Below are 72,089 nucleotides of genomic sequence, written 5' to 3' on the forward strand. Positions count from 1 at the left end.
CGCCTTCCAGAAACTACTACACAATTTGTGACACGCATGCAATCAGATTATACAAGGTTCGTCGACAACAGACAGCCGACAGAACCACCGATACATGCAGAATCACATTCGCAAAACTTCCGATACATGCAGGCGCATCCTGCACCGAGCGATTACGTTTAACATTTTTCGGCCGGTGAAATGCGGTCACCGGGTACAAATAAAGCATCCGTGTCAATATAATTATGCTTGTTCGTGCACTAAAGAAACGTGAAAAAGTGGGTTCTGAGAAAATCAGCGAAGAAGAATTGAAACACCTGTAGCACTTACCAAAAAAATATCTAGAATAGCTAAAATTTACGTAATTAGTAGCTTGTCTCCTCCTGGTTCTTGATTCTGTCCAAGCTAGCCCAATGAGCACCTCATTTATTATTCTAGGTTGTTTTGATGCATCAACACCGCATCGCGAGGCCTTCACATTGACAGTATTGCTATAAAAAATTTTCAATGTAAAGGCCATCTTCTATTGTAAATGGTATCAACATGTCAACTTTGTCTTTCTGGACATTGGTGAAATGACATACCGTCAGATAATACAAGCTTCAGAATCGGAGTGTTTTAATAGGTGTCTTTCGCCACCCTTTGCCAAGTCGTACTATGGAAACGCTTACTCAATGTATGGGGGCAGCTCATTTGCATTATATAACAAATATATATTGTGGGAATTTATAAGCTATTCTTTGTCGCTAACTTTCGAGAGGAAGTTTCGACCACGGTCAGTCAGCAGCTGTCGCGGGGCGCCATGAAGCAAGATAATGTCACGCAAGAGAAAGTCCGCGACGTCAGTGGCGCAGCTGGTAGGGAGAGCCCGAGTGATAGCGTATCGGGTGGCGTAATCAGTCGCGACGGCTACCCATTTGTTCCCAGAAGATGACGTGGGAAAGGGACCGAGCAGGTCTAATCCAACACGAAAGAACGGTTCCACAGGGACGGTGATCGGCTGGAGATGACCGGCAGGTAGCACCTGAGGTGTCTTCCGACGCTGGCAGGGATCACAGGCAGCAACATAGCGTCGAACGGAGCGAGCGAGACCAGGCCAATAGAAGCGGCGGCGGACGCGGTCGTACGTGCGGGTTACCCCAAGATGTCCTGAAGTGGGTGCGTCATGCATCTCAAAGAGCACAGTCTGTCGTAGCTGTTTTGGCACGACAAGAAGAAGGTCAGAGCCGTCAGGGAGGAAGTTCCTTCGATACAGAATGCCACCCTGGAGGACATATCGGCGAACGGATGCGTCGGTAGGTGTAGAGCGCAGACGCTCGATAAGTGCTCGCAGCGATAGGTCTCGGTACTGCTCATCGGCGATGTTACCGAAGGCAGAGACAGAGAAAATGCCGTTGGCGCTACTACTGTCGGCGTCGTCAGGCTCGTCGACCGGGTAGCGAGACAGGCAGTCAGCGTCCTTGTGTAGTCGGCCAGATTTATAGGTGACAGTATACGAATATTCTTGGAGGCGTAAGGCCCAGCGACCAAGTCTTCCTGTAGGATCTTTCAGTGAGCATAACCAGCAAAGCGCGTGATGGTCTGTGACAACGGAAAAGGATCGGCCATATAAGTATGGGCGGAATTTCGCAACCGCCCAAACTAGGGCCAGACACTCACGCTCAGTGATGGAATAGTTGCGCTCCGCGGGTGAGAGGAGCCTGCTGGCGTAAGCGATAACACGGTCGTGGCCACGCTGGCGTTGTGCCAGTACTGCTCCAATTCCGTGACCGCTGGCATCAGTACGGACTTCAGTAGGCGCAGAAGGATCGAAATGGGCCAAAACGGGAGGCGTTGTGAGAATGTCGATTAGATGAGAGAATGCAGAGGCCTCGTTATCGCCCCACTGGAAAGGAGCGTCTTTTTTCAAAAGGTCGGTTAGTGGTCGTGCTATGGCGGCGAAATTTCTCACGAAACGGCGGAAGTACGAACAAAGGCCGATGAAGCTGCGCACATCCTTGACACACTTCGGAACAGGGAAGTGCGTAACAGCATGGATCTTGCCTGGGTCCGGTTGCACTCCGTTCGCGTCAACGAGATGTCCAAGGACGGTAATCTGGCGACGGCCGAATTGGCACTTCGATGCGTTGAGTTGCAGACCGGCTCGCCGAAAAACGTCCAGGACTGCTGAGAGGCGTTCGAGGTGCGTAGCGAACGTTGGGGAGAATACGATAACGTCGTCCAAGTAGCACAGGCACGTGGACCATTTGAAACCGTGAAGAAGGGAGTCCATCATGCGTTCAAAAGTGGCAGGGGCGTTACATAGACCGAACGGCATCACTTTGAATTGATAAAGACCGTCGGGTGTGACAAAAGCAGTCTTCTCGCGGTCGAGATCGTCCACGGCAATCTGCCAGTAGCCGGAGCGAAGGTCAATAGAAGAGAAATAGCGAGCACCGTGGAGGCAGTCAAGGGCGTCATCAATCCGAGGTAGGGGATACACGTCCTTTTTGGTAACCCTGTTAAGGTGCCGATAATCCACGCAAAAGCGCCATGAGCCATCCTTCTTTTTGACCAGTACTACAGGTGACGCCCATGGACTATATGATGGTTCAATAATGTTCTTGGCAAGCATTTTGCGAACTTCTGCGTGAATAACTTGACGCTCAGCTGGTGACACTCGATACGGGCGGCGATGAATAGGAGGGGCATCGCCGGTATTAATGCGATGTTTGACAGCTGTAGTTTGGGCTAAAGGACGATCGTTAAAGTCAAAAATATCGTGGTAGGAAAACAGAACGCGGTAGAGTTCACGAGCGTGCTCGGAGGGCAAGTCGGGGGCAATCATTTTCCGTAAGTCAGCGATGGTACAATTTGCCGACTGCGATGGTAGAGGAGTATCGGATGAAGTGTCGTCTACTGCAATGGATGCTACTGAGTGATCCTCGAATGAACAAAGCTGGGCCAAAGACATCCCACGTGGCAGCACTTGTGTCGTCAAGCCAAAGTTGACCACTGGCAGGCAGACGCAATTCGCCGTAATAGATAAAACTGTATGGGGTACTGTGATCCCATGTGTAAGGAGGACGTCTTGCATAGGAGCCGCGATGTAGTGACCGTCGGGGACTGGTGGGGATGACACTAGGTCAACGTAGGTCAGTGCCGAAGGTGGCAAGCGAACGAAGTCGGCGGAACTGAGGCGACTGGGGTGTGGTTCAGCAGGATCCAGAACAGGCAGGTCAAGGCGGAGAGTACTGGCGGAACAATCGATGAGAGCAGAATGTGCGGAAAGGAAGTCTAAGCCGAGGATGATGTCGTGGGGACAGTGGGCGATGACTGTGAATAGCACGATTGTTGAGCGATCGGCGAAGGAGACGCGGGCGGTACACATACCAATTACGGGGGCTGTTCCGCCATCGGCGACACGGACAACAGGCGTCGTGGCGGGCGTGATAATTTTCTTGAGCCGGTTACGAAGGTCAGCGCTCATTACGGACAAATGCGCCCCAGTGTCTATGAGAGCAGACACAGAAACACCGTCGACTTGCACGTCAAGAAGGTTCAGATGAGTGGGCAAAGTCAGTAGAGGATTTGGCGGCGTAGGGAGCAATGCAGCGTCACCTCGAGGCGCTGCATCGTCTAGTTTTCCGGCTGGGAGCGGCGTCCGAAGGGAGTCGGCGAATAGGAGCGACGGGGCTGGGGAGAGCGAGATTGTCGTCGTTGGGGCGAAGGCGAACGAGAATAGGGGCGGTTCGTTGCAGGAGAATCAGTGGCGGCATTATCGGAGCGTGCGGCATAGGGACGAGAAGGGCCACCTGAGGGGCGAGAGTAGGCAGTATAAGTAGGCCGGCTCGGGGAACTCCAGCGACTACGACAGTGCCGAGAAATGTGCCCGATTCGATGGCAGTGGAAACAAATAGGCTTGTCGTCAGCAGTGCGCCATTCAGATGGGTTGCGGAAACGTGGTGGGTAAGAAGATGCGGGACGGGGCGAAATCGAAGAAGCCGGGCGGGTATTAGGGCGATGGGCCGAGCAGATGGTGTGAAGACCCATGTTTTCAAACTCCTGGCGGACAACTGCCTGGATCAGTGAGACCGTGACTGCAGATGTGTTGGTGGGACTGGAGTCGAAGGCAGCCGGATAGGCGGCCTCGATCTCACGCCGGACGATCCTGGTAACATCGGCAGTGTTGTTGGGACGAGGAGCGTCGGCACAGGAAGATGTCGCTGGGGTGTTGGGCAGACGGGCAAACTGCTGGTCAATACGTCGGCTTTTGGCGAGTTCCAGGCGGCGGCACTCTCTTATAACAGCATCCACCGTCGCTACGTTGTTGCAAACGAGCAAGTTGAAGGCGTCATCGGCAATGCCTTTGAGGATGTGGGAAACCTTGTCTGACTCAGTCATGTGGGTGTCAACTTTGCGGCACAGAGCCAAGACGTCCTGAATGTACGTGACATAGGGCTCTGTTGACGTCTGCACACGGCCGGAAAGCGCCTTCTGCGCGGCAAGTTGTTGACCGTAGGGGTTGCCGAACAAGTCTCGAAGCTGTGTCCTAAGTGAATCCCAACTGGTGAGCTCATCTTCGTGCGTGCGATACCAAACTCGAGGTGTGCCACCGAGGTAAAAGACTACGTTGGCGAGCATAATAGTAGGGTCCCACCGGTTATTGCGGCTGACGTGTTCATACATGCTGATCCAGTCATCGACGTCTTCCCCATCTTGGCCCGAGAATACGCCAGGATCACGGGGAGCGGGGAGAGTGATGTAGGTCGTCGAAGTGGCAGCAGGTGTCGGAGCCGGCGGAGTCGGGTTGTCGTCGCCGGGAGCCATGAAGGAAGGCTCGACGTACCGTCCACTGCGAAGCTCCGTGACGAGGTACAGGGAACGTCCACCTCCACCAGATATGTTACGTAGGAAGACGCAGACGAAAAGCTATGTACAAATATATTTACAAGGAAAATACGCTGCGCTTGGCCAAGAGGCAACAGCCCGCGCTAGCTTCTAATCGTCGTCGTCGTCTTCACACTGCTGGCCTTTCGTGATCGCGCATATTGTGCCGTAGCAATATGTACATGATCATCATCATGTGGGGTTCATATGGCGTTCGACAGTTTGGCCGAGGGGGCATTCTTTGCTGCTCATCAGACCAGGCTTGTGTTCAAGATTTACTGAAGTGCGATGTTTTCGTGACACATCCGGTGAGCAGTTCCATTCCTCATCACCTTGCATGTACCAAAGGCCTAGTTCGCGGTGTCGACATAAGTCTATGTCCGGCAGAAATTTCGGAAATGTTTTCAGCGGCAGGCGTGATTTCTGTGTATCGTTGCAGCCATGTCGTTGACAATAAGTGCATACCCACAGAAACAGTCATTGCTACTTTTGCTGGAATGAACCGCCCATCGGAAATCAAGGCATGGCCACTTTTATACCGAGTTGAGCCTCTATCACCTCGTGTCCTTCAGTGTCTAAAGTGCTGGCGGTTCGTACACTCCATAAAAGGCTGCAGGTCAAACACACGATGCCAAATGTGTGGAGAAGGCCATCATGTTCTTCCCGAAATGAGTCCTGCTGCCTTTTCAGTGGTCCCCACCCCGCAGATAAGCCTAATTGCCCTGCAGGGTCTAAAGAAGTACAAATCCTTGAAATAGTTGATAGACATCGATGCTCTCGTCGTGAGGCCATTGGAGAAATTCGGAGGACTCAGGGATATGCTGGTATAACGGACCGTCAAACGCTGTGTACGGAAAACTCAAGCTCTGAGGCTGTGGCAGCTTCCGTAGAAAAGGCGCTGGAGAAAGCAATGGAGCGACTCCCTTGTTCAGATGCGGTCGTCACAACTAGCTCCGTGGCTTCAACTAAATAATAAAGCCAATATTGAGGATCTGGTGTCGGGTCTACCGCGGACTCCACCAATTGAAATATCAACCACGCAGACATTCGCAAATAACGATTCATCAGAGCCATCAACTTCTGAGAGAGTCGACCAAATCTGTCTCTCCGACACAGATGGGATGGAAAAACATGATGTAGATATGGACCCCCGATCTCTTAAACGAACAAGGTCACCGACAGAGAAAAAGCCTAGCTCTCCCACCAACTCCAAGGCAAAAAAATTACGTTTGAGAGATTCCGACTAAGAAGGACTTCTTAAAAGAGAGCGTTTTAGACCAAGCAGTCTCTGCTGCTCGGATTTATTCACAATAGGAACTTTAACAGTAATTCAGTGGAACTGTCATTCCATACTTTCCGCTGCAACAGATTTATTATATCTGATTTCTAAATATTCTCCAGATATTATTATTTTACAGGAAACTTGGCTTGTTGCTGGTCAGACTTTTCATCTAAAAGATTTCCGATGTTTTCGATTGGATCGCCTATCCCGAAGCGGTGGTTTAGTTTTGTTTGTCTCATCAAAAATCTGCCATAGAGCTACTATAGCATACCAGATAATGTCCCCAGACTGTGAAATCATAGCACTGGATATAATACTTACTGCCTGCACACCTTTTTCTATAATTAACACGTACTTCAAGATACCCGCTATCTGGATATCTCTATTGCTCGCAGTCAGAAGAACATCATACTGGTGGGAGATTTTGATTCTCATCATGTGTCGTGGCGTTTCCGAACGGACACTTGTGGAAAACGCTTGTGGGATTGGGTCTTAACGAATAATTTCTCTTGCCTAAATTCGAGAGCACATACTTTCGTACGGGGTCAGTCGCGATCTGCCCTAGATCTTACGTTCGCTACCTCGAGCTTGTTTGTCACCTCCTGGAAGACTGTAGACTCCGGAACTAACAGTGATCACCTCCCTATAATTTTTGAACTGCTTACCCCGTTGACTAGTTTACATAGTAATGTGCGCACTTTTGTTAATTACGAAAAATTTAAGAATGCGTTAAAATCAGCTTTACACGCTCAGGAGGGCATGGAGAGGGATATTAAAGCAATGAGCCTATGTTCAATTCTAAAGCAGTCATAAGAAAAACTCAGTTTATTGTGCAATCTACTAAGGGTGGATCATATTGTCCCTGGTGGAATTCGGACTGCGAGCGAGATTTTAGACGTAGAAAAGCTGCGTGGAAAAAGCTTTTATACAACCAAAGTCCTATTAATTGGGCTGATTATACATATATAGCTACTACATTTAAACTAACAGTCTCAAATGCTAAGGAGGATTATGATGCCAAGCACTACACATACCTTTCGAAATCTTGCAATAAAAAGGCCCTGTTTAAAGTTCTTCGATCTCGGAAAGTTATGCCGGCGCCCGTGAATGTCGAGTCTGTCGTTTTAACAACAAAAGAAGTATCGGAATCACTCGAGAAAATTGCTCAAGGACTTGCGCAACGTTTCAAACATAAATTGCCGTTAGGCCTACAGAAACCTCCCTTAGGGGACGACTTTGAAACGGTGACAGCGACAGAACTTCAAGGCATTATTAGTTCGTTACCGACGTCAGCCCCCGGTCCAGATGGAATTACAGCAGGAATGCTAAAAGTTTTATTTGATTATGCGCCTCAGGACCTCCTAAACATAATAAATTTATCTCTCAAAAATGCATGGGTTCCAAGAGAGTGGAGAATAGCTAAAATTATTCCATTATTAAAGAAAAAAATCAGCTGGACTTGACTTAGACAACGTAAGACCGATTTCTCTTACTTCCAATGTCGTAAAATTAATAGAAAGAGTTCTTCACGGCCGCATAACAAATTGTATGCAGGATGATACCCTTCTCAGTCCTTGCCAGATTGGATTTCGTCCCGGAACACTCCATATGGTGCGCCCATGTAGATTTAGAGAGCCGCATTAAACTTGCTCACCGCAAACGAGAGTACGCAGCTTTGGTGACGCTACATGCATCAAAAGCATACGACTCTGTAGAACATGGTATTCTATTCGATAAACTTCAGTCTACGCATTTCCCTAAATATATAAACGCTTGGATCTATGAATTTATAAGAGATGGAGAGTTTTATTGTTACCAACACGGTATTTCGACTTCCAAACACAAGCAGACAAGAGGTGTACCACAGGGTTCCGTTCTTTCCCCTATATTATTTAACATTTTGCTAAGCACAATTCCTTTGTCTCTGGAAGTGCGTGCTAATGTTTATGCGGACGATATCGCACTTTTTACGTCCGCAAATAATATACATTCACTACAACAGTCGTTGCAGAATTACTTAGGAATGCTGGAGACATGGCTAGAGGGGTTATGTATGTCGTTAAATATTAGCAAAAGTGCGGTATTAGTATTACCATTAACTGCACAGGTGCATATATCTTTACAATACCGACAGGAAATCATTCCCCAAGTTGACGAAGTTAAGTACGTTGGTGTCATTTACGATGGCAAACTCACCTGGCGCAGTCACATTGAATATATTAAAACAAAGGCAGAACAAGCCGTAGCTATGCTCTGCCAGCTCAGCCACCGACGCTCTGGACTACGCACGGATACCTTAATGATCATCTATAATATGTATATTCGGCCCATATTAGAATTCGGCTGCGTAATATTTTCCGGTGGCCCTGTCTACAAAATTAAACCTCTGATACCTTTAGAAAGAGAAGCTCTACGGTCATGCCTTGGGCTACCTAGATTTGTTGCCAACGTTGTTCTTTATCAGGAAGCTCATATACCCACCCTAGATTGCAGATTCCGCATACTTACAGTTCAGACATTTTTAAAAATTTATGACTATTTAAAAAGGCGTACGCAATATATATTTATCACTGAACCGTCTGAGTTTTTCCAAGTATCGTGGTCGAGATTTCACAGTCCTCAGGTAATATTCGTACAAGAACAGTTACAAAAATTGGATGTGTCCCTACGCCATGTTTACCATTCAAATGATGCCTTACCAGACCTCAAAATTCAGTTCGATGACATATTTCCAAATCATGCTAAATTATTACCAAGGCGAGATTTAATTATTATCTTAAACGGCCACCTACACCAGCTAACCTCTGACAATGTAATAGCTACGGACGCTTCTGTGTGCAATGAGAAGGCAGGAGTGGGGATCTTCTCTGAATCTCTTCAGTGGTCTTACTCCCTTCGCCTTCCCGACTTCACACCTATATTGCAGGCAGAATTATTAGCGATTATATTAGCATTACGAAAACTGCCCCAAAATGACCCATTGGCTGTTATTGTGACCGACTCGATATCTGTACGTACAGCACTAACTGCATCTTTAAATTCAGCAATTCGAAGAACATTTCGTTCGGTGGTGTCTCCATATTTACGAAAAATACGTTTGCTTTGGGTACCGGGACATCATGGGTTGCACTTGAATGAAATGGCTGATTCACTCCCACGAGCTTCCCTGAACGGCCCTATCATATCTGTTTTGCCGACATCAGCTTATGTCACCGCGGCTAGGTACAGAAATTTCGCTATATCTCAAAGCTCTGCAATATCCATTCTAACACCGTCTTCTGATTTCCACCATCTTGGCTTCCCATGGAATACTAATTGGTGTCCTTCAAGGCAATTGGAAGTTTCTTTTACAATATTGAGAGGTCGCATACCTCCTCTAAATTTTTACTTACACAGGTCTGGTCTCGCAGTGTCCCCTCTATGTTCTTTTTGCAGTGAACCTCAAACTATCGAACATTACTTTCTCTCGTGCCGCCGATTTCTAAGACAAAGAAAACTATTAGAATACTCATTTACCAAACTTGGCCTCCCGCTAACCTCGCCAACCATTCTTTCTTTTGGGGCGACTTCACTGGGATCCAGCCACAGGGATGCTTTTCCGGCAGTTCACAATTTTATTAGAGACACAAAAAGAGTACCTTGCTGAATTTCTAAGATTATCCATAATTTATATTATTTCATTTCTTTACGTTTACTTATTTTATCGGAATTCCTAACAATATTTAATTACACTTCTAAATTACAGTACTATCGTCCCACGCTTAACTATACAAATCTAGTTTCTCTCTACTTCTAACCATATGGGAAACCGCCTGCTTCTTGGCCAATCTCCCATAGTGGGTACGCGCCACTGTCTGGGACACAAGACAAGACAGGGCTGTCTCTCGAGTGTGATCTGTGTTGTGGGCGTGGTCGGTTCGCCGCATCTTTGATGCGGAATAAACGTCGTGATAACTGCTGCGTCACAAGTGGTGGAGTGTGCTCTTCGGTCCTCCGTCCTCTGACTCCCCGCTCAACCTCCTGGAGCTTCGATCGGGTCGCCGGTTGTGCCAGCTGTCCGCCAGCATGTCGCAGGACGAGCCAACAGGCACTTCTACTTCCACCATCTCGGCCTCGGCTACCCCAGCCTCATCGTATTGCGTTGTCAGTGGGCACCAGCGTGATCCCCATCTGTTTGCTGGACTTCGCGGTGAAGACGTCGAGGATTGGCTAGAAGACTACAACCGAGTGAGTTCGGCTATCCGTTGGGACGATGCGTCCAAGCTACGTCACGTCGCCTTTTATCTAACAGGAGTAGCGAAGACTTGCTTTTTCAACAATGAGGTTGATCTCACGAACTGGGGCGCTTTCAAACAGCAGCTCCGCCAAATCTTCGGCACACCAGCTGTTCGTTCCGCCCTCGCAAAAAAGGCGCTCGACACTCGCAAGCAACAACTCGGAGAATCTTATACGTCGTACATCGATGATGTGCTTGCTCTTTGTCGACGTGTGAACACGGCCATGACCGAATCAGACAGGGTTCGCCACATCCTCAAAGGCATCAGAGCTATTGCTTTCAATGCTTTAGCCATCAAGAACCCCGCTACCGTCGCTGATATCGTCGCTACTTGCCAGCGCCTTGACGAACTCGAATCAGTACGGTTGCAGCCAGACACCACTGCAAACACTACCGCCGACGACCCTACGTTACGAGCAATGATACGCGCAATAATTCAAGAGCTACAGTATCTTGGCTTAGTCGCAGGGCCTATGCCTTCTCATGCCTCGGCTACCAATCTGCGAGACGTTATCAAGGAGGAATTGGCGTCCATGGCTGGTGCACCATACACGGACCCTCTAACCTCTAGGGCCCCACCAACGTACGCACAAGTAGCCGCAGTTCCTCCAGTCATCGTTCCACCGATGCCTCCAAAACCAACACCGGCCCACATGGCTTCCATGACTACCAGCGCACCTACCCAAGCCGGATATCCGCAGTGGCGTCCTCCTCGTCCCATCTGCTACTACAGCGGCTATCGTGGCCACATAGCACACTTTTGCCGCAAGCGCCAGCAAGACGAGCGTCGTGGATATGGCGTATACGAACGGGATGACTATTCGCCCGGAGCAACTTTCCAACGTCTAGGGAGCTTCTACGACCAACGCCGTCCTTATGGCCCACCACGCGGGCCGCTCTCCATCGCCTCCTGTAGCATCCGAGACGGCTCAGACGTACCGTCCTGCGAGACGCCGCTCGCCGTCACCCCTTCGCCGCTCTACGTCCCCACTGAGACCTGCTTCTCAATTCGCCGAGCGTCGTCCGGAAAACTGAATTATGCAGCTTTTGGAGGAAAAGCTGCATCGAACGACAGGACAGAAATTCCTCCATCGCGTCCGTGCAATATGATATTGGTTGTAGTAGAAGGTGTACAAGTAGAAGCTTTGATAGACACTGGTGCTAGTGTTTCAGTTATTCACCGTGAATTGTGTTCGCGACTTCGGAAAGTTACGACCCCCTATGATGGACCTACGCTACTCGCTGCTCAAGGGGCCGCCATTCGACCTATTGCCATGTGCACTGCTCGTATTTCCATCGATGGACTTCAGCATTACGTGCTATCTGCAGTGCTAAGTTCGTGTGCCCAGCAGCTCATATTGGGATAGGATTTTCTTTCTACGGCCTCCATCTGCTGCGTGCAACGCGTTCTCCATATGACCGACACGACCTATTCACTTCATGCAGATGACGCACCACTTCACTTTCTTGCTGCAGAAGATACCGCGCTACCTCCTCGCCATCAAAGCATCGTTACCATCACGTCTGACGTCATTGACTGCGGCAACATGCTCGTATTACCATCTGCACGCTGTCTCGCAAGAGGGATAGCCTTTGCATCAGGGCTGGTTCGGTTTGATCATGGCTCTGCACTGCTCTACGCTACAAACCCGACATCCGAAAATATTCCATCCCTAAAGGCACTACATTGGCTTGCGCCGCTCAATCGGAGTCTATATCTGTTATTTCCGTTAAACCAGCTTCCTCTGAAGTTCCTTGTACAGGACGGGCCGCACCTCCTTCAGCTCTTGCAGCTGCCATCAGTTCCGACCTGACACCTTCGCAGTCACAACAATTGCTTGCTTTGCTCCAAAAACATGAAGCTTCGTTTGACGCGCATTCACCTTTGTTGGGAAAGACTTCGATTACGACGCATCGGATAGAGACAGATGGCACATCCATCGTGCGCCGTAGACCATATCGCGTATCGCTAGCCGAGAGGAAAGTCATTGACGAGAACGTCACCGACATGCTCCAACGGAACATAACACGCCCCTCTGCTAGCCCTTGGTCTACCCCCGTTGTTTTGGTTTGAAAAAGAAGACGGCTCTGTTCGATTATGTGTGCACTATCGAGCACTTACCAAGATCACACGCAAGGATGTATACCCTATGCCGCGAATAGACGAGGCCTAGGATTCCCTACAGGGTGCCGAGTACTTCCCCAGCATAGATCTGAGTTCCGGCTACTGGCAGATACCTATGCATGAGGACGATAAAGAGAAAACAGCGTTTTGAACACCAGATGGGCTCTACGAGTTTAATGTCATGCCATTCGGCCTCTGCAATGCGCCCGCAACGTTCGAGCGCATGATTGACACCGTTCTTCGTGGCCTGAAGTGGAAGACTTGCTTGTGCTATCTGGACGATATTGTTGTTTTCTCGTCAACCTTCTCTCAGCGCCTGCAGCGCCTGGATGAAGTTCTCACGTGCCTTGCCAACGCTGGACTTCAGTTAAACACGAAGAAATGCCATTTTGCGAACAAGACGATCAATTTATACTAGGTCACATTGTGAGCAAAGATGGCATTCGTCCTGATCCTGACAAGGTTTCGGCAGTTCGGCACTTCCCTCGTCCCGAAAACACCAAAGATTTGCGTAGTTTCCTAGGCCTCGCTTCCCATTTTCGCCAATTCATACGAGGCTTCGCCTCAATGGCGTCACCTCTGCACAAATTACTGGGTTCTAATGTTCCCTTTGTGTGGTCTCCCGAATGTGAATCTGCGTTCGCCCATCTGAAGCGCTCTCTCACATCTGAACCAGTACTATGCCATTTTGATGAAGCTGCTCCTACCCTGCTGCATACGGATGCTAGTGGTCACGGCATTGGTGGCATTCTCCTACAGCGAGACGACACTTTAGGTGAGAGGCTCGTCGCATACGCAAGTCGCGTTCTGACAAACGCCGAAAAGAATTACACCATCACGGAGCAGGAATGCCTAGCTATCATTTGGTCTGTGCAGAAGTTTCGACCTTATCTTCATGGCCGCCATTTTACGATCGTTACAGACCATCATGCATTATGCTGGCTTTCAACGCTGAACTTGTCTGGACGACTTAGTAGTAGTATGTTTATTTGGCCATATTATATACAATACAATATGCCCTCGAGGTGAGGCTAAAGGAGGTAGACCAAGCATACCTCCTGACAAAGGCCTAAACCCCGATCACACATCAAGGAAACGGGGGCCGAATGGACAAAAGAGAAAAAAAAAACAATGAGCAAACATGATCACAATAGAAAATAGTTAATGATAGACAATAATAAATATCCATTAACAATAAACAAAACATTTCATAATATGCACATTCAAAAAACTAAGTATACAGAATTAGCTGAAATTTAACCGGGGGGGGAAAAAGAATCGTCAGTTTTTTCTTAAATACAGACACACTATAACTTTCTAAGGCAATCTGAGTAAGAGACTGGTAGGCATTACACAATGTTATAATTTGATAATCGGTTGTTTGTTTACCATAATTTGTTCTGGGTCTTGCAGTAGATAGGGCAACGGAACGTAGACCATACGCAACGTTTCTTGAATTATAAGTATTAGAAAAAGAGTTAAAGTGATGTTTGACTTTATAAAAAATGTGAAGAGCCAAACTAAAATTGTATAAATGAAAGAAATTGCGAACATGAAATGTTTCGAAAAGATTAGCTTCAACAGATGAACTTGAACTTAATAAACGTAGAGCTCTTTTCTGGAGAGAAAGCAATTTGTGTGAATCAGTTTTGTTGCATGTACCCCACACTAGGTTGCAATACACCAGGTGAGACTGAACAAGGGCAAAATATAACTGTTTTTTAACTTGTAGTGGGAGGAGATGTCTAACACGATAAATAACATAAATAGATCTGGCCATTTTTAGTCTAATGTAGTTTATATGATCACTCCAACCCAAATTGCTACGAAAAAACACACCAAGGAACCGGCAACTATGAACTTGCTCGATGTTTAAGTCATTAAAAAATAGTTTGATGTGATGATCTAATGGTTTCTTTTTTGGATGGAAGAGCATAAACTTTGTTTTGTTTACGTTTAATTGAAGTTGATTAACATAGAGCCAAACCGCTAACTCCTCAAGCCAGGTATTACATTGGTGTTCAAGTACTTGGAGACTGGAGCCGGAAAAAAAGACATTAGTATCGTCGGCATACATCATGATATTAGGAGTTAATGGAATGTTTACAATGTCATTATTATAGAGAATAAATAAAAGTGGTCCCAGAATTGAACCCTGAGGGACACCGAATTTTATCATACCAAAACTGGATTTTACATCATGAATCTGAGTGTACTGTATCCGTGCAGTTAGATAACTTTCCAAAAGTGAATTTGCCACTCCACGGATCCCGTAAGTCTTTAATTTATGGAGCAGTATTGTATGTTGCACAGAATCGAAAGCTTTGCGCAGGTCGAGAAAAATTCCAACAGAAAAAAGCTTAGTTTCAAAATTGTTAATTATAGAGTTTTTAATATCTAACAGAGCAGATTCTGTTGATTTACCGGCCTGAAAGCCATACTGTTGGGGGCAGATAAGATGTTTAGCTTGTAAGAAATTGTTTAGTCGCCTATAGAGTATACGCTCAGCTAACTTCGAAAACAGAGGCAATACCGAAATAGGACGGTAATTATTTGGGTCATTTTTGTTGCCTCCTTTGAATAAAACGGTAACGCGCGCGACTTTTAATTTGCTAGGGAATACACCAGAAAGAAGCATTCTGTTACAAATATGCGTAAGAGGGCCAGCAATAATATTTACAGCACATTTGATAGGAAAAGCAGCAACTTCGTCATCTCCAGGTGAGCAGGTGTTCCTGAATGAATTAATGATAGAAATAACTTCATCCACTGAAGTAGGGGACAAAAATATAGATTCAGTACTGCAAGAGGGTAAGTATGAGTCAACAGACCGAGTTGAATGACAGCTAGCAGAGGGACGGTATGCTCCGGCAACTAAAAAGTGTTCATTCAGCATATTGGCAAGTGAAACTCCAGCATAATTCACCCCATTGACTTTCAGCTCAGAGGGAAGACAATTCTTCCTGTTCCCTATAATAACGTTAATACCTTGCCAAAGTAATTTAGGATTGTGTAAGATTGACGAAAACTTATTTATATAGAAAAAAGATTTAGCTTTCTTTAGATTTGAGTTTAATTTATTTCGAAACTTCTTAAACTTAACTAAATCATCCGGGCATCGCGTTTCCAAAAAACGAGAGAACATTTTGTTCTTTTCTTTAATTTGTTTCAAAAGTGCTCCTTTCATCCATTCTTTTCTAGCCTTTCTATGTTTTTTTTATAGTTTGAGTTGGGAACGCAGCGTAATAGCATTCAAGCAGCTTCTGAATAAATATATCATAAGCACGGGACGAGTCATTTTCACCATATACATCTACCCAATTAATTGTAGACAACAAGTGACAAAATCTGGAGATGCTCTTTTCATCATTAACTCTACGGGCGTGAACGCGTTTATTCAATTTGGTCGTATCAGGAAAAAGTGAAAAGAAAGGCAAGTGATCACTAATTCCAGAAGAAAAAACACCGGATATGCAACTCTGAGGTGGGAAATTAGTGAAGCACAAATCAATTAATGTTTCAGAGTGCAAGGATATGCGAGTAGGCAATTTAATAGTATTGTCACAACCATTAGACAGCATTATTTCATTTAAGTTAATCTTCAGAGCGTTATCCTCCAAAAAGTTAATATTGAAGTCCCCTAGCACAATGATACGCCAGTTGTTTTGGTTAGCAAACTTCAGAAAACAATCAATGAAGCGAAAAAAATTGTCAGAATTTCCTTGAGGGGGGCGATACACAACCATAATAGCAACTCTATGAAAAGTAATGCAGACAGTTTCAAAATCAGTACAAACAATTGAATAATCCGACAAGACCTCAAAGCACAAATAATTTTGCACATACAAAGATACACCACCACGCTTTCCATCTCGAAATACTGAAATGGGTTTATAACCAGGAAACTCGCTGACATCTGCATTTGAGGTAAACCATGTTTCAGTGAAGGCAATAAGGTCAAAATTAAAGTTCAGTTTAGTTAATTCAGCTTCTACTTCTTCTGATTTATTTTTTAGGCTTTGACAGTTTAAGTGGTAAAGAGATAGTGTGTTGCGAGGATTGTAAGCACCATCCTTTAGAAAGTCGGTGAATGACTCGGCAGTAAAATAAGCCATTGTTGAGCAGGTGTACTGCGCAGTCTCGCAGCAACAGTGATTAAAGCATCTTATCAATGTCCTCCTCACAAGCGATCCTGATGGCTCGTGCACCAGGTTGCTTTCGAGCGTAGATCTTTCCTTCCTTTGACCAGACGAAAGCGTACTTCATTTCCTTAGCCTTCATTTTAGCGAGCCACAGTAAATTCCTGCTAGAAGCCGTCAGGTTATCAAAGAATCGAATGTCATCTTCGCATTCTTTGCGCTTTGAAATCCAGTCTGTTTTTGTGGATCGGTTGACAAAACGGATCAAAACCACAGGCACCTTGTCTGGTTGAGATGGAAGGCGGTGTAGCCCTTCAATGTCATTTGCTACAAGCGTGGGCAAGTCAAGCTTCACAGCAAGGCTGTTTACTTTGCTCAGTAAATCTTCACCATCTGTCACAGGCATTCCATGTATTTCCATGTTTTGCCGCCTACTGTACTGGCTCAGGTCGTTCAATTCCTGACGCAGTTTTCGAATTTGCTGCCCGTCCTGGTTTGCCTCAATGTCGTCAACTCTCTTACGCAGGAGCTCGATTTCCTTGTCATGCCTATTAGATACTTCGAGCAATTTGTCATACGTGTCAGACATATGTTGTACAGACTTTTCAATGCTTGAAACGGTTTCCTTCAAAGATGTCAGATCATCCACTTTGGCCGTGAGATTTACCAATGACTTACTAATCTCAGCAAGCCGTTTGCATAGGACTGCAGAAGATGCATCACTGCTGCTATCCTGACTGCGAGACGCCGAAGATCGACATGTCAAGCATTTCAAGGCGTTTCTTAATTCAGCATTTTTTGCTTTGAAACTCCTACCCCCAACCCCTGCACACTTCCCTATATGAAACCTTTGACAGCAATCTGCACAAGTCATAAATTCTTCACCATCTATAATATCTTCGTAGCATGCAGAACAAGGAACAAAATTTTCAGATGACATTGCAAGCAAGACACTAGACCATGGGCAGCAGTGGCAGCAGTGGCGGCAGTATGCACTGGCAGCTTAACAACAGTAAGAAAAGACAACTAACCTGTAAAATTCAAAACAGTTGTTTGAGCATTCTTGTGCAGCAACGTGCCACCGCCACCGCTGCCGCTGCCTGATGTGTGAAGGCTCTCGACGACTTGCGCAGCTTTATAGCCAGAAGGAAGGGGCGTATCTTCACGTGATGACAGCACGTAGGCAGCCACACACGGTGCGTCAACGAAGCCAGCAGAATGCAGATCGCGCTTGATACGGAAATTCTTGCAGACGGGCAGCAGCGAAGGAACTGTAAAATTCAAAACAGTTGTTTGAGCACTCTTGTGCAGCAACGTGCCACCGCCACCGCTGCCGCTGCCCGATGTGTGAAGGCTCTCGACGACTTGCGCAGCTTTATAGCCAGAAGGAAGGGGCGTATCTTCACGTGATGACAGCACGTAGGCAGCCACACACGGTGCGTCAACGAAGCCAGCAGAATGCAGATCGCGCTTGATACGGAAATTCTTGCAGACGGGCAGCAGCGAAGGAACTGTAAAATTCAAAACAGTTGTTTGAGCATTCTTGTGCAGCAACGTGCCACCGCTGCCGCTGCCCGATGTGTCAGCCCGATGGTCGGTGGATTCTTCGTCTGCAAGAATACGACTTTACTATTACCTACAAATGCGGGAAAAAACACCAAGATGCAGACGCGCTTTCTCGCTGTCCGCTTCGTACGACACCATGCAATGAGCATCCGACTACCACCCGCGACAAGCTTTCGCACGATCCCTCCTCACATGCTTTCTTGTTGGCCACTGTCGACGAGATGCCTCCATACGACAACAAATTCTTCCAGTCTCATCAACTTGCCGACTCTTACTGTCGGCGCATCATAGACCACCTTCAAGGAGCTTCGCGCCCGCCTTCGTCGACAGCTGACGCAATTTAAGATTGACAACCGCGTCCTGTACCGTCATGTCTATCACCCTGACGGTCAACGCTGGGTTCCTGTCGTGCCACGCTCTCTACGTGCTCATGTCCTGCAGGCTTCTCACGACGATATGACTGCTGGTCACCTTGGTTTCCAGAAAACCTATGACCGCATCAAAGGTCGCTTCTGCTGGCCTGGATTGGCCGCCAGTGTAGCGAGGTATGTCGCTTCCTGCGCCCTATGTCAGCGTCGAAAGCTCCCTACATCAGCTCCAAGCGGACAACTGCAACTGGTTTCTTGTGCGTCGCAACCATTTGAAGTCGTTGGCATTGACCTGTATGGTCCTCTTCCTATGACTCTCACCGGTAAACAATGGATTGTGACAGCCGTTGACCACTTGGCACGCTACGCCGAAACGACTTGTGTGAGTTCTGCCTCAGCCTCTGAAGTTGCTGCATTTATACTTCAATTTCTAATACTGCGTCACGGTGCTCCTCGCCTCCTCCTGAGCGACCGCGGAAAAGCATTCCTCTCGCAACTACTAGACGAAGTACTCAGAGCCTCCGGAACCACCCAAAAGACTACCTCCAGTTACCATCCGCAAACCAACGGCCTCACAGAGAGATTTCATCGCACGCTGTCAGACATGCTAGCCATGTACATCGAACCGGATCACAGAAACTGGGACGCAATTTTGCCATTCGTGACTTTTGCGTATAATACCGCCATTCTACGCACGACTGGTTACTCGCCATACTACTTTGCCTATGGTCGTTCGCCCTCTTCCTGTCTTGACGTCTCTTTCTTCGCGCCAACTGCCCATCAATGTCCATCCTCCTGTGAAGAATATGTGTCCCGCAGTCTGCGTTGTCGCCAGCTCGCCCGCATCAACACCGAAGCACGGCAACAGGACCGCAAGCAGCATTACGACGCCTCTCATCCCGTCGTGTGCTTCCGCCCTGGCGAGGAAGTGCTACTCCGGACACCATTTCGTACTACTGGCTTGTGTGACAAGTTTAAGCTTCGCTTCATCGGCCCCTACAAAGTCTTGGAGCAGACTTCTCCGCTTAACTATCGCGTGGTACCGGTTATTGTTCCAAATGACCGCCTCTGCCGCGCCGCTGAGGTTGTCCACGTTTCCCGTATGAAGCCTTTCACGAGTCCTTCGCCGCCCCTTTAAATTGCGGCCAGGATGGCCGCTCTCGCGCGAGGGGACATTAGTGTGGGAATTTATAAGCTATTCTTTGTCATCTGTACATGATCATCATCATGTGGGGTTCCTATGGGGTTCTTCATCATCATCGCTTGTGGGGCTGGCTCTCGAGTGTGATCCAAGCTGTGGGCGTGGTCGGTTCGCCGCATCTTTGACGCGGAATAAACGTCGTGATAACTGCTGCGTCACAATATATATATATATATATATATATATATATATATATATATATATATATATATATATATATATAGGAACAGGTAGCTTTCACAATATATACACTTCGTCACCACAAAAAAGTCCCAGTTTATTGTTTTCAAGCTCCTATAACGTTTTCACTGAGAAAGACATTCAATTTGCTCTGTGAGTCACGCAATAATTGCTGTGCCATACTATATTATTGCACAACACTGGATATGGTAGCCAACCATTATTAAAACTCAGAAGAACTTAATAGCACAATGCATATGATCAGGCACATAGCATTTTATTGCAGTTTCTTAATTCATGCCTTTTTTAATTGCATAAAATTTGCTGCACTGAAATAATAGACTAGCACAATCTTATACTACAATAATAATCAATCAATCAAACAATCACTCAAATGCTTATTATAGTGCCCAGGAACAACTAGAGAGCCTTCGTACTGGTGCACTTAAAGAGCAATATGTGAGACAAAATGTACAGAAAACATGAATGTGATAGACAAAAAAATGCGAGATAGAGAAACAAATAGGGAAAAGAGAAAACGTGGAAGAGTAAACGGGAGTTAATCATACATTATTATCTACAGATACACAAAACAGAGGTAATGAACTCTGAAGTATGTCAACAGAGGCACAGTTCTTATTATGTGCTTTGGAGTCGAGTCATATATAGCACAGTCTTGAAACTAGGCCAGGCACAGAATGTGGAATGCTGCCTGGTATACTGTTGTGGCACAAACAAATAATATGATCAAGAAGCTTTGGAGAATGTATGTCATGAACCACCTTATACAGGAACAAAAGGTCTGATTAATTAAGTCTTGAAACTATAGGTACGAGTTTAGGTATATTTGAGAAGGCTAAACTGTGGTCGCCAGAATGGCAAAAGTGGTGCTTGATATCAATCTTATTCCGGACGCGTTCAATCAGCTCAGGATTAGATTTGCACGTTGCAGCCCCTCCTACAGAGGCATACTGTAGTAGTGGAATGCACACAGCAGAACACTGTTTCAGAAACACAACATGTGAGTGGAAATCATGGAATATACGGTATGTAATTCCAAGAGCGTGAAGGGCGTGTTGTGTAATTATCTGTGTGAAGAGAACCTTAGAATTTTGTTTAAGTATGCACCAGGATCTTACATTTCATCGACCCAGGGCAGTGGCGCATCCCGTAGGGTGGATTGCACATGGCGTATTTTCCGCATATTGCGTAATGCCATAGTATTGGGAGTATTGAAGAATACCTTATTGTTTCTGCACCAGTTTGAGAGTGAAAGAATGTCTTTTTGGAGGTCGATGCAGTGGTGAACACTGTTGAGAGTCTCAAATAGTTTTAAGTCGTCGGCATACAAAGCCATGCTATTCATTTATTAAAATTCTCTTAGCACTAACAGAAAGCAAGGATGCAATACCGATTCAAACACTTTTGATGCACTGCAGAGGATGGCATAGGCTGACTGTCAGTAACTGCACATCTAGCACCCAGCTTGTGCACGGGCAATGTCCATGCTACCCTCCGAATGCTAGAAGGCGTACTAGACTTTAGGGAACTATTTAAGGTGCTTGTAAGAACGGGAACAAGTATGCTTCCATACGTCTTAACCCTTTCAGAGGCCACTTTATCTCCTTGATAAAGTGGCGTCTTAAGTTTTCTAAAACTGAATCTACGGCACGTCCCACCAGATGCAAAATTACTAGCATATAGGTCACTTGTCAGGCCGAAACTGGAATACGCGTCAGCCATCTGGAACCCGCATCAAGCATATCTCACCGACGCATTATAATCAGTTCGAAATCGTGCTGTTAGATTCATTCATACCTCATACTCATACGGCGTGAGCGTTTCATCTCTGAAATCAGAAGGCGGCTTGTCGATGCTTTCATGTCGACGTCGCATTTCCAGTCTTTCCCTGTACCACAAGTTCTTCTTCCCTTAATCAGGAGCCCTACATCACAGCAGCAGCAACGCATATCTCATCGCACCAGTCATTCACTTGAAGTAGCGCGCCCACGTGCTCAGACAGCCTCCTTTCTTCCGCCACGGACTGGCCTTCCCACCAACATCGCGACTACCGCTTGTCCATCTTCGTTCACAGAACTTGTAACCGACCATTTTGTTAAATGATTATAACTCACAGTGATTCTGCTATTTTATAAAAACTCACCCCTTATGTAATGCCCCTGCGCGGGACTTTTAAGCTAATAAACTGAACCCCTCGCGAGGGGGCTCTGAGAACCGTCCGGGAGTAGTGTTCCTGTATCCGGGAGTAATGCCCGTAAATAAAACACGGGTATACCGCCACCTCCTCCCGCTGCGTCGGCTCCCCGGCGCTACGCGGTGCTGAAGTGGCCGACGCTTTCCGAAGACGCCAAGCGGCGAGAAGGCACCAAGCCTTCTGTCGGCACTCTTTGTCGGCATCGCAGATCGCTTTCAAGGTACGGTCCGTGCGGCTGTGCCACAAACCGAGCACATTTGGTCAGGGTTCATAACGTTTCACGCGGATGGATAAGGCGCTAAAGAGCGATAACGGCTTTAACGATCGGAACGTCATTAGCGCACCTTTTTGCCTTCGTACCGTCATCGCTTCTTAACGTACGGCACTCGAAAGGTGCTGTTCGGATACATTCAGGCTAAACAAAGACATCGCCATGGAAAGTATGACTGAGTGGGCAAAAAGCACGTGCCTTTGAAGACGACCTGATTGAAGTCGGGCACGAAAGTTGCAAATAAACGCAGCGCGAACATGCAGCAGTTAAAAGAGCGAAAAACTAACGAAGCCGCGTGCAACAAGTGGCAGCATGTGAGATTAGTGACGAGCTAAGAATCGCTCGCTCACCTTACAGAGCCGATACCATTGCGCTGGGTTGAAATCAGCCCGGCTGATGTTTTGAAGCCAGACCTTCGTCCGTGCCGCGTCTCGCTGGGGAGCACGGCATTGTCGCTTGCCGTCCCTTGCACTGCATCCGAAGGCAACGTGGCATCCCGGAACTGCGCGACAAAAGTAGGCGCGCGATGTGGTGCCTGCGCGCACGCCGCTCGCAATGTTTGGCACCGCGATGGCGGCGCAAGCAAAAGCAGGCCAGAAAGAAAGTGCACGACGGTGTTCGCTCGGCTAGTGGGAGGACCGAGCGTCGAGGGAAAGCGCCTTCAAAGGATAGCGCTACATTTATTATTGAGGGGTTTTATCAAGGAGTGCAGACGGGCTTCACGTCGGCTCCGTGTATACCTGATGTCCTACCGCTAGACCATGGATATGCACCGCCAGAAACTGGTTGCATACTGTCCAGCAAGTTACCAGGGTCCCGTAGATACTATTTTTGACCAGGTGTGTCCATGTGGGATTTCGTCAACCACGTTGGCGCCACTGCTAAGCCTCTAATGCCCAGAGTCGACGCGGCACCAGGTGCTGCAGCCACGAGTCTTGCGCGGGGCTACGACCCAGAAAGCGTGCAACTCTACTGCAAAATCCAACGTCTTCCAGCTCCTTCCGGCGTGAAACGTTTTTTTTACCTTGGGCCGCACTGGTGAAGCTGGCGCTCACTGGGAGTAACTGGGGACACCGGCGAGATCGCTCGGTGTACGAGTCGCGTCATGCATTTCACTGCTGTGGCGCACACGTGTACTGGTGTGCGCTGTGCACGCGCTGGTTATCAATTTGCTGGCTCGTACTGGAAACTGCGCTCGTTGCGTTTGTTTCCAGTGCACGGAAGGAGCTGTGTGCGGGCTGATGAATATAAAGTGCTTGATACAATTTCGCTAGTAGATACTATAGTCTCCTGTCCTAAATAACGCTATATTTTGTGGTAATAAATGTCTGTTTCGTGTCGCAACTTGGAATAAAGGTGCGTCAGCTGTTGTGTTTATGCATGCATATGCGACATTGAACTTGTGACTGTGCCGATATCTAGATTCTTGAACGAAATTGCGCAAACGGAGATAACGCCTCGTTCTTTAGTAATTTGCACACAACCGATGACTGCGACTCGTGTAGTGCAGTCGACACGAAACCCAGCAGTCGTTCAGACGCGTTCGAACAGACCCCAGCGAATTATTGATATTATCGCACCGATAACACCCGCTGGGGTGATTCGTGCGCTTTCACTCTATCTAGTGTATCCTATATATATATATATATATGTGTGGTAGGTAAAGCGGAATTCTTCAGGCTACCTTTCAAATATAAAGAACTTGAGCGGTGCTACAAGGTAAACAGAACAAGTACTTAATTTCAACAGTTTCGATCGGTGGACCGATCTTCATCAGGGTTTACAAAAAAGACAGTTCGGCCCTGATAGTGAAGAAACCAGACCGGGTACCCGGTCGTTCTCAGATACATCAAACCGAGAGGGACAGTTGTGACAGTGATTGACTTTCTCTCGGCGCTTTGGCAGATTTACAGCTGCCTTATTGGCCACTATGCAGGGCAAGAGGAAGGCGGAGTCCCATGTATGTAGAGCAAGGAGGTCAGTGAAAAAATAATAAGAAGAAAAAAAAAAGCCCACAGGAGGAGGGAGACATAAATCAGAGAGTGAAGCGGGCGGGAAGTGGCGGCAGCAAGGTTCCCGCTGACACGAGGCAAGGAACGGCCGCTGCGCAGCACCAGTGCTCGTGCTGCCGTTGTAGCGGGAGAGAGGGCAAGTTGAATCGGGTGGCGGGGGACGCAGAAGGAGGACAGAAGAGCGGCAACTTGCGGAAAGAAACACAGTGTCACAGTACACATGTACAAGGCACGGCCCGTTCCGGCAACTCTGTGGTCCAGCTACGGTGCGAAAAAAATATATAGTTCCAAAAAGAATATATGCGTGGGATTCGCAAAGCAAGTGCACCCCTGGGCTTCGGTTTAGGAAGCCCAGTTAAAGAGCCTCCTTGTGGTCCAGTTTTTGAACGTTTAACCGACAACTGACACCACGTCAGCCCGTGCGGATTTCAAGAAGGGGCAATAGGCCACTTAGAATGACCACTTGAGTGGCAGGGTGGAGGAAGCTGGATTTATTGGTTTTCCGCTCGCCCCCTTGAGGCACATGCGGAGGGAGGAGCAAGCAGCGGCCAGCGTCTCAAGTTTAGAGTACAGAACATGTATTCGCGCTTCCCATGCACTCTCACGGCATATCCCGGAGGTACGTCAGCCGCCCCGGACTCGCATCAATTCCTTTAGCGTACGTTCCAAGTTTATGGATGAAAAAAGATTCTCTCCGCTCGCGTGCACGGGTGGTCGGAAACCAGACTGCAGGAGCACAACGCTCACGCGTTCAAAGGAGTGATCTGGCAGTCGAACGTGCCGGGAGAAGGGTAAATTCGGGAGACTTTTCACATGCGCGCGGTGATTGTTGAACCGCAGGCGGAAGGGGTCTCTGTTTGTCCGATATATTCCTGCTTACACACCTCGCATCGAATTTTGTACACGGCGTTACTGGAATCACAGTCAAGATTTTCGTTAATTTTATATACGAAGGACGAGTTCGATGACTCCGCCGTGTCTGTTGTTGTCATGTGACGGCATACCTTGCAACAAGGTTTCCCACACGGTCGACAGCCCTTGGGCGTGTTCTACTTCTGTGTCCTCGCCCTGGCTAACAAATCCCTTAAATTTTTGTTTCTTCTATACACAACCCGAGGCGGCCGCTTGAAGATAGTAGCGAGTCGGATGCTCTCTTTCATGATGTTGAAATGGCGGTTGGCAATGGCGTTGACCCACGGAGCACCGGTAGTGTATGTGAGGACCAAGTTCGGATCTGATTGTGTATTGTTATTGCTTACCCTTTCTCCCATTATATGTGCTCGATCTAAGCTGCGGGCGCGTTCAATGGCATCGTCTACTATATTTGGAGGATATTTTTGACGTATAAGAGCAGATTTCAGTTCCTCCGCGTGTCGCTCAAATTGTGCAGATTCGGAACAGACTCTTCTGTATCTGTGGGCCTGGGAGTAGGATGCTTGTTTTGCAGTGATGGGGGTGGCTACTATAGAAATGCAGATATTGTTGACATTCTGTCGGCTTCTTGTATAGGGGCGTGGAAATGCGAGAGCCACTCAGTGACAGAGTTACGTCGAGGAAGTGAATACTATCTTGGGAGAAGTTGTGCGTAAAGCGGATTGACGGGTACAGAGAATGGAAATCTGGAATGAAGTCCAAGAGACTTTGTTCACTGTCGGCCCACACAAAGAAAATGTCATCCAGCAATCGCTTATAAAATATTCGTTTTATGGCCGAGTTTGCGAGGAAGGGTATTTCTAACGATGCCATAAAGATATTTGAATAATTTGGCGCCATCTTCATTCCCATGGCGGTTCCGCTGATTTGCAGATAATGCTTGTCCTCGAACTCAAAGTGATTATATTTCAGTACTAAATTTAGAAGAGTCTCAACTGTATCTTTCTCTAATTGCCTAGGTTGGCTGGAGCCAGCGTAAGCTGAAACTGCGGAAGCTATGCCCTCGGCGTGAGGGATGTTGGTGTATGCAAGGATGCGACATCCATAGTGACCAAGTAACCCCCCGCCGGTACCGTCAGGTTTGATACCTCCCGAAGGAAGTGATTCGTGTCTTTAATGTACGAGGGGAATGAACATGAGATGTCCTTAATGAGACTGTCAATAAAGCTGGATATTTTCTCAGTCACTGTTCCATTGCTGGAAACGATAGGCCGACCAGGACTGTTGATTTTGCTAATTTTGGATAGTAGGTACAAACGGTCGGGGCCCCAGACAAATGGCCTCGTGCTGCCTCTCGCCTCAACGTGAACTAAGCGGCGAGAATATAACGAAGCTATCAGCAGTCGGCGCGCTCTGTGCCCATCGCTTTGCGAGAGGTTGAACCAGCCGGTTCACAAGAAGTTCGCACATTGTGCAGGTTGTTTTCTCTGGTGCAAGCACAACGTGACACTCGAAACGAATCCCGAGGTGCAGAAGCAGTGCAGGTGTTTCGGCCGACTAATGTGCATCGAGTGCGCAAGTTCGACACACTGCAGGCATGATCGGCATCCGACGCATCCAGCTGCCTCGTCGCACCTGCACGAACCGGCAGGAGAGATGGTGCGGAAGGAACTAGGCCTTTCGAAACGAACGGCGTGCTTGAACGGGCGCCATTGCTGCACCGCTGAGACGAGTGGCAGCGCCTCGTCAGCTCGAACAGAGCTGAGGTTCAGCAATCGCGACACCGTTCAATTAGTACGACGTTTGTAACGCCTGCGGGCGGCTCGGACACCGCGAGGACGTCTGCCCGGACCCCGCGAATGTGAAGTGTCGTGGCTGTGGCAGGGAGCAACCACCACAAGACCATTTATGTGAACCCAAGCGCCAATTGTGCGGGAAAGGACACCCGTTCAGTGACAGAAAATGTAGAGAACTCTACCGTGTTCCTTACGAGGTGAAGAAGAGGCAGTGGGAACAAAAGATCAACATGCTACAGCAGCAACTTCAGAAGCAGCAGCAAGCCGGAGCGATTGCCGAGGTGAATCCCAGGGGTCGTTCCAATGTCAGGCGCGGAAACGAGGACTTTCGCGTCAGAACCGTCTCCTTTCCGAGGCTGGAGCAGACCACCGGAGGGCACCAGCAGCGTGGCCGTTCGCGGTCCCGCACCAGGGGGCGCTCCGGATCCAGACAAAGGGGGAGATCGAGCTCCAGGGACTCGGCGCACCCATGGACTAAGAAGCGGAAGCAGAGCAGGGACCGAAACAATGTAAGCTTTGGCAGTGGGGTTTCCCAGGCAAAAGATAAGAAAGATGAGGAGATGAATAAAGGGAAAATCAGACATCCACCCGTACGTAGCAATTGCTACAAAGGAAACCCATACGGGTTCCTCGAAAGAAACGCTTCATAGTTGAAGAAAAATTCGTCCTGGTCCGGGACTCGAATTCGGGACCACCGCCTTTCCGGGGCAGCCGCTCTACCCCCTGAGCTAACCAGGCGGCTAGCAGATGGCAGGGCGAAGTCGAATTTGTCAACAACACGAAGCAAAGGCAAGATCGATAAATTACGGAAAGAGGTTGAGGAGCTTAAAGAGGTCATTAATAAGCCGACTGAAGTACGGGGTCCCCCTCCACCCACAACGCGCAACCAAAATTGGTATCGAAACCAACCCGCCCGGTCCCTACGGCTGCGACTCCCATGCAGCCTGCAGCGCCGGAGTAGGAAAATATGATTATCGAATCGGCTAGACCACCCCCAATGAAACGGGGAAGACGTTGATCCGTCGGTGGCAGTAGAGAAAAGATTAGAAGCCAAAATCGAAGCTAAATTTGATTCTTTCATGGCCCAAATTATGGGAGCAATACAGCAGACTCAAAGCCAGATCCAAGCCCTTACGGGTGAAGTACAAAAGCAAAGGGCAGAATTAGTAGCCATCGGAGAATGGCAACTAAAAGCGGAGGAACAACTCGACCAGCTCCAACATGGCCAGAGGCGCGCAAAGTGAGTATTTAATCTGGCAGTGGAACTGTCGTGGCTTCTAGCGCAAGCGAGCGTACTTGACGCTATTAGATGAGAAAGCGCTAGCTATAGCCCTGCAGGAGACGGGCAAAGCAGCACAACTCTCGGGATACCAAGCTTGTTCAAGTGACAGGGGTGAGAAATCTCGCGTCACTACGTTGATTAAGAGGAATATTGCGGCAATCGTGCACAAACTCGAGAGACATTGAGGCAGTGCTTCTGGAAATTATTACGGGACGAAAAGAGGAACCGAGCGTGTTCCTATTAAACTTGTGCAGTACTCCACAGCAGAGAAAGGTGCGATTCAGGGCCCTCTTTCGCAAAGCTATTCAGGCAGCCGGGACTAATCCCTTGGTAATAGTCGGTGACTTTAATGCAGCGCATCCGGAATGGGGTTACGCTAAACAAGATCCAAAAGGTAGGCAGCTATGGGAGGACGCGCACGAGCTAGGACTCACCCTACACACGGACCCTAGCAGTCCGACCAGGGTGGGCAACAGCGTGTGCGCAGACACCTCCCCTGGCCTGACCTCCTCCAAAAATATCACAGATCTGGATTGGAAAAACTCGGAGCTCAATTTCAGAAGTGATCATTTCATTCTGGCCTCGATCCTTAAAGAAGGGGTGAAGACGCGTCGTGCGCGTCAACCGAGGATCACCGAATGGGGATTATTTAGGGAGAAGCGAGAGAGAGCTGCCATAGGGAAAATCACAAACATAGAGAAATGGAGGGAGGTCATCGCGCGTCGCGTTGAAGAGGCAACCAAGACGCTTGAAGGGGACGATGCCCCGGAAATAGTCGATAGAAAACTGCTTCACATGTGGGAGGCAAAACGTGGTATGGAGCGCAGACTAAAGAAGCAAAAATGGAACCGTAATCTTAGAAGGCGGATTGCTAGACATAACAAAGAAATTGAAAATTACGCGATCAAATTATGCGAACAGAATTGGTGCAGCAGATGCGACGAGATGGAGAGGGGCATGAGCCTTTCCAAAACGTGGGGTCTGCTGAGATACCTGTTAGATCCGACCAATTCGAAAACCCTATCGGGAATTAGATTATCAAAAGCCAGGCACGCGTATGAGGGTACAGACGCGGAATTTATGGACAATCTAATCACCATGTACATTGGCGATACGCATAGCACCCCCCTCCCGGAGTACGACGGAGCTACCAATGAGGAGCTCGACGCACCCATCACGGAGGCGGAGGTCAGGGAAGTAATATTGGGACTAAAAACCTATTCAGCCCCGGGCCCTGACGGGATAACAAACAAAATTCTAAGAAATCTGGACGATGCCTCCATCAGCGCTCTGACGGAGTACATGCAAGAAATTTGGACTAAAGGCCACCTGCCACGCCAGTGGAAGATGGCAAACGTGATCCTAATTCCAAACCCGTGCAAACCCCCTAAACTAGAAAATCTAAGACCCATTTCCCTAACCTCATGCATGGGGAAATTGATGGAGCGCGTAGTCCAGACCAGACTGACGCACTTTATGGAGCAGAACTACCTGTGGCCGCACGAGATCATCGGCTTCCGACCGGGCTTTTGCACGCAGGGCGTGACGCTCCGACTAAAACATGGCATAATCGCCTCACGTTCTAGAGACGCCAAGGTAATCCTCGGCCCGGACTTGACAAAGGCTTTTGATAATGTTAAACACGAAGCGATACTCCACGGTCTCCAAGAAATCGGGGTAGGCGCGCGAACATTCGACTATGTCAAGGACTTTTTGTCAGACAGAACTGCCCGCATGAAGTTCCAAGATATTGAATCTCCAACACTGAAATTAGGAAGTAGGGGCACGCCGCAGGGCTCGGTTCTTTCCCCGTTCCTCTTCAACGTGGCGATGAGGGGCCTCCCCGAAGCTCTGAGAAGCATACAGGGGCTAAATTTCAGTATGTATGCGGATGACATCACCCTCTGGGCCAACCAGGGTAGCGATGCGAGCATCGAGGAGCGCCTGCAGGCGGCGGCGGACACTGTCGTGGACTATGCTGCCAGTAGGGGTCTCTCGTGCTCTCCGCAAAAATCGAAGTTATTCGTCTACAACCCAAAGTCGCTCCGGTGCAAGCGTAGCTGGGAATTAAAGTAGAGGGCAAACCAGTGCCAAAGGTAAACAAAATCAGAACCTTAGGACTTTTCATACAGAAAAACGGATATAATGATGGGACAATCAAAAATCTAGGGGGATTTGCCACGCAAGCACTTGGCATACTTAGATGGGTCGCGCTGAGAGGACGAGGCCTGAAGGAAAGAAGCTTGCTTAAACTAACCCAAGCATACGTAATAAGCCGCGTGTGCTGTGCCACGCCTTTCTTAAACATCAGGTCAGAGGAGAGGAGAAAACTCGACTCGCTCATTCGTCGGGGCATAAAGAGGGCCGTAGGCTTACCAATTACCACCTCCACAGAGAAGCTCCTCTCTATGGGAGTGCACAATACCTGGGACGAAATAGTGGAGGCTGTTAGAATTTCGCAGCTCGAAAGATTAAGCCGAACGACCACGGGCAGAGCTATCCTCGAAATGGCAGGCCTGCAAACAGATAGGGGACTACGAGGCAAGACAAACATCCCGCTGGACTGCCGAGAAAATCTAATCATTCCCCCCCCCCCCCCCCCTCCCTCGTAACATGCATCCCATATTCAACACGGAGAGGAGGGAAAAGAGAGCAGAAGCACTAATCAAACGCTTTGATTCAATGGACAGCAAGTCGGTTGCGTACGTGGACGCGGCCAGTGGCAAGTCGGGTGCGGCGGTCGCCACGGTGGTCGACGGCCGAGGTGCCCCCGTATCGGCCGCCACCATTAGAAGCCGCAACTCGGAAACGCCTGAAGAAGTTGCGATAGCGCTCGCTTGCGTGGGAACGGAAGCAAAATTTCATAATTAGCGATAGCAAAACGGCCATCTAGAATTTTGGAAAGGGTAGGATCTCGCCGGAAGCGGCAAGGGTTCTGGCCAGTCGACGGCTGAACAGAAAAAATAACCTAATTTGGACCCCTGCACACACGTCCGTTCCTGGCAACGAGGCGGCCCACAAGTTAGCCAGAGCTCTCTACTTCCGGGTGGCTGTGGAACCGCCCGACTGCCGGAACATGGACGAGCGTCTGCAAAATTATACGGAGATTGTGGAAATTATCGGCTACGCAGGAGACTGGTGCCATCACCGGATAAAAGTCTAAACAATAGAGAGGCAGTCGCATGGCCGCGCCTGCAAGCTGGGAACTTCCTAAACCCGGTCTGGGCATACCATGTTATGCATGATAGAGAAAACGATGAGTGCAAACACTGTGGGGCGAGTGGGACTCTCGATCACATAATCTGGGAATGCGCTAGCTCACCAGGGGCTAAAGCAAATATAAATTGTAGAGAGGCCTGGGAAGCCCTGCTGCGGAGCGAGGACTCTACTCCACAGCAACACGCCATCCGCCTGGCGGAAGAAGCCGCGAAGAGTCAAGACCTCTTTGCTTGCTTCTAATCGCGGAGGTTCCGGCCCCCGTCCCCAAGGCCTGCGTGCTGGGGACGGGGAGTAGGGGCCTCCTTATCCGGCGGTACAATAAAGTCGCTATCATCATCAGCAGCAGCATCATCATCATTATCCCGCATCGGCCAGTGCTCATCTTCCACGAAGCCGCGGCATCATCGAAACGCACCATAATCCAATTTGAACATAAAAATACGCAGCAAGAAGAACCCAACACGAGACGCTGTGCATAATAAATGTTGTATACATTTGGTTCATTTACAAAACCTCTCGTCATTTCATCCCACGGCCAGATCTTCTGGAAGTTGTCTATACCATGAGTGAGCATTGCTGCTACTCGCCTCTTCTTCGTCGTCTCATGCTGGTTGGTTTCAGTTAACGTTTCGGTATTTTCCGTTTCACGACTCTTTCAAGGTGTTGCAGTTTTACCAAACACAGCAGCATACGACAACAAAACAGCAGGAGTAAAGTAGCAAATGCTGACGCATCATTTAGATAACTCCCACGGGAGATTCTGCGTGTAACTTTTCTCTACGCGAGATGGCTATCCCTATTACCAACGCACAGTTGCATTGTGCGCAAAGCGCGGCTGTCAGCCACGCGACCGTATTGCCGGACGAACATCCCCCCCCCACGCCCCCCTGTGAGCGAGTTCCCTCCCATTTCAAAAAAGCCATGACGCCCCCCCCCCCCCCCCCCCCATCGCCCCACAGCTGCGCCCCCTCAAGCCATCGTCTCCTTTGCCCCCTCCCCCGAGCGCCTTTCTCGACCTGGGTAGCGCGCGCGCCGGTCACGTGGCACGCTTGCCTCCAGATGCGCCAGATGGTCTTGGTGAGCGGGGCATGCCTGCCACGTGCCCCCTCGGCCGGTGCTGGCACAGTTCATAATACAAGACGCGTTTTGCTGCCGTTTAGTCCACCTGAGCTCCCCATACTGGGATCTTGTCCTCACACATTTCGCAGCACTTCTAACTGAATTGATAAAAAATAAGATCATGCCATATATGCTTTCTGTACTCGTATGCTTGTAATGCGAAAGATCTGGGAATTTAGACGAAGCCTGCGATGCGATAGCCGCTAAGTTCACGCGTACATCGCGATGATATGCGGCGCTGCACCGACCATTTCGTTGATGTGGGCAGTCGAAGAGTGTCTCAGATAGCAGCTATATTGCACGCGAACACGAGCAAAGCAGCCACGCGCGCTTCTTTATTTACCTTTTGCAGTATAGCTCGTTTCCGGAGTAAAACAGTTCCACGCCAATTGTTCGCAACAGTACCGCAAAATTACATACTTCTTTTTCAGCGCGCACGGCCACAGAGTGACGATGGTGATGATTCATTGGCATCTACTTTGCAAGGGAGCGTTGACAAGTAGTCACCTAGCCTGCTTCGTCTAATCAGGTATGTTACACGTGTTTTTCATTCGAGCATTTTCGTCTATATCTCCTTAACCTTTCTTTTTTTCTTCCTCAAAACTTCTTTATCTACCTTGTACCGCTACGCACGCCTGTAACGGATCCGGTCGTGTCAATCTCTTCCCTGTTTTTTTTTTGTTTGTTTGCACCAAGTCTTTAAACATCTCTTGCTTATCTCGATTGCTTAAAGGTTGATGCTTCCGACCACTTCAAATAAAAGCTTTTGTGGGAGGTATACGTTATCTACGGGTCTCACTGGGCGATTCCCTTCGCATTCCATTGGGATGTGCTGAGTTGTCTCTGGATTTTTGCTGCCGAATACACCTGCCTTATCTTGTTGCGAATATTTGCTGCGGTATGCTTTTTTTTTTCCTTAGGCAGCCAGCTCGGGCCTCAAACAGCAAGGCCCTTTGTGTTGTCGTACAGATTTTCCCTTCTAAGTTCTTTCCTCTTGTTCTAAATCTCCATGGTCTTTCTTCTTTCCATTCTTTGCATCGATTAACTGTCTCTGGTTCTCACTTTCTTTCTGATGACTCCGGGTAGTCTATTTACACGTTTAATTACCCGGTAGTTGGTTGCCAACTTTTTTGACCTCTTCCTTCACCCTGTTTCTACGCTTTTCAGGTGCGCATACTTGTGCACTCTAGCCGCCCGTTTGTATTGATGCATGCTCCTGAATCTTTCTTCAAAGCTAATTTTGTTCATTGCCTATATTACTTAGAGTGAGGCGGGATTGCACAATGCCACCTAGATATCACAAGGCGTCTGCACTTTGCTTTATGACGTCACGCGTCTAGGGTCGCAATTTCAACTGGCAAGCCCGGCGTGACGAAAGAGGTGACGTCAAAATTATCGCCGCTCACTCGGCAGCATTCTCATTAGATGGCATGACATTAGTAGGGTGGCATCGTAGTGTGCCGGCCATGTGCTATCTGGGTGGCTTTGGATTGTGCCTTTGCCAGGTGTGAGTGGCAGGGAGTAAGGCGTCGCGCCCACTTAGAGCACGTGCGTTCGTCACTTGAGGGCACGCGCAATTCAAGGCAGAGAAAGCTTTTACCGCACGGTTGTTGGCACGGAATGTAGATCGCCGTCAAGGTCCAACGATGACGCATTAACCGTGTCTGAAGTAGCAGATCCGGATGCGCGATAGGTCAACGAAGAAACGACAGGCCACACTGCCCATTGAAAAAAAAAAAAAGAAAGGAGGACCCTATAGCATCCAAAAACCCCTGACTGCTTTTCATGCTTCCCGGCAACTGCGGCTTATGTAACTTTTACCGTGAAACGCTGGCGGCGAACGCTATGCACGAAAGCAAGCTTTCTGGTAGAAACGCGGCGTCTTGCGTGGGTCGATTTCCTGTTATTGTTTTGTAATTTTAATATTTCAGTCTGAGAAGAGCAAACATGAGAGATGCCTTCTGCTTTGTTCGAAATGCAGCACGAACAGCAGGCCCAGTCAGAAGACAGATTGTCTCATTTTGCCTCTTGTCGTGCGCATTTGTTGAAATGTCCGAATAAAAACTAAATGAAATGTGTGCTGTCGGTGTACTTTTCCATTGCATTTGTGTCTGGGCTGCAGTTCTCAAAATATCGAGGAATAACTTTGTAAAGAATGAAAGACAAGGTGTATACGAGTAACTTCGGTGTTAGAAGCGTGGTTGAGTGTGTGGTTCGGAATTTGGTTCGACATTCTTGTTGCCTAAGCGACGTCCGACGCCGGACTCGGGACGCTGCCGCCGGATTTTCTGCGACACGGGACGCTGCCGCGTCAAAACCGGCCTGTGCGCAGCTGTCGACAACTCTGCAGGAACATACCCGCCTCGCGTGCTGCATGCGGCCACAGGTGTTCTTTTTTCCACCGCTGGTTCCGCGCCGTTGTGGCTTCAAGGACCAACTCCGCAACATATGCGCAAATGCCGGGGCGTGTAAGAACGGGGCCGCCGTTTCGTAACCATTTTCATAATTGTAAACGTGGCTTTGCTGCGAGGTTACGTTCTCTAAACAACGGCGGCGTCGTTATTTTTGCAAACAGTGTGCACAAACTCGGTTTGCTTCTATTAAGACGCGAAAAATGTAGGCCTGGCTGACCGCTGTTAGCTGGGCGAATGTGCAGCGCCGCAAGGTTGCCCACTGAGGGCAAAGGGGCACCGCGGAATGGAAATCACCGGACACAGTCCGGGTCGTAGAACGTGCAGCATTTCACAACCAGAAAGAGAGGCGCCGTGGCTTTCGCAAAGAAGGGCAAATACCCCCCGAGGCACCTGGTGTGGTCCAGGTGGCTCCGGCCGCACCTGGACGCGAGGAGGCGACAAAGGCCTCTCCCTGACAGCTGGCCGTCCCAGCACGCGATTCCCCCCGGACGTCTCCTTTTCGAGGCGGCACGGGGAGCGTGCTGCACGCGTGGCCCGGCGGGCAACCGCGTGGTCTGCGGTGTCCGTCACCGAGGCGGTTTGGGGCAGAGTTTTCTGAATTGCCAGGTTTTACAGTAATAGACATTCTACGCGGTTCTAGCGTTCTTTAATCATTTGGTGCCACAGATGAGATCGATGTTGTCGACATAAGGAACAATGTTCCTTGTAGAATGTGTCTTTGTTCCAATCGTTGTGTTTACACAACCACAAGCGAGTCAGCCTGAAAGCGTACCTGTGGCAATCAAATGGGTGCCTAGCTCGGGGCTCAGCGATACGGTGGGCCACAAGATAATGTTTAGCGTCCCACGAGCGAGCTCAGACTTCCGTGGTAAACAATTAAAATCGATAACTGGATCTAACACTCACATTCGAAGGACGTATGTTTCGTCTGAATAACTGCATGTGGTAGCGCCCGTGAACCGATGCCTTTGCTGGGTCTGCTCACATTGCTTTTCAATCGTCACAAAATGTTTGCTCACAGCGCAGCGCCTTGGGAGTAAGCTTCCAATAGTCAAGGCTGTTTTGTTCCTTGTAACATTGGCGCCAACGTCGTTATTGAAGACTGTGCTTGTACAAGAGCGATACACATAACATGCGGCTCATCGCCACGTTTAAAAAGCTCGTAATAAAGTTATGTTGCAGACGGCCAAGTGCATTAATTGGGCGTTTACCACGATACAACCCCACCATCAGTGCTTATCCACAAGTCAACGTAGCGTTTACGCCTACTGTTGCGGGTCATCAAAAGACTTACCTGAACCAGAACAAATTAATGAAAACATCGAATGCTATACCGTGGGAACGGCTTCGACCTCGGATTCCCAGGTTGCTAAATATGCGGGGGCGCAGGCACAACATCGAAAGCGGAATTCGGCGGCATGGTGCGATATCATGAGCGGGATATTGCGACCGATTCGACGATTGTGACGGGCGGCGATACAGTCGTCAGATTCTCTTGTCATATAGGGAAGACGACGGTATTAAAACCGGATACCTTTGGTGAAGTGAGGAGGTGCTGACGTGCCCTGGTGTGGACTCAGACGTTCCGTACATGCTGTGCTTTTGTCCTTCGTCCGGGTTGCGCTGCTCACCCCTAGAAATATGTTCAGTCGCTAACTCGCCCCGCTGGTTGTGTTAATTCATTTTAATATGCTCCTGCGCGGAATGGACTTCTGTATCTGGAGCCCCAATGCATATAATATAAAATAAACCCTTTTCCTTCATTCCTACTACCGGACGTACTTGTCGTTCGCTTGGTGGATTCCCGGCCCAAACGTCACCTCGAGCAGCGACAGTGACCATGGCATGGCCAACGCATTCTGCTAGCAGCGCTCTCAACATCGGTATTCGGATGAAGACTTGTCCACTTCTCGTCAACAGTGAAAGCAGCAGCGCTTTTTTTGTCCAACTCTTACTTAAAAACAAGTGGCAAATGGTGTTATCTTGAATAATTTTGTAGCTTGTGAGAATCGCCGAGATACATCATTGTGCTCCCAAACTGTAGACCGCCGCTGGGGGCGGCTGCCGGTAGTATTTTGGCAGGTATGTAGTGCGACATACGATGCTGCGGCCATGGCGAGGGAGACTGGTTGCGGACTAGCCTGCAGGGGACACGGTAAATCAGTGGATAGTCGTCAGTGTCGTGGACAAGTGTGCTACGAGTGCAGACGCGTTCGCTGTCAGCTCGGTATTTGAGGTTTGTTCAGTGCAACGCGGCCTCCCGCTGCTTCCCGTTTCCGGCGAAGGCCTCTCGCGAAGCCCACAACGAAGTGGAGACGCTTCAATCTACAGGGTTTTTACAGCGAAGCTTTATATGGCAAGGGTTTTGTACATTTTTGTTCTCCGTGAACAAAAACAATGGCTCATACCATTATGCCAAAAAGAGGTTCTTTCAGTTCTTTCAATGTACTTGAAGTCGACGCTGATTGGGTGGAGAGATGGCATTTTTCTGCAGAAATCAGGCATTTGTATTGGCTCAAAGGTTACCCCTATTCCTAGCAACATTTACCTGAGTAAGGTTGACAGCTGCTTAGAGAAAGCCTTAGGTGATTCCGTTATCAAGATATTTCGTTACGTTGATGATTACCTGATTTTCTGCAATAGGGAGGAGTTCGATCCCGCTGCTACCTCAGTAAGTGAGCAATTTAAACTTTATGGAGGAGGATTAAAGTTTACCAAGGAATTTACTCAGCGACGCTTAATTCAGTTTCTAGACATTTCCTTGTTCTTCGAACAATATCACGTTTGTTGGCAGTACTCCCCAAGATCTACGAAGCCGTTGTTAAACTTTCAATCCAAGCATTCCAAAGTAGTAAAAGGCGGAACTGCCATGTCGTGCCTTAAGCCTTCTCTCATCAGATCCTGCATGCACAAAATGAGCGCCAGTTTTAATGCGCAGGTCCGGCGCCTATTAGAAGCAGGTTATCGTAGTGTAGCAGTGGCCACTGTGGCTGATCGCCTAAAAAAGTCGGTTTCCAGGGGGACGGACGTGATTACAGAAAGTAGTAACAGCAAAAAAAGAGTAGTTGCTATTCCGTACATTCATTCAGTGTCGCACAGGCTTAAAAAAAGTTGCAAGTAGATATGATGTTAATGTTGCTTTCACTGCTCCCAATAAGCTAGGTAAGATATGCGCTGCCGTGCAGAGGAAAAAGGAGCAGGTAAAAGGCAAAAAAAGAACATATATTTGTCCAGTGAAGCACATTAAGAACAACTGTTTTACTGACCGTCGCATGGGTGTGGTTTATAAAATTCCCCTTAGCTGTGGCCAGTTCTACGTAGGGCAAACGGGACGGTGTATCAATCAGAGGCTAATGGAACATAAAAGGTCGTTAACCGGTGGATCGCCTTCTAATGTTTCCCTACATTGCCAAGATTGTAACTGCACGCCAGAGTTAGATGAATGCGCGATATTGTACAGGCATAAGAATGGAGATAAGTGTCTTATGATAGAGGCATGGCATATCTATAATGGTCGAAGTGCTTGCGTCAGTCAGCCTTCGATCACTTTACATAAGGAAGAGATTAAGTGCCTTAACAGTTATCTCTCACGTAGACCGGCACATGTACCCGACTGACAAGTGGTGATATCATTCCAGAGCTTGCGCAGATGAGTTTTGTGTCTTCTTTCTTTTTTTCGCCTCAGTGCTCCATTCAGTTGTTAGTCGGCGTTCGTGTTGTCACTTCTCTACTCTTGTGTCCTGTCTTCACGCCTCACCTCATTTTTGCATAATGAATCCTTACCAACTAGCTCAGCTTTCTGTCGTTCTAGGCTCATACCAGTGTGGCATGGCCAGAAATTTCCTTTGGGGGGGGGGGGGGGAATGGGCTCACGTTGCAGCTCGGCCTCCTCCTTACAGAATTTATCGAGGGATCAAATACATGAATAATAACTGCATTGCCATTGCCAAAGATGTTGCAAATGAATTCTTGAACGCTACACAGTGTCAAGACCAGTAAATAATCTAATTTTTCATGAAGAATATACTCGTATGTCCTAAACATTGTTCCCGAAAATACTGCTGAATTGATTGCTTCCATGTTTCTTGTCTATTTATTAAGTAAGGAAGATATCACGCTAACTTTATAACTATATCAGTTCGAAACCAGCAAGGTATAGTGCGTCCCACTGATAGAAAAAATGTAAAGGCCGTGAAATGAACAAGTAGAGGACAAATATTTTCAGGGAACTTTGTAATTCAAGAACCTTGTTTACATTTTGGTTAACAACCAAAACGGCCAGGGAAACATCTCAATGACGCTGTCCTTTGTTCTAATGTATTGCGCAGGAGAAGCTGTCCCCGGTCGTGTATTGTAATTGCACCGAAATTATAGTCGCGACAAAGAGCACATATGAAAAGCAGGCGTTCTGCGAAATATGCGAGGGCGAGGAAAATAAAAGTGAGTCAATGCGAATACATAACAAACCGGGTACTTCATTCAAAAGTAGTTTCCATGAGCATTTAGACATTTGTCCCACTGAATAACGAGTCACTTCATCCCCATCTCAAAACTCCCTGGGTTGCTGCTTCAAAAAGTCTGTAAATGATCCTTTCACGTCATCGTCCGACACGAATTAGGTTCATTTGAGCTGGTTTTTTTTCCGTTGCCACAAAATGTGTAAGTCGCAAGGCGGCAGGTCTGGGCCGTATAGCGGGTGTTGCAGCGTTTACCACTTGAACTTTGCCAGTTATGTTTTAACCACATTAACGACGTGGGGACGGACATTGTCGTGGAGCAAGATGACCCCATTCGTCAATTTTCCACGTCGTTTGTCCTTGATTACGACACGCAGCGGAACCGGCTTTTCACAATATCGGAAACGATTGGTAGCCTCTCCAGGTTTAGCAAATTTGATCAGTAATGGCCCCTGACGATCAAAAAAAAAAAAAGTCAGCGACACCTCTCCGGCGGAAATGACGGCCTTTGCCTTCTTTGGGGGCAGTGAATTTGAATATTTCCGCTGTAGGCTTTGCTGTCGTTTTTCAGGCTCGTAATAGCGGCCCCATGATTCGCCCCGGTCACACTCGCAGAGTAGAAGCCACCATCTCTCATTGTGATACCGGATCACATGAGTCAACGCAACGCCGAACCTATCCGTCTTCTGGCGGTGGTTCAAAATCTTGGGCATCCATTGAGCACACAAGAGCCGATAACCGAGATGTTAATGAATTATGGTGTGAACCGAATGGTGACTGATGTTCACACATTCTGCCAGTTCATCGATGCTTATCCTCCGTTCTTGTCTAATCGGCTCATCAACCTTTCCAATTGTGTTGGGGCTGATTGCACGGTGGCTTTCGCCTGGTCTTGGATCATCTTTGCAACTTTCACGTCCTTCTTTGAACCGTTTGCTCCAACGCTTCACAGTGATCAATGAAATGCAATGTTCAACGTATACATGCGAGCCATACGGCGACTAATTTCTTTTTGGGAAACACCTTCAGCTGTCAAAAACCTCACGACACCGCGCTGTTCAACTTTTGGAGTGTCCATTATGTCACGCAACCATATTCAACCCAGTGTATGAGAGCATTAATGAACATATATCCTCACACCTGTGTGTCACTTTTCTAAATGAGAGATGCCTGCAAGTGTGCTACGCGCATGCATCGCAGATAATGAACCGAATCATTATTGCGTGGTGTGGGTTGCCTCACTTTCATTTGACTCGCTCTCATACATCAGAAATGCGAAGATACAATGGAATATACAATGCGCAGATACAGCTTGATAAAGAGCAAAAAAGTGTCACTGGAAACAAAGTTCACTGCACGAATACACAAAACCTCGCAACAAAATGTTTGAATATACGTATAAGTGTCCAATAAATATACGTAGCTAAGAAGTCGGTGTATATAACGCGTCAAATGAGGCCAATAAACATGTTGTGCAATCACAGATGCACAGGTCACACAATCCTAAGGCTCGCCCCCACCCCCTCCCTACACTACCCCGATGTATCGCGCGCGACGGAAGGCGGCGCGTTTCGTCCCCGCTTTTCTCCTTTGCGCACACAAGACTGAGCCACCATCGTCGGCTCACCCATTCCACCCCCCCCCCCCTCCCTACGTTCTCACTCGCACATACAGCATGCGGCGCGCAGTCACGATATTATCGCCCTTGGACTTTATACGGAACACGATGGCGACGGCAACATCAGGAATGCGCCTGAAGTGTCCATATAATTGCGATCGCAATAGTATAATAAGAGTATCCGGCAACTGAAGCTTCCCGCGGCCCATTACTTTCCGCAAAAGAAGAAGTAACAAAGTCGAACTTTCACCACGCGGCAATTTTCGTCTGCTGGCTAGAAAGCGTCCAAAACTATGCCAGGCGGAAATCCACTCGGCCAGAGAAAAACGAACGCGCACCGAAGTGCGCCGCGCGGTGGTCGGGGCAACACGAGAAAGAGGCATGCGCTCTGGCTGGCTCTGCCAGCGGGCGGGTAGTGACAAGAAGAAAATGGAAGAGGATTAATTGGTCCTCGTGAATAAAAGTCAAAGTAGAAAAATAAATACGAACTTAGTTACATTTGCTGGCTTTAGTGTCTTCACGTCGATACTTTGGCGCAGGTGAAAAGAATTGTTGATATTCTTTTCTGTGATATCACGGCACAAATGAACTACCAGAAGGCTTAGTCTCATTAGACCTCGCTACATGCTTTGTCAACTTGTCTGATATTGTGTTGATTTGGGTAGTCTTGTTGTATGGTCCGATGTACGACTTTAGAAAAGTTAGAAAAGTTAATGCGCCTTTGGCGCCAAATGTTTATAAGAACATTAAACCCACAAAGTTCCGTAATTCAACTTCTAAAGTAGGACTTTGGAAATGTCAATGCACCTTTCGCATCAAAAGTTTGAGATTTTTATACCCATAAAGTTTCCGAAATGAAATTCATGCGCTCCTAGATCCCCTGGCCGCGACAAGCCCGCTCGCCATCAAAACGCCCTTGAAACTTGGTGCTCGGAGGGGGCTGCTTGCGTTGTACGACTCCCGGTGCATGGACGCTGCCGCGAAATCCAGCCGCAGTTCGCATTGTTTGCGCCAACATGTATTTTTAAGCGTGAAAAAGACATTCTAACGAAAATCCAGAATTATGTCCAGCACCGGGGGTTGTTTTTGTCGGCGGCGCATGACAGCACGAAAAAATTTCGTGGGGGGGGGGGGGCTGTAGCCCCATAAGCCTTCCCCCCCCCCCCGGCTACGCCCCTGGCTCATACCCCTGTAATCATTAATACTCGCATAAGCAAGCAAAAAATGCAATGGCTCATAGCCCCAAGGAAGAGGCTATGAAGCGAACAGTGATTAAATTCTTTCTGATCACGCATACAACTTACAGAATAGCATGTCGAAAACTGTCATCATCTAGGGCTCACGCCTTCGTGAGCAATGGCTCATACCCCCTTAAGCAAGCAACAAATGAAGTTACTCGTACTCCCGTAAGGGTCATGGCTACTCACACTGCGTGAATTAGCTGCGATGACACTACCCCTGTTGTCGTTGTAGGTGATTTCAATGTGGATGTGTCGGTACCAAAAAGGGATTGGTTTACGCGTTCCGTGTTGCAGACATATCCCTTGCGATGCCACAGCAATTCAGCCCAATCGACAGCCCAGCGGCGTAGGTTCACCGATTTGACATTATCAAAGAATGTGACTGTTGTTGCGAGTGAAATACTGACCACCCATCAACACATTAAATTACTTCGTTCATTTGTTCAAAATTATGCGTGACCTCCGTGTCGTGCGCTAAACAGCTTCGCTGGTCAACCATCTTCACAGAGAGGAATGGCTCATGATATTTTTTCATTCCAAGATAAACGTTCATGCACCTGGAGAAGAAAGCACAGTATCGAATGTTCAGAATGCGCCGATAACCTTTTGACATAGCTCCAACGGCATTTTCAGTCATCTTGAAAAAGTTGGAGGACGCTTAAGCTTCGCCTTTAAGCGTGGAATGTGATAGCATTCAATATGGTACCTGAATGCTCAAGCTTCCCGGCAACTGCAGCCTACGTAACGGTAATGTTTACTGGGAAACGCTGGCGGCGCATGTTATGTACAAAGGCGAACTTAGTGTGTGTGTGTGTGTGTGTGTGTGTGTGTGTTTCTTTTTTTTTTTGTTGTTGTTGTATATAGTGTGCAAGGAACCGAGGAGGACGCGCCGCTCCTACTAAGACAGACCTCAAATGGCAGCTGTAAAACGTTATCGCGTTAAAAGGCGTTGTGTTTGATTTTGCACGTAACAGAATTTTGTTTTTTCTAATATTCAAATTACAATTCGACGCTATCATGTCTGTATAGTGTGTGTAAGTGGTACTTCACATTTTTTCTACGTATTTTACCATGAAAAATTCAATTAATTCAGTAAATTCCTTGCGACACGTGGAGGGCTTGCGTGGTTCGAAACTCATGTTGCTGAAGCGACGTCCGACGCCGGACGCCGGATTTCCCGCGACACGGGACCCCTAACGCTGTCGCGTTAAGAGGGAGGCAGCGCAGAGAGTGGGCGGCAATGGCGCTGTGTGCGCTATTTCAAGATGATCGCATACCACGCAGCCCCGCCTTTCTTACTTTAGCGTGTGAAGTCATTCAAACAGGATGACAGGAGAATGACTCGCTTGACAACTGTGGCTAGTACACATCGCGCTGCCGTTTTGACCGGAGTAAAACGGAACGCAGTTGGAGCGCCCCTTCCACCTCTTTTAAAAAATGGAAGGGGTGCCCGTCCATCTAAACTGCTTTTCTAAAATAAAACGCAGTTTCGCCAGAAAGGCCAACTGTTGATTGAGATTAACAGACAGCCTACGAAGTAAGCACGGTTGTCTAGTAAGTACGCCCATGTTCAGGAGAATACCTACTGCTGCTATTAGAAAAAACTTCAAGGAAGTGGACGCCAGAACTGCGAAAGTCAAGGACAGGGCAATCACTCTTCTGAATGACTTGAAACTGGGTACACTGTGCAAGCTGGTAAAGTCTTGCAAATACGACGGCCTCAGGGTATTCTTTGCTGCAAAAAAACCACAAGCCACTATGTCCCATCTGAGTCATAGTAACAGAAGCAAACAGTTGGCCGCACTAGAGGACCCATTTGTGCTGAAGCATTCCGACAGTCCGGAACTGGTACAGCGCAACATACAAAGGAAGAAACAAGCCGAGCCGGCCAGATAAAGGAACAGAGCGCTCTGTTCCTTTATCTGCAATACCAACTGCAATGCCAACTCGCCCAATCCTCAACCCTAGTGAATTCCGATAGTCTCGTGCAGACCTTGAGGATGGGAGTAACGGGGCCAAACTCTGCAAGGTCTGTGGACATTGAGGATTTGTGTTATTCTGTACCGCATGATAAACTCTTTGTAACTGTCCGGGAAGTAATTGATTCATACGGTGTTGTTTCCTTTCAGAACGACTGCCTTATCGCGGCAGAGGGTTTTTTTGACCTTTTGGACTGCTACCGCACCTCTACCATTGTTGACTTTGACATTAAGATTCACATACAGAAAAAGGGTATAAGTACTGAATCGTGTGTGGCACCCATTCTGTGTGAAATTCTGTTAGCCAAATTTGACTGCTTCAGCAAGAATTGAATCAGTACATAGTTCTTAACGTCCATAGATATGTAGACGATTTTCTTGTCTTTTTATCTGGTCCACATAATGTCATTAAGACTGCAGTAGCTGAGTGAGGGTTGCTTTGTTTCAAACAATGGCCGCTGTCGTTATCTTTCACAATGGATCTTCCTGACAATGGCACACTCAGGTTTTTAGATTAAGAGCTTTATTTTAACTGTGACGAACACCTTTGTCGAGAATATTTGCCGCGTTATAAGAAGCCCATTCTACCTTTTGATTCCTCTCACACCAAACTGGTAAAACGTGGTATAGCTTCGTCATGCCTCAAGCCATACCTGACCAAGTCTTGTGAACAGAAAATTGCCCATAGTTTTGACCTACAAGTGTCTCGGCTGAAAGCCTTGGGATTCCATTCGAGTGAGCTAGTCGTAGTGTGTTCAACGGTTTTAAAGAAGCTTCATGCCTCATCCAATGCTATGCCACGCCAGAAGCCAAATAAGCTTGTCGTGATGCCATATATTCACAAAATTTCACACAACCAAAAGGCCCTTGGCTGAAGTACCTACGGCCCCCTCCTCTGCCCCTCTCCGCCCCGCCCCCCCGAAGGTATCTTTGGAATAATTTCTGTCAGGCTACTTGCACGTGCCGTTGTTGCTATCACTCACGCACGCTGTCATTATTGATGCAGTGATGTATGCCCTTTTGTTAGGCGGTTCATTTATAAAAAATTGTAAATATTTTTTTTCGCAACTCTCGAAGGGAGCGTATGTGCAATAACGTTCATGTGGTTCGCTTTCTTAATATAAACTTAATTGCAATAAGCGCCTTTCCTGTCTAGGTCTCCTTTATTCCGCAACGCTTCTGCACTCCCCTTTGCAAAACTTTAGTAACTCTTATCGACGGTATCGACTTGTAAACATTCGCTTGCTAACTAAATTAGTAAGCATGGCATCAGCGCACAAAGCAAACATGAACACATCCCCCTTGATGACTGCGGACACCGGTCAAAACACTGGCGTGAGGAAACGCGGCTGCAGCGAGCGCAGTGACATTCGTGCCGTTTGTCGCTTCGACGCAAAGCGAGTGCTGAACACACAGCACGCACAAAGCTACGAGCCGAAGACGTACCTATACTCGCGGACAACTTTCTGTGGCTATGAAGTGAGAGCTATGGGGGCGGAGGTTCTGCACAAGTGTAACCGCGCCAAGTAGTCCGCCAGCGTGTGACAGTGCGTTTGGTTGCCCGAAACAGACGACGAATCGACGCAGCTTCCACGCCTGACGGTTTCGCGTTTGCCCCGACGCGGAAGGGAAAAGCCGTAGAATAAGTAAACTTTCAAATTCATGTGGTGCGTTTTCTCTCATTTAACTGTTGCTAATAAGGTGAGTAGAGAAATGTGTATAAAAGCTGTGTCTGACCAGTACTCACCTACGGGGCAGAAACCTGGAGACTTAAGAAAATGGTTCTACTTAAATTGAGGACGACGCGACTAGCTATGGAAACAAGAATGGTGGATGTAACGTTAAGGGATCAGAAGAGAGCAGATTGGGGCGAGGAAAAAAACGCGAGTTAATGACATCTTAGTTGAAATCAAGAAACATAAATGGGCATGTGCAGGGCATGTAATAAGGAGGGAAGATAATCGATGGTCATTAAGGGTTACGGACTGAATTCCAAGAGAAGGGAAGCGTAGCAGGGGGCGGCAGAAAGTTAGGTGCACGGATGAGATTAAGAAGTTTGCAGGAACAACATGGCCACAATTAGTACATGACGCGGGTAGTTGGAGAAGCATGCAAGAGCCCTTTGCCCTGCAGTGGGCGTAGCCAGGCTTATGATGATGATTATGAATAAGGTGTGTATAATTTCTTTTCCCCAGCTACCGTGGATGAAACAGCGAGTCTCTTTTCAGAAGCGCTTTCACTTGTACGCGCTTCGCCTGCGCAGCCTTCCCTCCGCAGAAAGTTTTGCGCGAGTATAGAGCACAATGCGCGCAGCCGACACATGCTCCGTTTCAGCCGCCACGCAACGTAGGGTGCCTCGCGGCCTTTGGTGCTAGACGGCCTTTTCGGGTGGATTCAACGTGGGTACACATGGAAGTTGGTGCGACACGCATCAAGCAACATTTAGGGATCCTGTACGCCTTGTGTGGGAGGTACTCATTTTGGATTATTGGAGCACATCCCCTGCGGCACACACCGAATGGCGAAATCAAAGAAAGTGACAATATTCGTAAAATATATGATTAACTATTCTAATAATTCATCGATCTGTTTGTGAAAGATCTGTGAGCCGGCATTAGACATGTTTTGTGCAGGAATCCTACGTAGTGGGACGTGCTTATTCTGCAGGAGTGGCCAAAAACCCAGCGGTAAATGCGAGCGGCTAAATCAAAGAAGTTAAGGTAAATCAAAGAATCTGTGAAATATAATTCGCTAACAGATCGGCACGCTTTAGAGATGCCTGTTAGTCGACTATATGTGCATGTTCCATACAGTCGAGAGAACGGCGCGCCGTTTGAGACTTTCCCGTATTTACCGCAGGCGAAAAAGGACCGCCGTAATAAGACAAACAGCTCCGTGAAACTTTGCTTTGTTGCAGATGCGCCATATTAGTACGTTGAACGGAGGGTACCGTTGCAGTCTTTGACGTTGGGACCCTAGTCTGTATATTGTATCTTACCAATGCATTGTACTTAAATAATACTCAACTGAAACTGAACTCTCCTAAGCGGAGCATCACGCTCGGCGCGCTGACTTTGTCGGCAGCCGTCGATCGCTCCCGGTTGCCGAAGCAGCAGCCGACGGCACTTGCAATGAAAACGCAGCGAGTCATAAGGCGTTTATTTTCGTGAGCATTTTAGCGTCTGGACAATTATGTCGTTGTTAAATGAACACCGAGTTGGTTCTCTCTATACTCTGTCGGCAGCAAAGAACAAATAAGGCGAGCCGCCTTAATTGCACGGTGTGCGCTGCGCGCGGCCAGTCTGCGATACAATGGGCGACACATCGGCCGCGACGACGTGCACTCCGCTCCGTCTTGAAGGAGTCGCTCGCATCCGCCCCGCGCTGGCAGCAGCAGCCTCCGAATATATATTTTTAACGTAATCTTCCTTTTGTGCTGAGCCTCGATGAGCCTGGCGGATAGTGGCAGTTATAGAAAACATATGTATTGTCACACGCGATCAGTTTGAATGGTACGCTTCGAGAAATCGCGGAGGTCCATGTCAGGTACGAAAACTGGAACGGAGTGACGGCGTCTTCAATTGTTTTTGCCGCAGTGAACATACGCGGTTACCACCGCAGAGGCCAGGCAGAAGCCGAGAAACGAAACTCGCTTTCTAGCTACATAGTCTCGCACGCAGAGCGCTGCAGCTTTGCATGTTGTGCGTCAGATGGCGCTCACTGTTTTGCAAGCCCTTGGGTTCAGCGAGAGCAGGGGAAAAGTAAGCATGTCCGCAATGGGAATTAGTAAGAGGCGATTGGAGAATTGGTGGAAGAAAAGAAGGGAAACGACAAAAAACGGTGACGTACAAAAGCACAGTTCGCAATAGGGGATAAGAAAATTTGGTTGTGGGAGTTCATAGTGTTTTTCTTTCTTTTTTTCTTCTTTAACCTAGGTAGGACATTAAGCAGTATAATAGCAAGGGTGCAACCCACCGCCCCGTTCCAAAGGGGACGCTCATAACATCCATCCGCCCACAGTCTATAGACCGTTTTTTCGTAGGCGCCGCCATATTGTGAACGCAGTGGCGCCGCCTATGAGCAGCGCCATACTGGCTTGGGTGAAAGCGGTCTTTTGCATGGCAGGTATACGCTAGGCGGCTAGTTCTGGCGTTTGTTTCCGCGGTCGTGCGGTCTGTTTAGTATGACGTGCGTCTTCTACGTGGTAAACGGTTCTGTGAGATGTGCTGAAGTGGTTTAAGGCGTCACGGCCGGAATTTCTGCTGGCGTTGAGGTGGACGGAACACGCAGCGCGATGTGTGCGCGCATATTCGAGTCTACAATCAGCCTCGGAGATCACTTGTGTATTTCTGAACGTTCCAATCACTAATGTGACCTTACTGCAGCATTATCCTCTATTTCTGAGCTGCGAGTTAGGAGCCATAAAACATACGCGACGATCGTAACAACGTGAGTGTGGGTAACGTTCTGCTACGATAGGAGCTGTGATGTTATACTTTGACAAGCGTTCAAACTGTTCGCTGCAGGTTACATCGCGTGACTACTTGGTTCGATGGACGAGGTTTCCGCCCCTGAACAAAATAGTTTAGGCAAGTGATAGTAGCATACCTTACAGTCTGAATTACGCTTGTCCAGCAAAGGGACTGTTTACGAACTGCGCGAGCGTCCTAAGCAGTGGTAGGTGCTAGATTATATATGTCTTTGTTCTATATATACCGCATGGTCCAAGCATACCGCATCAGCGGTTATATATTTATAAACGTTGTGCGGCGTGACCATGCGAGGCCCTATTGCGGCGTTAGCCCGTTTTCTCTTGCTTTTTCGAGAAAGAGGATGATAACCGAATTTCTTTTTCGGTTGTGTTCGTTCCGTTCTCTACGACGCACTCACACGTATTACGGAAATTTTGTCCTCGAAAATAGGCATCGCATTCTTTTTATGCGATCCCTAATATATTATGGCTGTATGCAGGCAAAAAAGGCAATGCCGAAGCGCACAGCTTACATATGTACCGTGCTGGTTCACCAACCGCAGTGATCGCTGTGTTGAGCAGCGCCATCGGCCTCATGCAGGAAGGCTACCGTAGACATATGGTAATTTGAAGCCTACTAGACTTGAAATGCGCGAGAACGATGCCGGTGCATCACAAATATTTGATTGCGCCTGCCGCTTAGATGTTTCGTGGTATCCTAGTTGGCCGTGCACGAGCATGCTCTCTTATACTTTATGTTTTACTCCCTACGCCAAGCGATCAGATATTGAGCAGATTTACCATTTCATGCTGCTAATACAGTGACACCGGTTTTCTTTGTTGAATTAAAACCGATATAAGCAAAATAGTTCACAACACATACACACACCGCGACTGATAATGTGCGTACACCGCGGCTGATAAAACGCGTCACATTTTTGCGCCCCCAAAAGATATTTCCGCCTACTGTAGTTACCAATGCACCGAAAGGTTTCCCTGACGACCTTATATGAACGGACATGGCGTAAATTTCACAAAGTACCATCTAAAACATCTCAAAATCGTTCCGCAGCACGCGACAGCAATACTTTCAAGGAGCGCCGCGCCGGAACGCCCAAGCCAGAGAGGAGGAAAGGCTCTCCGCGCGCCCTATCCTCCTCGCCCGATGAAACGGTCTATACCCGGCGGAGCGCGACGAGTTTTGCCGCCGATCAACACGAAGCTATCCTTGCCGAGTTAAGGCCAGAATACATGGAGCGAACTTTCACGACGAAGTTCGGTCGGCAGAAAATCTGCCGCGGCGCGACGCCGCATGTTCGTCGGGCTGCGCTACATGGAGCGAAGACAGGCCGGTCGCCGCCGGCGAGTCCCTGCGTTGTTAGTGTGGCTAGACGAGGCAAATGCGCTGTCGTGAAACACATGGCAAAAAAAAAAAAACTTTCACGACAATTATTATCGCTTTTGAATTACGGAACACTAAAAACGCGTAATATTTTGTTTAGAAATGATTTCTAGTCTTTTTTATGTGTGTGAGACATTCATGTGCCGATGTGGTTTAAAGAAAGCGGCAATGCTATGCGTTGTGGCAACACTGGGTGGATAAACAACTTTCGGTCCTTCGACTCCGCGGTTCTGTTCTGTGGCTCAACGCGCGCGCGGCCGAAGCAAGCAGACCCGAAAGTAGCGCACGTGAGCTTGTCTAACCATGGCTGTTATTAACTTGTTAGTTAAATTCCAGCCGCGCCGCTTTGGATGCCATGAATACGAAAAGCGGGAGACCGGCGTGAACGATAGAGCGGGATCAGGATACACGGACAAGCGGGGAAGCGTAGCCGGAAGTTGGGGCGGATAGTAAGACCTGATTGGCTCGCTTTGGGGCGCCGCTCGTTTGCCGCTTCCGGTATCGTCGCCGCCGGACGAACTTTTCTGCGCCAGCTGGATCGGCGGCGAACGACGTTTTCTCCGCCGCCGCGCGTCGCGCGTACGCCGCCGGGCGTCGAACGCCGACTATTCGTCGCATATTCGCTCCATGTATTCCGGCCTTTAGGTGGTGCGGCACTTGAGGAGGCGGCAACGGCGGACGGAGCACGCCTCTTTCAGACACGTCGCCCGTTGTTGTGACTTCGGGGTGGAGAATGAAAGACGGACTCGTTCCGTAGACGAAGAAACGAAAAACTTTATGCAATATTTACAGATAGTGGATGATAGCGTACAGGTAGCAGTAGGAGCGCATCAGACCGACTGGACGGCTGCAAGCGACTCTCTGTTCTCACAATGGACCGGTTCTCCCTAAAATCCTTTCGGCGACACATCGTCGGCAGGAACCAGGCGGGGCAGGGTGATGACGTCGCCCGAATTCTCGATCCGGGAGCTCCCGTCACCTCGCGGTCGCCACCTGGTATGGCACAACAGCGCGCGCCACGTGTGTCGTGCTGCTGCAGTGATCCATCCTGGTGACATTGGAAATGCCGTTGCGTCGCCGGCTGCTCCACAGAAAACGTATTCTTCAATGAGCAAAGGATGACATGAGGCGCTATTGACACGTGTACTTATCTTTCTCCGGCGACCACTTTTCACCAGCTAATAAATGTTACGCGCTATCGCCCACCGCAAGACGCGCCTTTCTGTATCTCAAGTTTCTGGAATGCTATCGCCGGTTCGATCCGTTGTGACCAAGCCTTCTGCAATCGTGTGCGCGACGAGAATTGAGTCGTACTTTGTGGCGGGCATTACGCTGGAACCTTCGACGACGAGTCGTGCTTGAGAAACGCCAACGCGCTTGACCCGCAGCTCAGATTTTCGCCGATCGCCGCTGTCGTTGTGCTTCCGAGCTTTTGTGGGCACAGGTTCTCTCAATAAAAAATATGCAGATCCCACGCACTGCGGGAACCCATGTAAGCGAAGCATTGCGTGCTGGACGGTGTGATAGTTAGCGGTGAGGTTGACGGCTAAACCTTAATTTCTTCCTTTAGTCTACACGAGAATGGTGAGTTGATATTAAACGCTATATAACGGGCACCACTGCTATTTGTCTGCGTAGTACACAGAACACACAAGGAGAGGTGTTTGCTTGAGGCGTTGTTGTGCGCCATATTTCATAACCTCTGAGATGGTTGAGCATAGTCATTGCCTCACATGGGACATCGCATTGTGGCAGAAGTATAAAACTTGGAGTGTGGGGCTGTACGTTCCAAGACCACACTCGGATTATTAGGCAAGCCGTAGTGGCGGACTCCGGATTGATTTTGACACCGTGATGTTTTTTAACGTGCTCTAAAATAGAAGTGTACGTGCGTTGTCTATTCTGCCCCCGTCAAAATGCGACTGCCGTGGTTGGTATCCAATCCGCAACCTATAGCATTGTCATAGCCGCAAAGCTACCGCTGCGGGCAACAGTCCGCCGCTTGCGTAGTGTCGCGTGGACACTGCGGTGCGTTTTAATTAATGCGGCTCTCTTTCAGCACGCCCTGCGTCGTTTGTCCGCTTGACATATTTGCATAGTGTTTATTTTTCAGAAATAGCAGCAACGTACTGTACCGTGCCTTGAACTTAAGCTTATCCAGTTTCCCCGCAACCGCCGTCGCATAGTAGCAGGGTTTGCTCACCTTCTCACGTCACCTCCCCTCCCTTGTATGGGACCTTAGTAGAAAGGGAAGCGTTGCAGCTTTTGCAATACTTCCGAGGGGAGTCATGGATAATTACAGCGGTCAAGAGGCTAATGTTGCGGCTGCCAGGGAGCTCCAGAGGGCATTGTGCACATTCGACGCGGTGGGGTAAAAACGAGTTTCTAGCGTCGCCTATGCTCTCTGACTCGCTGCTGTCTTGTATGCACACGCGGTGACACCTACCCGACGCGGTGTGCTTGACAGCAGCAGTGTGAAAGTCGAACGAAGAGGCAAACAAAGCTTTGCTTGAAAAGTTCGCTCCATGATTCACAGTTTTGGTACTGTGTTCTTCACCGTCACTACAACGTGACCATATGAAAGAACAACCAAACGATCCGGCCATAGGACATGCAGAGTGCTAAGAGATAGATAAATTGTCACGTTCAGTAAAGGAGGTTGGTAATAAAGCTTCCAGAGCTGAACGCAGCAACGATGCCTCAAACATTCTTTCAACGCCGGCAGTCTAGCTGCGCGTGACGTTGTTTCGCGCGTCGTACTTTCGCGAGCGATGCGGTCGCCTCGCGCCTATAGCTCGAGAAGGAAGCTCAGTCGGAACACGAAGATGTGGAACACGGAATAAACCTTACAAAAGGTATAGGTGAAATTAAGAGAAAACTGTCGTTACAACTTGCAATGAAATCTGCTCTGGAAGGCGGGGCTGCCACTGTGTGTGGCATTCAAAGGTCATTACAGGAAATGTCAAGCAAGTATGATAAAGTCCTTGCCGAAATGCAGCGACAGAGTGCTGATATGAGCAGTTCAAGAAAGCGCATGAAAAAACTCGAAGCGCCGACAAATGAACAAGATGTAGAAATGCTTAAACTTGCCGAACAAACTAATTAGAAAGTGATAAAAACGCTTAATCTTTTGGCTGATGACCTGTAGCTTCCAAGACTATCTCAAAAAGATATCCAAGTCACCCACCAGCTGCGCCCTAGAGCAGGCACAGACGGACCGATAAGCCATCGCCATACATAGTGCGCTTTCCAGCCATCTGTACTCGTGACGCTTGGCTTGCGAAAAGAGGTGAAGTAATAAGAAAGTAATCAAAGGATTTCATCAACGAAAGCTTGACTGCTCAGAACAAACACTTGTTCTGGCAGATGAAAACAAAGGCAAGAGAAATGGAATATCAGCTCGCCTGGGTCAAGGATGGTAAATTCTTTGTTCGGCGCAGTCCACGTGACAGAGCACTGAGAATTAAGGCAACCAGTGACCTCGGATAAATAAGATAGCATCAGGAATTTCACTAATTTTCTTGCGCCTTATAAGCATATGGCTACTCACTACAAAACATGTAGTTACCATGATGCTGCTTCATTTAGACGTCTTAAGGCCTTACGTGGCGCCAAACAATTTTCTTTGCTTAACCCTAACGAGCGAAGTCTAAGAAACAAGCATGATTCTGTTAACGTTTTTCGGACACCTTAGGCCATCAATTCGACGTCTTAACATTCACTGAAACCTGGTTTACCAACGACTACTCTGTTGTAAACTTTTTAGGCTGCAACTGCATTTCAGTGTCGCGATCTAACAACACAAGGGGTGGCATTGCTACGTATGTCAAAAGCAGCTACAATTATCAGGTGATTTCAGAATACTCATTCATAGGTGTTCACTACGAATGTGTGCTTGTGAAGTGCCTCAGCACGATGTTTATAGTTCTTTACAGACCTCCAAGTGGTGCTATAACCCCATTTATCGAATTTTGGAAGCGTGCTTTAGATTACTGTTTATGCAGTGGTCTTCCCACCATAGTTAGTCGTGATTTGACGATTAACTTGCTCTCAATGGAAGCATCTGTCCAAAAGCTACTTGATGTTTTTTGTTTCTTTTGGCTGTCGAAGCATTATTGACATACCAACAAGAGTAACAAGTACGTCCGAAACTTTACTAGACGTGTGTTTTACAAACTATGAAATTGATCAAACTGATGCCGGAGCACTACTATCAGACATAAGTGGTCACATGCCATTCTTTCTCTTTCGTACTCCCTGCACGTCCCAACAGAAGCAACGTACAGAGCACGTGCCTATTCTGCTTAGAAGGACGTCTGCAGAAAAGATGGATTGCTTTAGGCGGTCGATTGGACAATCTAGCTGGGACCCTTTAATGCAGATGAATGATCCTGTGACTTATTCCTTAAAATATTTGAAGAACTATATGATACCTAATTTCCCATAAAACAGCTGAAGAAGCATAAAAAATCCAGAAAACCATGGATTGATGCCACATTATTTAACAGAATAAAAACACGCGTGATAAACTATTTGCATCTTTTATAGAAACCAAGAACGTTGGTCAATTAGCTGAGTACAAAAAATAAGAAATAAATTAACATCCGAAGTTAAACGCACACGAAACTTGTAAGAGCGTAGGTGAGGGCGTGTTGGTGTCCCATAACTGAGGTTCTTTAGCGCACGAAAGACAGTGGCAAGACGCGGACACAGCGCTTGTATTACGAGAATAGGTCTACTAGTATTTCTAACGATTCTAGGAAAGTATGCGTTGTATATGCTGCAATCTAGTTAAAGCGGGAAGACATAGTTCCCGCGTGACTGAGCGTAGTTGGTGACCTGGTAGCGCGTGCTCTTCTTCTTGAGATAGAACACGTCGGGTAGACCATTAAACATGTGCGTATGTGACTCCTCGTCTCAGTGAAACCGGATTTATGATTTGTGGTGAATAGGGGCCTTGCGCGCTTTTTCATACGATTACATATCAAGGACAGCTTACACGGGGCACTGAAAAGCAAATTAATGTTATGTCTATTGGAAGCTTTCTTAGATTGTGTGACAACTTGTGCAAGCATGGCAACACGTGCGCTTGTCTCTTGTCGGTGGAAAAAGGCCCGAAATACAGTTTTGAGCGAAAGCTCACTGCTCCACAGCTCCTAGCCATGGGTAGAAGCTAGGGAGCTGAGGATCAAGACCGTTGTCGGTGAAGCTGTGGACTGCGTCCCAAAGCACGCACCGTGTGGAAAATCAGGTGTGCTTCCCACAAAGAAAATTGTAAAGAACCTAAAGAATGATGCGCTTCAAGTGCTACAGGCAGATAAAGAAGGCGGTTTTGTTGTTCTGCCAAAAACCTTTTGAACCAAAAATCCAAGCAAGCTATTATGAAGAATTTCAAAGCTGTTTCTTCCGACCCGAAAAAGCAAAAGAAGGCCGCCCTGAAGCTACTCAAAGACTTGCACCTAGACTCGTTACGGCAGCTTGTGAACAACGCGGAGAAGCAGTTCCTTGATGTTTTCTTCACTTGCAAAACCCACAAGCCTGAATACCCGTTTAGGGTTATTGTGTCCGAGAAGACGTCATGGCAATGTCATGCAGGAAAAGTTCTGCAAGGCCATCTCAAGAAGTTGCAGATAGATGACTCTTTCCTGGTAAGAAGCTCTGAAGAAGTGATCTTGGTCATAAATGAAGACCAGAGGACTGCACTAACCACATGTTCAATAGATGTAGATGACTTATATTATTCTGTGCCGCGAGATGGTTTGATGTGCGCTCTGCGCGATAGGATAGAAGATTTTGGAGAATTTAACTTTCAAAATTCTGTAGGTGTCAACGGCGACAATTTTTTAACGCTTTAAGATTTTCATCTTCTGTCAAATGCTGCTAATTATGATGACCAATTCTACACCCAACGCACTGGCATCTGTATAGGATCAGCCGTAGCCCCCATTTTATGTGACATTTGTTTATCCTCAGTTGAGAATGTAATTTCTGCTAAGTTGGTGCACACGTCTGTAACGCGAGTGTTTAGATACGTTGACGACTACTTAATTGTTATGATACCGGCATGCATTTTCATGACGCGGTCGAAGAAATTTCGGACTTGTGCATCAACTCATCGGGAGGACTTAAATTCACGTATGAATTGGCAATTAACAACCGTATTCAGTTTCTAGATATTAACCCCTGTTTTTCTTTGGACGAGCATGTATGCTGGGGATATCATCCCAGATCTAAGAAAACCTTGTTGCGCTAAGACATCGAACACTCTATATTGATTAAGAGAGGCACAGATACCCCGTCCATTAAGGCATGCACTTAGTAAGTCGTGTGAGCATGAGTGCAATCAAAGTTTTTAAATCAGATAGCGCGATTACAGAACGCAGGCTTTCCCAGTTCTGTGATCACTTCAGTATGCGAAGCCATCTTGAAGAAAGAGAAAAGAAGTTCCGAAACTTCCCAAAAAGAAAAGAATAAAGACAAGCGCACGTGGTACCATGCTTACACAAGTTGTCACACAATCTAAAGAAATTTTCCAATAACATTAATTTGCTTTACAGTGCCCCGTGTAAGCTGTCCTCAATGTATAATCGTATGAAAAAGCGCGAAAGGCCCCTGTGCACCTCAAATCATAAATCCCGTTTGACTGAGTGCAGGCGCAACGTTATCTATCAGATACGGCTCAGCTGCGGAAAACCTTATATAGGTCAAACGGGCAAGTGTTTCAATGAAAGAGCTCGTCCGCACAGCAGTAACCTAAAGAATGGATATGGGATTCATTTAGCAGGACACTGTAATAAGTGTCACTGCACTCCCATATTTGAAAAAACTAAATTCATAGGGAAAGGAAAAGGTAAGAGGGAAATAGTTTAGGCTTACCACATTAGAAAGGAAGAGATAAATGTATAAGCACTCCCTCTCTTGCCTTGTCGGGAAAAGAAATAGCATTCTTGGATGAACGATTATGATGTTGGTGATTTGGCGATGTTTTTGCGACTGGGTGTGCGCATGCCTGTACTGAATAAGGTGTAAATGGCTGGTGAATTTCAATTAAACTTCCAGTTGGCAGTCAGCGCTTGTCTGTGGTGTTTCTTTCCTTGTGTCCTTGTTTTATTCGCACTGTTTAACATCCGTTCTAAAAATGATGTTCATTGTACGTATCTTGATAAATGTCAGAAGTGTGCTGAACAGCATTCAAGTGACCATCTTATTCACTGTGAATTGACAAGTGTTAAGCAACTTTACGTACATTGACATTGTCCATATTTGATGTAATTGTATTGTCCTCTCTGTTATGACTCTCTATGAGGGTTGACAGTAAGAAAAAATAAATAAATAAAAGATAAATAAATAACTTTTCAATGTCACTCAGTTATGTTACGTTCGCATTTCGAGAGTTCAGTTGCAATGCCAATCGCCGATGACTACAACAGAGATTGCAGCGTGTCTAACATGAAGCTAAAACTATCGTTACCCCCTTTGCAGTCTCGAAGGGATATTGCACTTCTTTGTCTCTTTCATAAATAGTTCACAGCCATTATACGTCCACGTCGACACTTCACGGCGCCTGCATACTCTGGCCAGTTATGAACGAATTTTCGGTATAACTCGAGTTTCGAACTTTTCAGCAGTGCCATCCAACTGTGGAATAGCCTCGCAGAAAGCATTGCTGACGTTCGCGATCCGCAAACATCCAGATAATGACAAACCACCCTTCTCTTGTAGGTGCTAAACGAACATGCTACATAGTAATTATTCCTAACAAGTTGTATTATTTGTTTATATTGTGTAGCAGTTTTGCCAGCTATCACGTAAAAGAAGAATACAAGAAAGAACGTGCAATTTGGTGTCAAGTTGCAAATATATACGGGTCAGGCATAATGCACTGTTGGCAAATCACCTGTGGCGTGCATAACTTGCCTCTACTCGTGCTGACATAGTTTAGTTGATCGCAAAGTGCATAGAATGTCACTGATGCACTTTGCAGAATGTCACTGATGCAGAAAAGCTGTCATGACATTAAAATTGTACTGAATTGAACGATTTATTACCGTGTCCGAAAGACGCGTTATAGTGACTTTAACATGGTGCACAAGGCTAAAAAGGGAAGACACCAAAGAGAAGAAAAATGCATGCAACTCACAGGAGAAATTCTACGCAATCTTTAGAAAAAAAAATGCGTCGCATATTCTCATATTCACTCATGGTGTTCAGTAAACATTGCAGTTGAATTACAAACTCACATTACAAAATTAGTGGACTCTCGACACGCGATTCCACCTAAATCGCCTGTCTATAAAATGGTATTTAAAAAGAAATGAACGTCGCATCGATGCACAGAAAGCGTCAATAACGCGAGAAAGCAATCGGGACGTTGTCGTTTCGAATCGCCAGCCGCGTAGCGCTGAGCTGATTGTGATTTCCTTCCTGAGCCATCGAGTGATGCCAGTCAGGGCCTGCGCTGCCGAAGCGTCTGTGGCGCGCAACCTGAAGAGGCTGGCTGTGTCACCGGGAGTGTCCCATCTTTGGTAAGAAGTCTAACGAAGTGTTGAACAAAACACACGAGTTTGACGTCAATCCACGTGATCTGTGATAATTATGCTTCAATTTTCTCAAGTAGAATGGGCCCTTTGTGTGATCTCACAGCACGTTCAGGGAACTGCAGAAAAAGAAACGAGATAATTTTATGGCGGGAGCTAGAATCTAACGGTATACGACTGGATGGCGCCCGTCCTGTCGTTGTGTTTTTTTGTCCTCGTCTAGTTTGCGCCGTCAAATCTCCTTGACCATGACCCACCAGCTAGCTCGAACCAAAATTCGCGTCCAGGCGCGTGTGGACGAGCCCGTGACATTTTGCGAGGCCAACAATGCCCGGATCACGACAGACACGCGTTTCGCTCCGGCGCGACTGTTATTGCCATTTCACGGCCTCGGCTCATTTCGGCATTGTGGAAAGCCGTCGCGGCCGAAAACACAACAGCTGTTGGAGCAGACAGGTTGGCACCAAGGAACACCTGGTCCCGCAAGGGCACGTGGCCACGCGCCGTCTCTTGCTGCGTGCAAAACAGAGTGGCTTCCAAGCATATCGCAGCCTTCAACTCGCACCCCTGACACCCGAAAAGGGGTGTCGGTTGCTTTGCACCCTTACTCACTTTTAACAGTGTAAATTATTTTACAGTGTATTCCGCTAACTGTGCAAACACTACAGCATTTTACGGGATTTAGGTACGAAAAATAACTCGCCGCCAGGGGGCAGAGTCGCTTTAACGTTATTACTCCGCCGGTCAATTTCTGTTCGTCTCTACATTTATTATGTATATATGAACCTCAGGATGAGTGAGCGTTGGTCAGTATTAACGAATTCCATATTTTCCATATTATGGGTCACATGTCGACCTCAATGCCCAAGTGACTTTTGTGTAGAGCTACCCCATTGCCACAGGTCTGTCCTGGAAAGGACAAAAAAACAAAGAAGATGGCCCCGAACAGTAAACTGGAGAGCGAGAGAGGGAGATGGCCTTGAGCTTAGCGAGCGCTCCACACCGCTGCTTGCACTACGATAGCTTACCTATCTCGTCTTGTAGCTAGCCGTGTGTTGACATCGCACGATGATACAAGAGGCAACGGAAAGTGGCAAGGGGCGCACCACAAGGCGCAACGGTGGGTGCTGCCGCAGGTCAGTGGGTGACCCACTTTGGGGTGAGTCACCGCGTGTCCGGCAAGGCGAGTCCCCATTTAGGAGATGGCCGCTGAGGGAGTCAAGGCCATCTAATCTGGTGGACACCTCCCCGTTTCGTCAATAAATCCATGTCCGCGCTTTGTTGTAGGAGCACGAGATGAGCTGGTCGCGGGATAAGGGAAAACGCACACACATCCCGAGCGTGCAACTCAGCTTGGAGCGCTGCGGGCCGAGAGGCTCGCGCGATGGCGGTGGGACGAGCGCAGCGAGTATAGCAGCGCCAGCCGCACCGCAGAATTAAGTGCTTCGAATGCCACTCCTGCTCTAGTATGTATCATGTTGCGAAAGAAATAGAAGAAAAACAAAGGTTATACAGGTCACATGCTCTGTGGTAATTAGGCGAAGCATTTCACAGATTGCTTCGATGAAGAGTTACTAGAGGCGGACCAGCGCGTTTGTGTAAGGCAAGCACTCGTGGTTCACGCGAGCTTGTGTGTGACACGAGAGAAGCAAGGTGGCGACGGCTTTGTGACGGCGATGCAGCAGCGTGTTCCTTCGTTTATTTTTTTTTTCTTCTTTTTGCCACTTCGTGAAGAAACGTGCAGAAGCTCTTCCGTTACGGCCTAGGTTCATCGCCACGGCGGTGCCGCCTAACAGAGCTGTCGCAAGCCACGTGTGGGAAAAACGCTCGATCCTGCTAAGGGAAGCAGACGTTTGTGGCCGAATGCAAGCTGGCGCCCACGCATGCGCTCTGTAGCTCGTGCTACGTGACGTGCCAGTTGTCTCGAAGAGCTACTTGGTGTTGGTAAGATACAAACTGTCCTATTGCAAAAACCAGCGTCTTCCAGTGTGAAAGCAGCACGTTTATGACACTGGATCGCACTTGGAACGCTAGCACTGGCTGGGAGTCACTGGGACACCGCTCCTCAAGTCATTGGAAAAGAGCTGGGTTACACTGGGTGAGACGCTGGTTTTCGCTGGGACGCACTGGTATGTGCTGTAAACGTGCTTATTCTCGCTGGCTCGTGTTGGAAATAGCGCTGATTGCTTTTGTGCCACACTAGTTTCAGTACGTAAGGAATAGGCGCCGTTGAATAATAAATTGCTTATACAATGTCATGTGTTATCCTGTTATCCTATATGTGACAAATGCCTCATTCGTGTCGCAGCTCGAAACAAAGGCGCGATAGGTACTCCGTTTATGCATGCATATCTGACACTGAAGATCTTATTTCTGTTTCTCATTTCCCTGTTGACTGCGTAGATAGCTACGTTTTTTGAGCAAAAATACGCCAACACAATGACGCCTTGTTTTTTAGTATAGTGTGTTCTGTATTATTGCCGCGGCTTCAACGAAGGCTCAGCAGCGATGCATGTATTTGGATTTCAGGCATGTTCACCACACTTCTCACGTCAGTGTCTGTGACGTGTTCCTGTAAAGGTTTTTTCATTTGTTCAAAAGCGATGACGCGACCGATGACAGCGAGTTGCCACATGGTTGTGCAGTCGACAGGAAATAAACAAACCCAGCAATCGTTCGAACGTGGTCGAACGGACGCCGTGAAGATTGCCGTTGATGTACACATTTCGCACCGATAACGAAGCTGAGGCAATTGCTGCGCTTCGCATTTGCCTTAGAGTACTAAAGAATAATTGTAAAGAGGCTCTGTAGCTCAGATACACACACACTTGGCGAAGTGCGGCGCCGTTTCCTTAAACAATATTATGGGGATTTACGCGCAAAAACCACGATTTGGTTATGAAGCACGCCATAGTGGGGAGCTCCAGAATAATTTGGACCACCTTGTGTTCTTTAGCGACCACCTTAAACTAAGTATGCGGGCGGGTCTTTTCGCCCCCCATGGAAATGCGGCCGCCGTGGCCGGGATTCGATCCCGCAAACTCGGCGCCGTTCCTATCCACCGAAGCTTAGGCCTAGTGAGCACGCCTCGCGCCCGTCTAGGGCTCGGGAATAAACAACCATGACGAGGAAAACTCACAGTAGAGTTGAGATTTTCGTGTAAGTGTTTTTAAATACACCGTTCTTACATGTCTACAGTGTCAGCAGAAGTCGAAGCGACGCGTTATGAATGTATACGTGCTGTCGCCGAAGAATGCCGAAGTCTCTTCTCTGACGGAGACATGTAACAAACGCTTCGACTGAAACGCATTGCTCAACTATTTCCCTTGCGCGAAGAACAAGATCAAAATCGGAGGCCCGTGTACCGCGTCGGTGGCTCGTTTAAAGGAACAATCTCTCGGTGAAAAATCGCAGTGCAGTGCGCAGCTGTGAACATCTCAGCCAAATTCTGCAGTCATGCGTGCATCTCCTAAGCGCCTTTCTCTCAAACGCTCTCTTTTGAACAATAGCCAGCTCCTCACTCATCTTTTCCGGACGCTTTATGTTGTAACATAGCAGATTCCCATACACGGCTGCTAGTGGCCAATAACGCACATCAATCAAAAACAGTGTTTGGACCAGTGTGCTTCTCCCTACTGTTACTGTGTATATTGATTGATGAAGTTTAATAAACTGATTCAAGTAAGCGATCTGCTTTCGAATTTCGATAATAATTGCGTACTTCAGGAGGAAGCCGATAATCATCTGCTCATGCTCGGGCGCGGCCTATGGCGTAGAAATTCAACTTTGGCCACCTGGCTTGTCGGTGTCGTACCCATCGGGCCTCGCTGATTTCCACTAGTTTTGAACACTCGACTATAGCCCCTAACCACGCGAAACTTAAGGTCAGACCACACGCACGCTTGTCAGCGCGCGCTCACTCCTGGACGCTCCCATAGCCTTGGCAGACTTTGCAATGGGCGCTTCCCAAGATGCGCCAAGTCGGATGCCGCTGCCCGTTGGCGTAAGCTGGACAAAGCCGGTGGTGCTGCGCCACGTGGCACAGCGAGACTCGTGCACAAGGCGAGCGCTGCAGTTTCTGCGCCGTACTACGTACTCGTTCAGCAGCGAGTTCTGTCACAGTGGCATGCATGCGGTCTGCTACGTGCGTCGTGGACGCCGCAATGGCTGAGCGCGCAGGGCCTCGCTGAGGACAACAGCGCTTCGTAGGAGCCTGAATCGGAGACACTAGTGGCGTCTGCGTGAACATCCGAAATTTCAACTGCGCACCATGGTGACGTTCAGTAGGCTGTTGGCGCACCCCGCTCCGTCGTAGCTTTCGCAGTTCAAATCATTGAAAAAGGAGCGGCAAACTATCATACGGATAACAACCTTTTCTTTCTGATAGAGGCGTGAGTTTTAGTCGCGAGGCGATAACGCATGCATCTACGAAATGTGTGTGCAAGACATGTAAGCACCAATAAAACTGAGCTTGTGTGTTGACATAGTGAGTCATTCACAAATCACTGTGCTTTAGCGTGACGTAGCTTTAAAGTATTGGTCTAATAATGTCTAGATCAGACGATCGAATCCTGATGGTGGCTGGTCTTTTCAGTTCCTTTTTATGCACTAACATGCTCTATGGCGCTTTCTTTACTTAAAACAACTCAGTGCCCTTCCACTCTGTGAAGAAAGATGACCAGCGAACCTGTGCATGTGGGCCCCATAAGGGCGAACTGCGCTTCCGCCGCGGGTTGGCCTGGCATTTCGCTATCTTCGGGATCGGCCCACGTATGGGGGAGCTTTTTGCTTACCACGCCAACAACGAAACGAAAATTTCCTTGGACGGTAGAGGTATACAGCTTCGCTGTAAGAAGGTGTACACGGTAGACAGACACCGCGTTCCTCTCGCTCTATAGCTGCTTCTCGCCTTCCAGTACGCCGCACCAGTCCAGCGCTCCGGCGAGTGACACTGGGCCCATTCCGGCATGGTACTGGACACGGGGTTCTGCAAAAGCGATGCGTGAAATTGTGGCTCCAATTGATTGTAGTGGTTTCCTCCCATGACCATCTGTGTGGGTGGAGCCGACGTGGCCTACGTTCACTCCATCTATGCCAAAGAGTGGTTTCCTCCCATGACCATCTGTGTGGGTGGACCCGACGTGACCTACCTTCACCCCCGCTACGCGAAGGAGTGGTTTCCCTCCCATGATCATCTGTGTGGGTGGAGCCGACGTGGCCTACATTCACTCCCTCTATGCCAAGGAGTGGTTTCCCTCCCATGAACATCTGGGTGGGTGGACCCAACGATGCCTACAGTCACCCCCTCTATGCCGAAGAGTGGTTTCCTCCCATGACCATCTGTGTGGGTGGACCCGACGTGGCCTACGTTCACCCCCTCTATGCCAAGGAGTGGTTTCCCTCCCATGACCATCTGTGTGGGTGGACCCGACGTGGCCTACGTTCACCCCTCTATGCCAAGGGGCGGTTTCCCTCCCATTACCATCTCTGTGGGTGTACTCGACGTGGCCTACGTTCACCCCCCTCTATGCCAATGAGTGGTTTCCCTCTCATGACCATCTGTGTGGGTGGACCCGACGTGGCCTACGTTCACCCCCTCTATGCCAAGGAGTGGTTTCCTCCCATGACCATCTGTGTGGGTGGACACGACGTGGCCTACATTCACTCCCTCTATGCCAAGGAGTGGTTTCCCTCCCATGAACATCTGGGTGGGTGGACCCAACGATGCCTACAGTCACCCCCTCTATGCCAAGGAGTGGTTTCCCTCCCGATGGCCTCTGCGTAGGTGGACCCGACGTGTCCTGACAAGGCCCTCTACCAGGGAGCAGCAGAGAATGAGGTTGCGCAGATTATGGAGGATATTAGAAAGGTAGCGGACCGCCACGTGGGGTCAAATCTCTGCCTTTGCGTGCAGGTGCACGCGTGCAGAACGTCTTTGTATATTTTTTTGTCTTGAAGTGCACCACTCACCCGTAATGATGTCTTAAACTTCTGCTATTTGTTTTTTACATCACCTCGTCTTCGCTGCCGAACCCTCTCCGATGGTCAACCTGGTTCGACCTCCGAGCAGACACTGTGGAAGACCACAGAGCCCTGTCCCGATAACAGCGGATGCAACATAATACGCAACCACGACACGATGCTGGGTAACATTCGTGAAAATGAAGAACTTGGAGGATACGGGAATCTCACAAAAACAGCAAAAGTTGAGAAGCCCTATCGCAGTGTTTAACGAAATTCGAGAGCTCAGCAAGAATATACTTCATCGCCACAACGTCGATGTTACTGTGTCGTGAGTACATGCAAGACCATACGGGAAACGCTGGAAATGGAGGGACCCAGCGTTCCTCAAACGTATAGTTATGCGGTCATGACGATCGAGCGGCCGGTTGAGACTGTGGTCAATGGCAATATTAAAGAATATATATATTCTTGGGCTTTAAGTGCCAAAACCACGATTTGATTATGAGGCACGCCGTAGTGGGCTACTAATTCTGACCACCTCCGATTGGCTTCCCGTGCAACAAATGCACGGGACACGGGCGTTCTTGCATTTCACTCCCATCGAAATCTGGCCGCAGGGATTCGATCCCTAGGGCTAAGTAGAGCAACGCCATTGCCACTATACCACCACGGCGGGTCTTTGATTTCCTTAATCAGGCTACATGTTCCGAATAGCCAAATAATAATTAAATACATCTCAGCACTTAGTATCGGCTTGTCTTCTTACAAGAAACGGATCCTAATGGACGCCGGCCCTCACAACTAAATGAACCATCCAATCGCTGAATGCTTTAGACAATTCTTGCCCCAATAGACATGCACGCTCGTACATTTCTCACGTGTTCCTTAATTCCACATTGCACGCCTACAATCCACCAAAGTTATGGCAATTCCCGTTACAAGCTCCGAGGAACTTGACTCAAAGGCTTCTGAACGGTTAACATCTAGAGAAGAACATGTTCACGTACAGTCGGAGTGGTATTGACACCATGTATAGCTGTAATGAAATGCAGTAATATGGAGACGTTCTCTTTGTGGCAAAATTCTTCTCTTCAAGAGAGATAAAAAATAGAATTATGTCCGTGATAATTGCGTCGCCGCCGCCAAGCTTGCGTAGGAATAGTCAGTCGGCTGCACGGAAAGCTGTGCGCGCTGCGGTTGAACGTCGAGCGGTGCTGCTATCACCTGCAAGCCTGTACGGCTCCGTTATGCTCCATCGCTATACTGTCATCAGCATCTTTAAGGAAGGGCAGCAGCATTTTTACATACCACGCTGCGAACTGGGCTTTACGTCGAAAGGTTCCTCGCAGAATGGAACAGGTCACGTGGTGACACTGCATGTTCGTGCCCGCGGAATACAACCGCAGTGGTCGCGCCCTGATGTTCTCGACTGACAAGGGTTTGCGTCGCCGCCGCGGTGATCTCGCTTTCAGCGCTGGTTCTGTGACAGGAGTGCGAGAATCCCGGCAACTGCCCTCGAGAGGGTTTCGGATTTTAGCAAATTATTGTAGGAAGATGCTGGTGGCATATGCCTTACTCAGTGTCCCTGAGCTGGGCGCTGTCGTTGATATGGCGTCTGTGCAGCAATATGCTAGCCTTAGGTCAGATGGCAGTGTGACTTCCACGAAAACGCGCTGGTTTCGCGTTTGATTTCAGGAGAGTGCAGGATGATTTTTTCTTCAACCGTACAGTTTTGTCACTCAGTCCTGTGCACACTCTCGGGATGATGGCAGTAAACTTTTTCCCTTTCATGAAATTTTCTCCGGCTAGATTTCCGAAGAACTCATTTGCCATTTCTTAATGCCTTGCCTGTGCACAACGGCACAAGCACAATGAAAAACTTGGAGGACGCCTAAACTTGGCCGCGTGGAAAGCGATACGTTCATCAATACATGTCTACAACCCCCTCACTAGGTCCCCTCCCACAAAGACAGACGTCCACAAAGACAGACCTCATACGGGATCTGGAAAGTTATGCTGCTGGAAGTAATATAATTGTTTTCTCGTATATTCAAATTACAGTCCGACGCTATCATTGCTGTAGGTTGTGTGTAAGTCGTATTTTAAAGGAGTGCTGACACAAAAATTCGAAGTCGAGTTAACGAGTGAGATCAATTTATATGGGCCCACACACATCGTCTGCAATATTTAAACGGCGAATATAGCTTAGAATATTTTTATTATCAATTTTAAAGTGTGCGTGCGCGCAGCCAACCGCAGAACGCAGCACCTCGCGACATTAAGGAAGGAATGTAAGCAAGGGAGATGTCACGAGTTCGCGCTGCCGTCGGGCCCTGAGAGCAAGCTTCTCGCCGAGTTAACGCGACAGCCTGTAGCCACAAGAACGCGCGCGACACGCGACTGCGAGTGCGCAGTCGCGTTTCGCGTGGAGTGGTCTCGTTCCACCCAATGCTGCTCGTGACAACGCGCTCTCCGTTCTGCCGATTTCGTGTTCAATCCAGGGCTATCAGCAGTCGCGGAAGTGTTAAATTTCCCCGCTGCCTGCTCGCCTGCATGTTATGTACAAACACGGTGACATTCTCGCACATGTTCCCGCAACATTCAGAAAAGTTCACCAATTACTCACCTGTCATGCCAAATTGCTGTCCAAAAATGTGCCAGCGGTTGGCGCGCAGCTTCTTGTCTTTAAAATCGGCGTTCGATTTGTCATAGAGGCAAGCATATCCGCGAACGGTTTCCAAAAATGCCTCCAGTGCGAGGCGACTTCATCGTCAACGTCTCGCTGGCGGTATGGGAAGGCTTAATAAAAGCAGCCCCCTTGACTGGAAATGGCCTCTGAGATTTTACGGCGTGCGTTTAACTGTTCAATGGTGATGGTCATGTTGAAGCAGGCGGGGTTAGCCTGGCATACATAGCCGGCAATTCTCAGAGCCCATAGATTATGATTTTTTGCTTATGCGACAGGTGGCGCCACAACAGCGCGGCTCGCTTCTTACGAATCCCATATGGTGTAATCGGCAAGTCCTTCTTTAGCGTTCTCTGCAAAAAGGCCCAATGGAACAAATCATCCCAGCAGTCAAGAAAAATGTGTTCAACTGTTTCGGTTTTCCGGCGTAGTAAACAGTTGACGCTCCAAGGCACGGAAAGTCTTTTTTTCATCTAGCCACGGTTTCACAGGTAAAGTATTGGTGTGGAGCTGGAAAAAGGACTTTACCGACGGGCGTACTGGCATTCGTTTTACTCTCTTTTTAGCACGTCCTTTTCAGGTCCAATGCAGAACATCGAGCGATCAAATGGCACCGGCAACATTGTGTCTATCAGGTCCTTATATAAGCGCTTTCGTGGTACCCTACTTAAGTATTCCATGGAAAATCGAACCTTTAACAGCTGAAAAGCCCAGACTACTTCTTTTAGGAAGCCACGCACTCTGCCTTGTCTGCTCTGATGTGACGATGCGATGAATTCAGGTATAGCTTCGCTCAGCCTTGTTTGAAACATAGTTAATAAAAATAGGTCATTTTGGTCCCGTAAGTAAACAAACCTCGACACAATCCGCCTAATGAACAAATGTGCCAGACCTAATCCTCCACTTTTAACCGAACGAAAGAGATTAGTGCGACTGGTGCGCTCCCAGCTGGAACCCCATACAAACACTGCGAGTACTCTTTGTAAACGTTGTATGTTAGCCCTTGACATGCACAACGCTTGGAGCACGTAAGAAATTTAGGCAACGGCAAACGTTGCACACTGTGTTCGATGCTTCAAAGCGGGACAAAAGCGTCTCTAGTAATTGCGGTGTTGCCTTAGAAACGTGCCGTAGAATGTTATACTGCGGTGTATATCGGTAATTATGAGCATGTAAATGACAGAAGTCGCAGTTAAACGCGTAGCGAAGTACGTTTCCGCTGCATTTCTTCTGCGCCTGGCGCGCACGCAGAGCCATCTTGCGGCAAACACTGAAGACACCCTCCTCGCAATGTACGGCGCTGCCCCGACAGATGGCGCGCCACTCGCCCGCTTCTCCCCTTCGTCTCGTTTGAGCTCATTGGGGCCGTGCGGGGACCAGTGCGAGGATGTCCCAATACTCTTGCGTTTATTAAGTTTTCTCGCTCTCTCTCCCCTTCCAACATCCAGCGTGCGTCACTCGGACCCTCGTGTTTAGGCGACGCGGCTTCTCTTTCCGCTCACAGCGTGATTCCTAGGTGCAGCGTCCGATGCGGGACGCCTCTGACGTGATCGCTGCGCCGTAGCGCGTCTGGTGGGAAAGCATCTCCTGCGATGTGTGCCGTGCTGCTGGCAAGGAGTCATGCGTCTGGGTGGTGCTCCCAAGCGAGATAGAGGACGATTCCATCGAGGCGTCAGCCCCATGATCGCGTCCGCCTTCATGGCGCGTCACGGCCCGGCTGTCCGTGCCGATCACGACGTTTGGCTCGCGTAGATCGTTTCTCCCTCCGAGACACCGAGTTATTTGGTTCGTTCCGCTTGCTCAGATGCACGTTTCGTCTTTGTGCGACTCAAGAGCATGCAGAGCGAATGAGTGGGCGGTGCGAACGGGGTGCGATAACGCTATCGCGTTCCGCTCTTGAAGGCGAAGCTTAAGCATCCTCCAAGTTTCTTTTTTTTTTTTCGCCGCTGACTGCAGCGCGGAAAATCAGCTAAAATATTTTTCCGACGCGAAATAACTCGAAGTGACCTCGAAAGTGTGCATGTCATAAAACGTTGCACGAAATAGTATATCGTTGTCGTGATTTTGACTCGCAAGCGGTCAGCGCAGCCGCCGCATGCAGCAATCGTCTCTGCGAAGCGGCTCGCCTAGCTGGCTAAAGTGTTTTCTCATCGCTACCAACGGCGTCGGGAAAACTAATTGTATTGTCACTTACAAGCGACATAAATGTGCAGACGTTGATTGTGTTGACGAATATGGGTGCTTTAGTACGAGCTGCGGACGGATCGCATGTGCCGTCGGCCTCGGATCCGACGGCCAACGAGCTAGGCCTATGCCGTTTCCTAGCGATCGCGAGCACGACCGGCTTGCTCGTTCGCTACCGTCGGCGTCGATGAGCGGCACAAGTGGCCCGAGTTCGTGCGCGCCGCTGGACGCTTAGAATAGACCCCGTTGAAGAGCAGCCAGATTAGCTCATTTCGAGCGTGCCTGGTATAAACAAAACCCGCCGAGCTTGGAAAAGTCCGATGATCTTCCACCAAGACTACGTACCCCGAAGTTTGCGGCCGTGCCGACTTTTACCCCGCCTTGTGTCCTGCTCCGGTATATGCTTCATTCCCAAAACGCCCTCGACGAATGGCTCATACTACTTGTAGCAATGCGTACGCATATCGATAGCTGTCGCTGGCCGTACTTTCCGAGTCGTTGCTTGGTAGCGGATCCAATCAAAAGTGGTTGGCCACGTCTAATACAGCGGCAACTCCTGCCTGCAGGAAATAGTCACTGCTGGAGGACGAAAACGAAGACGACGATGATGGCGAGGAAGGAAGGAAGGACTGACTGAATAAACTTTATTGAAACCAGCAAGAGATGGTGGCTGGGCCTAGGCCTCCCACGTGGGGACGTCGAGGTGTTGCCTCTTCGCCGCCTCGCAGGCCTGCTGGGTCGCCCAGAGTTGGTCGTCAAGGTTGGAGCTACGCAGGGCAGCGTGCCATCTCGACGAGAGGGTCGTGGGGTTAGTGTCGGGGTATTGGTGTGTACAGTCCCAAAGCATGTGTGGAAGTGTGGCTGGCTGTGCCTTGCAGATATGGCACGTGGGATTGGGGTAAATGTCTGGGTAGATCTTGTTGTAAAGTTGTAACGAGGGGTAAGTACTGGTTTGTAGCAGGCGGAAAGTTGTAGCCTGCGCTCGGGATAGTTTGTTGTGTGGGCCGGGGAAGGTTCTACGCTCTAAGTAGAAGGACTTCACAAGATCATTGTAGCGTGTCAGGCGATCCCTACCGGTGGGGGCAGCCTCCTCTTCTCCCGCGCGGTTAACTAGGCCTCGCGCTAGGGAGTGGGTAACCTCGTTGAGGTTGGGGAGGTGCGGATGGACGGCGCCTGCATGAGCCGGGAACCAGACGAGTGTAACCTGATGGTCGGTGGAGCGGGGTGCTTGTTGCAAGATGCGCAAGGCTTGGTGTGAAATACGGCCGTTGATATAGTTGATAACGGCGGAGCGGGAATCAGAGACGATGGTATGGCATGTTAGGTCCAGTGTGGCTAGCGCGATGGCCACTTCTTCAGCTTCCTCAGCGTGTGGGGTTACTAGGCTGATAGCATGGTGGAGAGAGCCTCCACGCGTGGTGACGGCTGCAAAGCGGGTACCGTGGGGATATTCGGCGGCGTCGACGAAACTCACACCGTCGTGGCGAGTAAGGGATTTGGTGAGAACCGTGGCACGTGCTGTGCGACGTGCGTGGTTGTATTCGGGGTGCATGTTTCTGGGGATAGGGTCGGCGTGAATCCAAGCTCGTATGGTGGAGGGGATCTGGTGCTTATGGCCGTGTTGATGGTGGTAGGTGATGCCGTGCGAGGTGAGGATATGGCGACCCGTCGCTGTGAGAGTGAGTCTCTCCAGCTGAGAGCGACGTTGGGCCTCGATGAGCTCGTCCAGTGTGTTATGGACGCCTAGTTGAAGGAGGAGGTCAGTGCTGGTGCAACCGGGGAGGCCGAGGGCTTGTTTATAGACACCGCGTAGGAGGATGTTGAGCTTGGTTTGTTCAGCCTTGTACCAGTTTAGATACGCAGCAACGTAGGTGATGTGGCAAATTACGAATGACTGGATTAATCGGAGCAGATTCTCCTCTTTTATACCCCCACGGCGGTTGGAGACCCGCTTCAAAAGTCTCATGGTGTTGGCTGTATTCATCTTGATTTTGGCAAAGGCCATGCCATTCGCTCCGTTCGCCTCTATTAGCAAGCCGAGCACACGGATATTGGTGACGAGGGGTATGGGGCTGCCATCCGTGAGATGAAGCGCAATGTCTTCGTAATGGCGTTTAGCAGTGGAGTATTTTGGACGGCGGCCACGGAGAGTAGGCCTGTAGAGGAGGAGTTCGGACTTCGCTGGGGAGCAGCGAAGCCCCGTGCCTTGGATATAGGTCTCGACTGTTTCGATGGCGGATTGTAGTGCCGTCTCTATTTCGCCGTCACTGCCTTGGTGGGCCCAGATGGTTATATGGTCAGCGTATATGGTGTGGGTGACACCGTCCACTTGCTGCAACTCCTTGGCAAGACCGATCATGACAA

This window comes from Dermacentor andersoni, chromosome 9 (genome assembly GCF_023375885.2).
Source record: "Dermacentor andersoni chromosome 9, qqDerAnde1_hic_scaffold, whole genome shotgun sequence".
Classification (NCBI taxonomy): Eukaryota; Metazoa; Arthropoda; class Arachnida; order Ixodida; family Ixodidae; genus Dermacentor; species Dermacentor andersoni.